Genomic DNA, 72089 nt, shown 5'->3' on the forward strand with positions numbered 1-72089 from the left:
CAATATACTCACCACTATTGTCAGATCTCAAATATTTTAGTGTTAAGCACGTCTCTATCTCAACCATAGCCTTCCAAGTTTTGAACACTACATCAGATTTATGCTTCCAAAAATAAACACATACGTTCCTAATATGGTCATCAATGAACGTGACATAGTAACGAGAACCTCCAAGAGATGCCACTGGGGAAGGACCCCACACATCAGTGTGCACTAGATCCAGTCTTTCTGTCTTAGGCGTTCTGCCACTTTTCAGGAAGTTGACATTCTTTTGTTTCTTCATAACACAACTCTCACACGTACTGAGATCAACTGACTTCAGTTATGGTAGCTTGTCTTTAGACAGAAGTTCTTTTATACCCTTCTGACTCATATGGCCAAGCTTACAATGCCACAAATCTATTGTGCTATCTGCAACGGTAGTAGCAATAGTGTTAATCAAACCAGTAGTCATATATAGTGTACTAGTTTTCTTACCCCGAACCAGTACCAATGCCCATTTTGTAACCTTCCAAGTGCTATCTGAGAACACTACTGAATGACCACATTCGTTGAGCTGCCCAATAGAAATGAGGTTTTTCTTCAACTCAGGAATGTGCCTGACCTTTTGCAAGGTCCATTTGTTCTTGCCAGAGAGTGCAATATCAATGTCTCACATCCCCACTACGTTCAAAGCCTCTCTATCAGCCAAATACACCTTCCCAAAATCACCTGCAACATAGTTCCGCATTAGCTCCCGGTGGGAAGATGTATGAAAGGAAGCTCCTGAATCCAGTATCCAGTCATCAACTGGACTATGAACTACAAGCAATAGTGCATCATGTACTTCTTCTGTTACCACATTAGCACTATCATTCTCGGTCTTCTTAGGATTTTTACAGTTCTTCTTTATATGGCCAGTTTTGCCACAATTCCAGCAAGTTGCCTACTGACCAGGCCTCGACTTTCTCTTACCCCTGCTCTTTGATCTTGACCTTCTTCTGTTTGAGTTCCTGTCTTGTGTTCTCCCTCGAACCCGAGGTCTCGCCTGAATCTTTCATTCGCACCTCCTCAGCCAAAATCAAATCACGAATATCATCATATTTCAACTTAGATTTTTCAGCAGAATTACTGACAGCCATTCTTATGGCTTCCCAACTACTTGGCAGTGAAGCCAATAGTATCAGTGCACGTATCTCATCATCAAATTCAATTTCAACAGACGACAATTGATTTGTGATAGTATTAAAATCATTCAGATGTTGTGCAACAGACGTACCATCTGTCATCTTCAAATTGAATAACTTTTTCATCAAATGTACCTTGTTATTCGCTGACGGCTTTTCATACATACATGACAAAGCCGCCATAAGATCTGCAGTCGTCTTCTCCTTGATGACGTTGTGTGCAATGGATCTCGACAGGGTTAATCGAATAACCCCCAGAACCTCTCGATCCAACAGGTTCTAATCAGCCTTATCCATCTTTTTCGGTCATTATCCTAATAGTGGAAGATGAAGTTTCTTCCCATAGAGGTAGTCCTCTATTTGCATCCTCTAGTATCCGAAATCTATGCCATCAAACTTCTCAATCCCGATACCTTCACTTCATTTCCAGCCATCATTTTTCTTCAAACCCAAACCTTGGCTCTTAATACCAATTATTGTGAAAAACGATGACAATAAAGTGAAAAATTAATATGAACGAGAAAACAATCACACAGACACAAGATTTACTTGGTTCGGCAAATTACTTACATCCACGGGAGTTGCAAAGAATTTTATTACTTGAGGAATCACACAATACAATGGTGGGTCGATTACTATACGTCTATAGTGTTCTACAGTATGGCCATATGATATAATAATCATATATATAGTCAAATGGCAAAAAAAAAAAAAAAACCCTAGATCTATATAAAAAGCACGTTCGCTCAAGCGGCGTGTCGAGCGCGCGTTGAGCGAACTTCCTTCTTGCATTCACTCGAACTCATAGTCGAGCTGACATTGCGCGTTTTACTCTTCCTGACTTAGTTCAAGCGGCCAATGCCTTCACTCGAGCCATGTGGACCAGACTCCACAATACTCAACAGAACGTACATTGTGCACGTTCAGTGCATTTAATTTGTGGTTTTCTTTTCTTTTAAGGTTTTGGAACAAAGCCAGATCTTATTAATTTGTTGGTGTTAACTGTTGAATACACGTTCAGTGCTTTAGATGCACAGGAAAAACTTTTCCAATCGGTTTTATATTTACGTTGGATACAACTATTGGTTGACTGCCGCATTTTTTGCAATGCCAATTATGGAAGTTGAGCTGCTTTAGCTTCAATAAGAGAGGAAGTAAATTGTTTACAAGATTTATTATATGAGATTCCCTAACGGGAAAAATCAGCTCCACTTATATTAATTCATTGTGATAGTACTGCTACTATTAGTAAAGTACAAAACCGCTATTATAACGGTAAATCCAGAATCATAAGAAGAAAACACAATATTGTGAGATTTTATTTGACTGATGGTGTTATTAATGTGGATTATATTAAGTCTTGTGTGTGATACCCCGTTTTTACGTGTATTTTCACTGAAGGGTTGTTTTTAATTTGAATAATATATTGGTTTATTTATTTTAAATTAATGTGTTTTAATTGGTTTTAATTTATTTGATGTGTTTAATTTATTTTAGTCGTTTTACGGTTTTTAATATCGTTTTCGGCGGATCAGTTTTTGGTCTCCGGAGTGAGGATTGGACCTCATTTCTTTTCTTTCCTCTTTTTCTTTTTCCCTTTTTCCTTTTCTTTTTCCTTCTTTTTCTTTCTTTTTCTTTCTTTTCTTCTTCTTTCTTCTCCTTTCTCTCCCACGTACGCCCAGCTGCCCCTTTTTCTCATTCCCGTCGCCGCCACTTTGACCGGCCAGTTCTCCGCCGTCCGGCCACCGTTTGGTGCGCCGTCACCACTATTCTCTTCCTCTTCCACCAGAGATCATCTCCACCAATTTTCAGAGCCATCGGACCAGCCGTTAGCTTTCGAGAGCCGCCGGAAGTCGCTGCACCTGCTCTGTTTTTGCCCCTGTCGCCGGTTGCTTTCGCAGCCCAGAACCACCGCTCGCCGGCGGCGTGGCCGACACCACCCACCCAGTTTTCTTCCCCTCTCACCGGTGAACATCCCCACCAAGTTTCACCTCCATCTGAGCCACCGTTAGCCGCCACGAGCTCCTCCAAGCCATACGGTTTTTCACCGTTTCCGGCGCCGTCGCACCACCTCCGGCCACCATCTTTTCACAGCTTCTTCCCCTACCTCTTGCCGACCTAAACCACCCATTTCCGGCCTCGATCCGTTGCCGGAGCAGCTCCCACGAGCTCAACTCCGTTCAGCCTTTTTTTGGCCTTCGACCGCCATTTCCACCACCACCCACGACCAAAACTCATTTCCCTTAACTTCATAAATATCTTAAGGCCATTCCCTATCAATCCCGAGCCTTGGTTTGTCCCCGTTCGAAAATGGGTAATTTATTACCCACGACAACAGTGTAAATTACACTGTTACGTTGCTTTTTCTCCGCCGTTTGCAACGCCGGGTGTTTTCTAAAATTGCCATATAGCGCTGTAAGTATTTTCCAAACCCTATTTTCAGATTTAAATATATATTGCTCATTCAATTATTTTATCTGCTGGTTGGTTGATTCCGGACTGAGTCCGAGGAGTTTGGGGGTCGGATGGATGGAGGACGAAGTTGCCTGTTTATTTGTTTTATATTGTTGGATTATTTTATTATGCATTGATATGGCATTACATGGTGCATGCACGTGTGTTTTTGTTTATGTGTGAAAAGCCTGTGTATTGGCGTAAGTGGTCTTACGGGTGCGTGTGTATCACGACCCCAAGCCGGGATGGGGTATTATCCCGGTGGAGCTCCTCTGGTCACTCGGGAGCGGAATAAACTGAGTGATGTCCCCTGAGTTGTCGCTAGACGACGGGAGCGGGGGCTAGGGGTTGCTTGGCTACGAACGCGCCGGGTGCGGAACCGGGCATCGCTCTACGCACTGACTCCATGGCCCTTCGCTGGTGAGGGCTAGAGGATGCTTGGCTACGAACGTGCGGGGCACGGAACTGGGCATCGCTCGTTAGGTGTCACATGCGTGGTGGTACTCTGCGGTGTGGCACTGGAGCCAGGGTGTGCGGATGACCCCTAGGGGAGGTCATGGTGCATACGGTTAATATGGATAATGGTTTGAGACGGATAAAGGCCAAATGTGACTTTTGGCGTGTTTTTTGGAAAGGATGTGTTTTTGGGCCAAATGGGTTTTTGGCGTGTGTGGAAAATTATGTTTTTGGGTTTTGTGCATCGGGCATGCTTCATGCATTTTGTTTGAGTTCTATGTGTTTTTATCTGGTAGTGTTTGGATTTTACTTAGCTGCGGTACCATTTTGGTTCCGTAGCTTTTGGTGCAGAGTTGGAGGACGAAGAGGAGGAGGCTGAGCCCGAGGATGCGGCTCCACCGGGTTGCTGATGCTATGCTTTATATTTGGTTTAAAACTGTATTTGTGTTTTTGTAATATTTTATCTATGTATGTTTTAAACAGCTTGTATTACGTTAAGAAAAATTCTGGTACTTAGTTATGACTTCCGTTATCCGCTGCGTGTTTCTTTGTACACTTATGTTGCCTTGCACACACTTGACACCCGTCGATAGGATGGTGACCCGGGTTGTCACCATCCGGACGTCTCGATTTCCCCGTGTTCGGGCGTGGGGATTTGGGGGCGTCACAGGTGGTATTAGAGCGGTTTGGCTCTGAGTAAAACCATATGTCCCATAGGTGGAGTACCAGAAAGTTTTAAAAGCTGGTGTTAAATTTATTTTAATTTATTTAAGTTGATTTGTTTTTCTTTAACTTGATTCGATTTTATTTAATTTGAATTTATTTTATTTAATTCCATTTGATTTGGTTTGGTTTGATTTTATTTTATTTGAATTGCAAGTATGTTGTTTATTTGTTTTATTTATTTTGTTTTAAGTTGTTTTGTTTTGTTTTGTCCAAAGTTAAAGTGGGGTTGAGGATTGTGCTATGGCAGGAGGACAGTACTATTGAGAATGTTGATAGGAAAAAAAAAATACTTATTGAAGTAGGGTTGAATTTTATAGAGGTGTGTTACTTTTATAATATTGTGGTTAGAAGGGAACGACATGGATTAGACAATTTCTTGGGAGTAGGAATGTAAGTTGCAACTAAGGAGGGGAGTTAGCTTTAAGTCGCTTAAGATGGTTGAGGTCTTAGGTTTTGTAGAATTTATGTAATGAAGCTATAGAATAGGAGAGTGTAGGTTCAACGAACTTTAAGGATTGGTTTAAGATAATTTTATCTAAGGTTTGAGGCCTTATAGATTTTAGGAAATAAGATTTTGGTAATTAAGGTTTTAGGTTCGACAAGCTTTGGAGGAAATAATTAAATTCCAAGTTTTAATTTCGCTGATTCGAATGAGCAATTTGGTGGCAATTTGGGTTTTAAATTTACAAGCTTTTAAGGTGAATGTTTTGGATTAAAGCCATCAATCTTGAGGATTTCAGAAAATGATTTATTATCTATTAATGTTTTAGAATTTGAAAGATTTGGGAGTTATTTTTTTTTTTTCTATTATGGGATGTAAGTTGTTTGATCTTAGAAGTTCCGGAAGATGATTCTTATTTGATTTAAGGTTTTAGAATTGCAGAGTAGAAGGATTGACTTATAATAAGAATTGAGTTCTTAGTTTTACAGACTTAGTGCTGTAGCTTGATCTACTCTGGTGAGTGATTAGTTTGTAACCATTAAAATGGGGTTGATTAGAGTTGAGTTATTGATATGAAAATTTTCTAGAGTAGATTTCTTTGAGAATGGAAGGTAATGATCTAGCTCATATACTTCTTTGAGGATCGTAGATATTGACTTAGTTCAGAAAATGACTATTGTTAACTCGAGGTTGTAGTAATCGATTTTAGGAAATGATTTTTGTCGGTTCGGAAGAAATAGATCCATTGAGGTTTTGGAAGCAATAGTTTAATTGTTGGTATTGAATTCGATTGAAGTTGAGACCTCATATTCCGGAGACTTTTGGGAACGGATTATTAGCAAGTTTAAGGTCATTTTCAGTACAAAGCTTTAAGCGATAACTATTTGCTGATGTTAAGGGTATAAGTTAAGCAGATATAGGAATGATTCATGTTGATTTGCAGATATAAGTCCAGATGATGGAAATAGTAGTAATGGATTACTTGTACGTTAGAATGACTATTGGTTTCGGCTAAGGACGTATGAGATCGACACGTGATAGTGGTGAATCGATTGGAGTGTTCAGTCTAGGCGTGTTACTCAATGGAATGTAGGTTGGCAATAATTGTTATAGCTCGAGGTTATAGTGATAAGTTTTAGGATTGATTCATACCGAGTTGAGAATAATAGATGATGCAGGTTTTGGGAAATGATTTTCGTTTATTTTGACGATATAGGTACGGATGTTGGAAATGGAAATAATGGATCACTTATACGTTAGAATGATTATTGATCTTAGATAAGGGTACATGAGATCCATTTATAGTGGTGGTGAGGGTGTATGGATTTCGGAGAGTATAAATCCTAGTCTCTTTTTGGCTTGAGAGAAGTGGCTTTGGTGAGTACTGAAGTGGATTAGATGTGATAGTATTAAATTCAATAGATCATAACTTCGAGTTCTTGGTGAGTTGATCGGAGTGTAGAGTTGAAGTGGGTTACCAATTGGAGTGATGGTTGGCATTAATTATTGAGACTATCCCTAAGAATTAATTGTGACTTGAGGTCACATAGGAATTTAAATTTTGAGGCTATACTTTCATTTGGAGTTTGAGTGTCCAGTTGGGAGAGTTATAGACATTTTATTTAACTTGAGAGATTGTTGGGTCGCAATGTGTAGTGGATAATAAAATCTTGAAAGTGGAAGCTGGGGAATCAACGGTGATTAGCCTAAGCAAGTACGTGAGGTAATAAGCAGTAGGAGTTAGGAGGGTAGTGCAATAGTTTTGATGGATTGGAGATATGAACAGCATGGCCTATCTAGAGATTTAATTTTGTATGCAATTGAAGGAAATAGTCGTGCTACTACTAGGGTTATGAGAATGGAAGTAGGTAAGTGAGTTTTCAAGAAGGGTTCATTAAGGTTATGGTGAATTCAATCGTGGTTCGTAGTGTATTTAGTCATCTCTAAATTTAGACGATATTCAGAATTTAGGTGATGATCTTGATAGTGTAAGTTGTTGGGTAGGAGTTATAGGTGCTTTATTAGTTGGTCGGGATGGATTCGAGCCTTATGTTCTTTATCTTAGATGAGATTGGCGTATTTTGAGATAATGTTACTTGTTTTTAATTTGGAAGTTGCAATTGATTGATATTGTCTTTTTGTTGAGGATCATGGGTGTCATTGAGGAATCTTGATTTGATTAAGGTAGCTAGAGATAATTGAGGGATAGGAGTGATGATTCATGATTTTGGGAGATTTTATTTTCTATCAAAGTGTGGTAAAGGATTTTCTTGCTTCCAGGTGTTAGAGTTAGCTTGTACTCAAGGGTGTTAATTTATGAGGATACAGTCTTTTTGTATGTTGGTGAGTTATCAGAGTGCGCGCGAAAGCATGATTTTTGGAGATTCTTAGAAGTTCAATATTTTGTGTTGATTTTGAAGGATTAGTAGTGATTCGAAGTTTTAATGGGAGATTAATCTTTTGATTGTGCAATTTGGTTTATGGATGGTTAACTTTGGAAGTGGCTATTAAGTTACCAAAGTTGGAATGGGATGAAAGTTTGGAAGGTAAAGCAGAGACGTCGTGGATATTAGTAATTTATGGTGTGAAGATAATAACCATTGGATTTATTGAGAGTTGTTGATGATATGTATCTCTCAGTTATATTCAGAGTTGTATCCTGTATCTTTTTGGCGCTGGTGGTTGATCTTGCAAATTTCGAGGACGAAATTTATTTTAAGGGGGGAGGATGTGATACCCCGTTTTTATGTGTATTTTCACTGAAGGGTTGTTTTTAATTTGAATAATATATTGGTTTATTTATTTTAAATTAATGTGTTTTAATTGGTTTTAATTTATTTGATGTGTTTAATTTATTTTAGTCGTTTTACGGTTTTTAATATCGTTTTCGGCGGATCGGTTTTTGGTCTCCGGAGTGAGGATTGGACCTCATTTCTTTTCTTTCATCTTTTTCTTTTTCCCTTTTTCCTTTTCTTTTTCCTTCTTTTTCTTTCTTTTTCTTTCTTTTCTTCTTCTTTCTTCTCCTTTCTCTCCCACGTACGCCCAGCTGCCCCTTTTTCTCATTCCCGTCGCCGCCACTTTGACCGGCCAGTTCTCTGCCGTCCAGCCACCGTTTGGTGCGCCGTCACCACCATTCTCTTCCCCTTCCACCAGAGATCATCCCCACCAATTTTCAGAGCCATCAGACCAGCCGTTAGCTTTCGAGAGCCGCCGGAAGTCGCTGCACCTGCTCTGTTTTTGCCCCTGTCGCCGGTTATTTTCGCAGCCCAGAACCGCCGCTCGCCGATGGCGTGGCCGACACCACCCACCCAGTTTTCTTCCCCTCTCACCGGTGAACATCCCCACCAAGTTTCACCTCCATCCGAGCCACCGTTAGCCGCCACGAGCTCCTCCAAGCCATACGGTTTTTCACCGTTTCTGGCGCCGTCGCACCACCTCCGGCCACCATCTTTTCACAGCTTCTTCCCCTACCTCTTGCCGACCTAAACCACCCATTTCCGGCCTCGATCCGTTGCCGGAGCAGCTCCCACGAGCTCAACTCCGTTCAGCCCTTTTTTAGCCTTCGACCGCCATTTCCACCACCACCCACGGCCAAAACTCATTTCCCTTAACTTCATAAATATCTTAAGGCCATTCCCTATCAATCCCGAGCCTTGGTTTGTCCCTGTTCGAAAATGGGTAATTTATTACCCACGACAACAGTGTAAATTACACTGTTACGTTGCTTTTTCTCCGCCGTTTGCAATGCCGGGTGTTTTCTAAAATTGCCATATAGCGCTGTAAGTATTTTCCAAACCCTATTTTCAGATTTAAATATATATTGCTCATTCAATTATTTTATCTGCTGGTTGGTTGATTCCGGACTGAGTCCGAGGAGTTCGGAGGTCGGATGGATGGAGGACGGAGTTGCCTGTTTATTTGTTTTATGTTGTTGGATTATTTTATTATGCATTGATATGGCATTACATGGTGCATGCACATGTATTTTTGTTTATGTGTGAAAAGCCTGTGTATTGGCGTAAGTGGTCTTACGGGTGCGTGTGTATCACGACCCCAAGCCGGGATGGGGTATTATCCCGATGGAGCTCCTCTGGTCACTCGGGAGCGGAATAAACTGAGTGATATCCCCTGAGTTGTCGCTAGACGACGGGAGCGGGGGCTAGGGGTTACTTGGCTACGAACGCGCCGGGCGCAGAACCGAGCATCGCTCTACGCACTGACTCCGTGGCCCTTCGCTGGTGAGGGCTAGAGGATGCTTGGCTACGAACGTGCGGGGCACGGAACTGGGCATCGCTCGTTAGGTGTCACATGCGTGGTGGTACTCTGCGGTGTGGCACTGGAGCCAGGGTGTGCGGATGACCCTTAAGGGAGGTCATGGTGCATACGGTTAATATGGATAATGGTTTGAGACGGATAAAGGCCAAATGTGACTTTTGGCGTGTTTTTCGGAAAGGATGTGTTTTTGGGCCAAATGGGTTTTTGGCGTGTGTGGAAAATTATGTTTTTGGGTTTTGTGCATTAGGCATGCTTCATGCATTTTGTTTGAGTTCTATGTGTTTTTATCTGGTAGTGTTTGGGTTTTACTTACCTGCGGTACCATTTTGGTTCCGTAGCTTTTGGTGCAGAGTTGGAGGACGAAGAGGAGGAGGCTGAGCCCGAGGATGCGGCTCCACCGGGTTGCTGATGCTATGCTTTATATTTGGTTTAAAACTGTATTTGTGTTTTTGTAATATTTTATCTATGTATGTTTTAAACAGCTTGTATTACGTTAAGAAAAATTCTGGTACTTAGTTATGACTTTCGTTATCCGCTGCGTGTTTCTTTGTACACTTATGTTGCCTTGCACACACTTGACACCCGTCGATAGGATGGTGACCCGGGTTGTCACCATCCGGACGTCTCGATTTCCCCGTGTTCGGGTGTGGGGATTTGGGGGCGTCACATTGTGACTTACAAATCTACTAAAAAGGCCTTGACAAGAGAAATGGTTTGGATTACATCGAGGAGAATGTGATTAAAATCCATAAATTCATGAACCATGTATGAGGATACCCAACCTGGGGACCAGAGATCCTGAGAACTGGGTTCAATGGGAAGAACGAATCATATGATGGTTGTAAGAAATGCACTATTTATTTCCTATTTCAATGGTGTGAGTGCATTTATCTTGTAATGTTGTGGAGGATGAGTTTTCTGAAAAACTCTTAATGAATTTTTGTAGCTCTTATGAATAGGGTGTAAGAATTACAGGAGCACTTTTAACAAATTTTACCTATGTGAGTGTGAGAGTGGAGTCGCTCTCTATGAGATTTGGGTTTATTCTCAAATATACTCATGAAACCGAAATTAGCACAAGGCTCTAATGTGCCGGCTAATAAAGCTCATGTCAACACCTAGATTACTATGTGTGACTAATAATTCTTATTTTCCTTAAGTAATCTTAGTTCAAGTCTAAGACCACTAATGACTCTGGAGTAAAGTTGTTATTTCACTAAGTGAGGGTTCAATGTAGAGCACACCTTTATGATGCATAGTAATCATTCTTTGTCTGGAAATATCTCTCTTTATTTATATTTTTGATTATTAAAAAAATTAGTGGTGGAATGTTGGTCATTTTTAATACTATTTATTCTTTTATCGTTAATTTCTTTTACTTTAAGAGCCTGCATTCAAGTAGCTTACGTTGATACATGTTTAAGTGGCAACGGGTTGGAAATAAAGTTGTTGTTACTTTGGATTTTAACATGGTTTGAAGGCTAGTTAAAGTTGTTAACATTGGCACCAGTTGTTAATGTTGGCCCCTATAATTCAATTTATTCATTTTTCTGTTTACGTCCCTTTACGTCTAGGGTAGTTTATTTTTGTCCAGTATATATATATATATATATATATGTTTGTTTGGTCATTTGGTACGTGTGAGAAAAAAATACATTTTTTAGTGAGATACGAAAAACAAACTAGTGAGTATATATGTTTTAGAGTACTTCTAGACAATAGAGAGGTGTTTTTTTAGTGGAGATTTGGGCTCAATAACTTGTGTAGAGTTGGTTCGGACTATACGAAAATCAGTTAGGCTGCTGTATCCCGAATGAGTTAAGTCAAGAGCAGTTTTACTGCACTGGTTAAATTGAAAATTTTTATATCACAAAGGGCTTGAATCTCCTTAAAGAAAGCGAGATTGTCGTTCCTCAATCCAAACTGGCTTCATTTAAATGTTAATTTCATTGTAATTTTTATTATATTATTGTGAAATTCACCAACATTATCATCTCACTATCTAAACCTATCATTAATCTCATCATATCGAGAATGTGATCCAAACATCTTAGGAAGTTTTTTCATTATATGCTCTAAGCAGAAATGATGCCTAGGCGTTGGAAACACCCTAGTAATTACAATTTGCATTGCCTTATCTTGGTATGTGATAATTGCATTTGATTGTTAGTCTTTCATATACTTCAACCATGACTCAAACAATCACTTAAAAGTATGTGCATTTTCATTGGATATCAATCCGTACCTGAATAGGATTGACTAACCGTGGCGGTTCATACCACAAATGGTGCAAATGGCATCTTGTATACATTAGTCAGGTATGTTGTGTCAAATGTAATCATATATCCAAATGATTCATACATAGCTTTACTTCAGGAGTTTGCCCAAAACACATTCTTTAATCTCATATCATGGTCTAGGTTTTGGGTGTAAAAGAAATCTGTGAACTGGACCAAACCGATGAGATCGATCCGGTCTTGAGCTTGGTTTGGTTTAGTACATGTTTCATTTTTCTTAAAACTTGTCAAAATCGGTTCAATTCAGATTTTTCTTTTTCTAAAACCGGACCGAACTAGTTCATATATATATATATTTTAATTTTTTTATTGTATATAATTTTTATATATAATTATATATAAAATAGTTTTGTATTATATGATAAATTACTAATTAATATAATATTAAATTTTAAAATCTTATATCATTTTGTTTATTGTAAATAGTTATACTAATATTATATAGTGCATATTAATAATTATACTAATATTATATCACTATATATTATAATATACTATAATATATCACTATATTATACATTATAATATATTAGATCACTATAGTATTGTATATTATAATATATTATATTATATAATATATAATATAGTACATTAAAACAGGAAAACCGGATTGAACCGAACCAAAAACCAGAGTATCGGTTTAGGAGAATAACCGGTGTGTAATCGATTTTGAAAAATACAAACTCAATGCATACTGGTTCGGTCTTAAATTTTGTCCAAAATTGGACCAGACCGAACCGGTTACACCCCTAGTCCACATCTATGCAAAAATAAAAATCTGGATTTTTTTTTCTTGAATGTAGTTACATAGAGTCTCAACGCCTCCAACCCCGAGACTAAGTTGTCTTGCTTTGTCAAAATATAGTTTCGACACCCCTTCTCCCCAAATGACAGTTTATCGTAACCCCCCGCCTCAACAACTAAAGAGTTGAAATTCTTTGACATTCATATTATTGCCTCGTCATTTATTCCAATCCTTTTAGCTACACGAGCATCAACCTTCTTAAAGTATTTAAAATGTCTTGCATTTCCCAGACTAAAAATGTGTGTATAGTTTACTTTAATAAAGGTATATCTGCTTTCATCATTCATCGTAGCATTAATCCATCCATACAATCTATTTTCTTTGTTTGTCTTAGTTTGAGAATATTGGCAGCATTACTCTTTGATGTACCTTCCCTCACACATATTAAGGTAAACCATCTTATAACATTATCATCATCTCCCTGTTTAGAATTCCGTTTACACACCCCAAATCTCTCTTGCTTACCATAATTCATATGGTAGGACAAAACTTCTTCTGTAGATGAAAATGTCATTCCAACCTTAGTTTCATCGACTATTTCAGCACATTCTTGCTCATTATCAACTTCTAGCTCGTCATACTCATTATTTGCATGTTCCATGTCGAAATCCATTACAACTCTAGTTTTAAATTATCTAAGAATATCTAACCAAATTCAAATCAAGATATTAACTTGAATATTGAAAGAAATCATATACAATCAAAGGGATTTGAAAGAAAAGTGTATGATTTATTTTTGTTGTAATTATTGACAATGGATTTTATATTGAAACATAGTACACTCAAAGGGGCATTTTTACCAATAAATTAGAGTACTTTAAGAAAGGTATTGAAGCCATGAAAAGGGAAAAAATCATAAAAACTAGCTAAAACAAGTAATGTTGTGGCTGAAATTCAAAGCCTTTGAGCAGTTTCTCATAGAGATTTTTGAATCCATTGCTAGTTGAGCTGGATGCTTAGGCCATTGTGTGCAAACACATCCATACCTAAGGCTCAATTGCTTAAAGATTTTTTATTGGAGATTTATGATAATCAGAAATCAGTAACACAAAAATATATATAAAAATTATTTTTATGTAACTCTTGACAAGAAGAAGCTATGGTCTGATGCAATCGGAATGATGAAATGGGCCAATTGCAATGGGTCATGTGTAGCAGGAAACAAATAGGTATCACTATCTTACCCAAGTGAAAAAGGGGGGAAAAAAAATCTAAGAGCCATGGCTTCGATTGAGGCAATGAACTCATCAGAAATTGGCCGAGTGTAATTTCAGCTGTATATTCAATCTCCTAAGATGTGGTAAAGTGACATTTTATTTGAAAAATTATAATTGCAACCATTGCACCACATTTGAATAGTGTCAGAATCCAGAAGTCCACTTCGATCTTATGCACAAAAAGTGGGGAAACAAACAAAAAGTTGGACCAACTGAGTATTTATATATTGATCTTAGGCAAAAGAAAAACATGTACAAATAATACAATAATAAACTGTAAGCAAATTAGGTGAACAGTGGTATACAGGTCAATGCCAACGAGTGACCGAAAAGAAAGAGTGAAATGGTCAAATTCCCATTCGTATACTTCACAAAACTACATATTTGGGACTGGTGAAGAAGTGTTTCAAAGCTGAACCCGTAGACCTTTTCTTTTCAAAGTCAAGTGACAATGTGAACAACTTGTTGTAAAACAAAGTAAAGAAGTTGAACAGGCTACTGTTAACAATGAGAAAATTTTTTCTTTTTCTTATTTAATTCCTGGTGGGTTTGTATTTCCAAACAGATTTCTTTCTTATTGGGTGCTTGTTACTTATTAGTTGCATTAGTAATCTTTTGTCCGCCTATGTTTCAACCATAACCCCTTTTTATCAAGGGTGACAATTCATGTTTGCGGGCCATGTCAACTCATTGATATTTGATTATATGGCTCAATCTAAATCCGAGCTGTTATGTCAAATTTTCAAACACTAACATGACCCATTTGAATAATGGGACGTGTCGTATCACTCGTTTTGACCAATTTAATAATTAATTTAAAATTAATTAATACGGCATAATTCATTTCAATTCGTTTCATGTAAATTGGATGAACTAATCCACATAACCCATTTGACCTGATTAACATAATTTCACATAAAAATTAAAATCTGTATTTATTATTAACCACAATATCTAAAAAATAATAATTAGACTACCCACTAATAAAAAAAATATTGATATTTTTCATATTTTAACTTATAATAAGATCAATATTACAATCTTGATATTAACAAATATGAATATAGATTCAGAATTACAATCCCAAGAATTAAAATCCCAATAATAAAAATATAAGTATATTGAAAAATACCAATATTACAATTCAACAATAATAAAATTGTGATTGTGATTAAGTATTTGAGGGCAACATTTATGTTGCCAAAAGAGGATGATATGGAAGTTATGAGGGTTATGGTTGGTGTAGAGGTTTCAAATAAGGAATCGGTTACAAATATGGAATGTGGAATTAATGAGCTGAGTCAATTACAGACATCGAATCGCCAGCTCTATGTGATCCAAGCCCCTTAAGCAGTTTACAAGCCCATAAACTTCCTTTAGAGCTCATGCAATGTAATCTAAAACCACATTCTTGAAAGAAGCATGCTTGCATAACTGGTAAACCATATGAGCCTGTAATAGAGTTATGTAGTAAGAAGGGAGTCAATTGATAGATGTTGTGGGGTTACTAGAAGTCATTCTTTGAAAAAGCATAAGCTCAATTACTCTGAACATGTAGCTTTGAGTGCAGGGGAGGAGAAAGTAAGAAAGTCACCACTGAAGAGATCGGCAAAGACTGTGAATCAGCCCTGTCAGGAGCAATGATTTTTCTAAACTGGAATTTCCGTGGATTTGGAAACCCACAGGGAATTCGTGTCCTTCGTGACTTGGTCAGAAGGGAAGTTCCCAAGGTCTTGTTTCTGCAAGAGACAGGGCTGAATGCTAAGGTTATAAAAAGACAAAAATTGAGGTTGGGTTATGAAAATTGTTTGGCTGTGGGAGAAGTGGGGGACTTGCATTATTCTGGAAGAAGGGAGTGTAGCTTACAATTCTTAACTACTCAAAAGCACACATTCATGCTCAGATCAAAGTGGATGATGATGCTATTGAACCTAGGTTCCTTACAGGTGTTTATGGTCGCCTTGACACTACTAGAAAAGACGAGTCCCAAGTCCTTAATAGATCACTCAAAGTGGATCAGAACCAAGCATGGTTATTAATGGGAGATTTTAATGAGATACTGGGAAACAATAAGGATTTTTTTGAGAAGAAGAAGAAGAAGAAGAAGGGGGGAGGGGGGGGGGAGGGACAACAAGGCCAGAGAGACAAATGCTTGCTTTTAGAGCTGTTTTGGATGATTGTGCATTAAAGAACCTGAGTTATATAGGGCACCATTTTACTTGGTGCAACAAAAGGGAACTCAATCATTGTATTAATGAGAGACTTGACAGGTTTCTTACTAATTTGAAGTTATGCCCATTTTATCTATTGGCTTGTGTGCAACGTGGCACTGCTGCCTACTCAGATCATGTGCTCATCATGTTGAATATGAACTTTGAGAAGCACCAGAGGAGAGGTAAAAAAACTATTCAGCTTTGAGGATGTGAGTAGAAGCCCTTGATTGCAAAAAAGGTTATTGAGGATGCTTGGAAGGGGATTTCAGGTGGGATTGAGTTGAATACTGTTATGAGGAAAATTGAGATGTGGGGAAAAGTTGGCAGTTTGGAACAAACATAATTTTGGACATGTTAGGAAGGGTATAGAGCAAGCTGCAAGAGCTGATATGCAATTACTGCGGCAAAGTAATGATCCATATTTATCTAAATAGATTAGAACATCAAGCTGCAAGAGCTGATATGCAAAAATGGCTCGAGAGGGAGGAGATTATGTGGAAACAAAGGTCAAAGGGTCTCTAGCTGAAGGAAGGGGACACTAATGCTAGATTTTTTTCATAATAAAGTTACACAGAAAGAAAAAGAATTTTAGTAAAGGGCTCATAGATGCAAATGGTGTATGATTGATGAATGAGGATAGGGACAAGCTTATTCTCAAGTATTTTAGTACCTTTTTCAAAGCATAAGATGAGATTGGTTAGCTGGACTTTTTGGAGGGTTGAGAGGAAGAGTGGACACTGAGATGAATGAAAAGCTTTTAAAGGTGTTTTGTGAAAATGAAGTTATTCTGGCTCTTAAACAAATGAACCCCCTAATGGAATGGCTCTAATATTCTTTCAAAAATTATGGCATGTAGTAGTGAAAGAAGTGACAACTACTGTGTTAATGGCTCTCAACAGTGGAAAGTTTCCCAGTGAATTAAATCACATATTCATCACTCTGATCCCTAAAAAGAAGCAGCCTGAGCTTATATACGATTTCAGGCCTATAAGCCTTTGCAATGTGATTTACAAGCTAATTTCCAAAATTCTGGCAAGTAAGACTCAAAAGTGTTATGCCAAACTTCATTTCTACTTTACAAAGTGCCCTTGTACCTAAAAGGCTCATTAGATATAATATTCTTATGGCTTATGAGCTTGTGCATTTTCTCAGACAGAAAAGAGCTGGTAAGAATTGTTTAATGTCTTTGAAACTTGATATAAGCAAGACATATGATAGGATGGAATTAAGATTCTTAAAGATAATGATGAAGAGGATGGGCTTTGATGAGAAATGAATCAACTTAATTGTCGCATATCCCCTTGCCTATTCCTCTTATACATTGAAGAATTAATTTCATTACTAAAGTAGGTAGAGGAGTACAAACAAGTGGATGGCATTAAGGTAGTAAAAAAATCAGTAAACCTATAAAATGGAGTGAACCGGACCAAACTGATAGGATCAGTTCAGTCTCGAGTTTCGTTCGGTCCAGTACCAATTTTATTTTTCTTAAAACTAGTCAAAATCGGTTTGACTCTAATTTTTCTTTTTCTAAAATCAGGCCGAACCGGTTTATATATATTTTAATTTTTTCTATTGTATATAATATTTATATATAATATATAACTATATATAAAATAGTTTTATATTATATGATAAATTACTAATTAATATAATATTAAATTTTAAAATATTATATCATTTTGTTTATTGTATTAATACTATATCACTATATATTATAATATAATACAATATATTATTATTATAGTATTATATATTATAATATGGTACATTAAAATTGGTAAAATCGGAATATCGATTTAAGAGGGTAATCGGTGTGTAATCGGTTTTGAAAAATGTAAAACATGTGCATATTAGTTCGGTTATAAATTTTGTCCAAAACCGAACTAAACTGGACTGGTTATACTCCTAATTGGCATACAAATATGCAAAGAATCCCAAAGATTAATCACCTTTTATTTGCATATGAGTGTGTTGTTTTGTAGGGCAAATTTGCAAACTTGCCTGAACATTCAACATCTTTTTGAGATTTATGAGAGAGCATCTAGTCAGAAGGTGAATAGAGTCAATAGAGTTCAGCAAGAATGTCCCTAGCAGACAACAGAGGAGATTATGGCAACAAGAATGTCCCTAGCAGACAACAGAGGAGATTATGGCATTTTGGGGGTCCAACATCACCAACAGTTGAAAAAATACATTGGCTTTCCTCCTATAGTGGGTAGAGATAAGAAGAAATCTTTGAGTTAAAGCAAAGGGTGTGGAACAAGCTTATAGGCTAGAAGGAAAAGATGATCCTATAGTGGATAGAGATAAGAAGAAATCTAAGCAAAGGGTGTGGAACAAGCTTAGAGGCTAGAAGGAAAAGATGTTGTCCTTAGTGAAAAAAAGTTCTGATTGAATTAGAAAACATAATGGCCAAGTTCTAGTGGGGCCAAAAGAAGGATGAAAATAAAGTTAGATGAGTAAGTCGGAGGAAAATGTGTGAAACTAAAGCTAATGGAGGGATGGGTTTCAAAGATTTACAAATGTTCAATCAGGCCCTACTTGCCAAACAAGGTTGGAGGATCATGACAGAAGATACATCTTTACTGCATAACGTTTTTAAAGTCAGGTATTTTCCACATACTAGATTCAATGATGCAAAGTTAGGTGCTCTCCTTATATATGGAGAGGGATATGAGAGTCTACAAGGATCTTTTGAATGGGTGTAGATGGAGAGGGGGAGATGGTAAAACAATAAACATATGGACAGACTACTTACTTCCAGCCATAGGTTGATCTCAAACTTCAATCAAAGTGAAGAGTAGGAATTTTCAAAAGTTGAGTCCCTTATTGATGAAGATAGACAATGATGAAATGTGGAAAGGGTCAAAAGTTTGTTCCTTCCTCGTGAAGCAAGTGAAGTTTTGAAAATAATGCTAAGTGCAGAAGATGAAGATAGACAGTGTTATGGAATGTAGAAAGGGTCAGAAGTTTGTTCCTTCCTCGAGAAGCAGGTGAAGTTTTGAAAATAATGCTCAGTACAGAAAGGAGACCTGATTGCCTCATTTTGGAGTATGAAAAGCATGGAAAGTTTAATGTTAAGAGTGCATATAGGTTCTTTCAATCTCTTGATCACTCTAGACAGAGTGGTGAATGCTAAAATGCTGAAAATCAGAAAAAGTTGTGGAAGAAGTTATGGCAGATGCAGGTTCCAAATATAGTGAAAACTTTTGCATGGATAGCCTGCAAGAATGGCCTTCCAACTATGCATAAACTGAAAGAGAAGAAGATCATATAGGAGGCTTCTTGCAAGTGGTGTTGTGAGGTAAAGGAGAATGTAAGACATGCTTTGTGCTATTGCCTCTTATTTAAAGTGCCCTAGAAGTGAGGGTGTTACCCGCGCCATGTCATTTAGCATAAGGGACGTATGACTAATGAAGGAGCTCATACTTTGTCAAAATATGTATGGTATTTAGACGACTTGATAGTTTGATATAATTCTTTTCCTCATTGTATCTCATAAGTTATGTCTGAATATTTGTTGTAAATGAAGTTGGTTAAAAGAATAATCGAAAAATAAATAAAAAAATTCCATTAGAGCCTGGAGGTATAAAAGCCTCATATTCACCACATCTAGTTTGAACTTAATTCCATACGGCCAAAAAGCAAAAATAAATAAATAAATTTTATTTAGCTATCCAAACTTACATAAAAAAAAAGCGCCTGATATTTAAAACTTTAATTCCCTTATCAAATAACCCAAAAAAAAAAAAAAAAGTTTTGAAAAGTGCACACCTAGCAGAATTTTTTGTTGTTCATGGGAGTAGTAAGGCAAAGGGCAAAATTGTTAGAAAATTACATATATATATATATATATATAAATTTAGAAAGAGAGAGAGGCAGACAGAGGATCTCAAGGAGAAAAGGAAGGAGTGAAACTTAAATCTATCCATGGATTTTAAAAGACAACACACATTGACCAATTTCATTCTATTTTAGCATTATTAAGGGAAGAAGTTTAGCAAAATTTGGGAAAAAAAAAGTAGACCAATTAAGCCGCATCAAACGTTACCATATAAATTGATATCTAGAACCATTTCTGCAACTGATACCAAAAACAAAAATGTAGCCAACCAATGAGAGGTAAAAGGAAAAAAAAAAAAAAAAAAACCACCAGATGGAATGAAATAAATATGAAACAATGAAATGATAGTAATACATATCTCTATTCTGATAGAAGAATTCCAAATCCTTCTTGAGATGCCAACTATACTAGAGCCCACCGTGGAAAATGGCAGTACTCCAACAACAAATCTATGAAATAAATCAAACGCAGCATCGTATGCCAGATAAGTGGTTTAAGGTCACTAAGCATTTAAGCTGAAAGAGCGTGTATGTATTTCACTCTTACAGATATAAACCAATAGATCTGGACAAGTGAACCCACCCTGCTAAAATTCTGTAGCAATGCCAGAAAAGTTTACTTATAAAATCACGTATGGAAGTGGTTTAAGGTCACTAAGCATTTAAGCTGCAAGAGCGTGTATGTATTTCACTCTTACAGATATAAACCAATAGATCTGGACAAGTGAACCCACCCTGCTAAAATTCTGTAGCAATGCCAGAAAAGTTTACTTATAAAATCACTTATGGAACAGGAGCCGTCCTAAGAGAAAAACATATCTGTACCCATGGCCATGAAGCCAACCTACCATAAAGGAACAGATCATGTTACACACTTGTAACCTGCCAGCAACCAACCAAAAATGAAATGATAGTAATGCATACCCATATTCCCATAGAAGAACACCAAATCCTTCTTGGACAGCCAACCTGGAACCCAATGTGAAAACAAGCTGTGCCACAACTGCAAAATTTACGAAATAAATCATAGGATTGTGCTAGAGAAAAAAAAGTTATTTGTGCTCAAACAAGCCGGCCAAGCATAAAAAAAGGGTGTACATACTTGAACTCCTATAGAAGAAAACATAACAGATCCGCACAAGCCAACCGAATATGCTAAAATGCTGTAGCCCCCCCACCCCCCAAAGGGCCCTTGGTGCCTTCAATACAAACCCAACCATTGCAATTTTTAAACGTTTTAAGCACCTAGTAAGCAATTCTTCAATTGCCAGGAAGGAGGTAAGCAAATATCTGACACAGATTATGAAACGAATCCAGCAATACAAGTTGGGGCATGAAAAGCTTGGGAAAAGATACGCATCTCAGCTACAGAAGCATAAATAAAAAACCTGCTTTCTTCCTGCCCAAAGATGATTTTCCTTTATGACCGTAATGAAGTCAGAAACTCTGATAAATTAGTTGTCTAAGAAAGTTATGAGGTCACCAACACAAAACGACCAAAGAACTCAAAAAATCATATGCCTAAAGATGACCCTCAAGACCAATTGGACAAGTAGAGAAATAATTGTTCAAACAAGTAGAAAGAGTTCCCAATGAAAAGGAGAAGAAAAAATTTCCAGATAATCACTCTCTCCCGTTACAGTTAAACAGAGGCTTAATCAAAATTTTCTACAAGACATGACATAAGTTTATTCTTTGTAAATCATTAAGACAGTAACTTGGCTACAGCAATGTCCAAAGTCTTCCATATAGAATGCATGAGGAAACAATCCCAGGCATATACGAACCTAACATTCAATGTGAAACCGCTTCCAAAGCCACCAACACTTGGACAACAACCAAACCACAATAAATCAAAATCTTGCATAAAGCTCCAACCTTCAAAAAATGTCAAAATACTAAATGGTAAAACCAGTCATCTTAACGCATAACGAGTTGTGCACATTCAAGTAGATGCTGGTAGAAACATGAGCCAGGACAAATGAGCTGATAAGCTTTACAAAAAGTAGTCCATAGACAACCACCAAGTTTCGAATACTTTCCCAAAGATTCATGCTTTCCATGCTAGCCAACCAAAGAAGAAAGGATAATGATAAAAATTTCTGCTCCTATGAAAGATTACCAAATTGGTATGTAGAAACCAACTTCTCTGGAATCCACCTGATAAAAACCTAGAAACAGGAACCAGCTCAGAAACTCTGAAAAATTAGTTGTCCAAGAAGGTTATGAGGTCACCATCACTGCACGACAAAACACCTCAAAAAACCACTTCGTAATTTATAATCCTTAAAAAATCATATGCCTAGAAAGGAACCTCTAGACCAATTTGCATAAGAAGAAAAGTAATTGTTCAAACAAGTAGAAAGACTGCCTAAGGAAAGTGAGATAGAAGAAACTTCCAGCAAATCACTCTCTCTCGCTGCAGATAAACATATTTGTCCTCCTATAGATGAAAACCACAAGATTTGCACAGGCGAACCAACCACACTAAAATTCTGTAGCAATACCAGAAAAAAATCTACGGAAAAAAGTCACGCATGGACAAGGAACCATCCTAGGAGAAAAACATATTTGCTGCACCCATGGTTACAAAGCCAACCTACCATAAAGGAAAAGATCATGTCACACACTGGTAACCTGCTTGCAACCAACCACAAAGGAAATGATAGTAATACATATCTATGTCACTAGAGCAGAATACAAAATCCTTCTTGGATAGTCAACTTTTCCTGAACCCAATGTGAAAACAAGCTATACCGCACTGCCAAAATCTAGGAAATAAATCATAGGATTGTGCTAGAGAGAAAGATGAACCACAACAAATCAGCTGATAAAGCTTTGAAAAAGTAGTCCACATGCAACTGCCAATTTTCGAATACTTTTCCAAAGATCCATGCTTTCCATGCTAGCCAACCATAAAAGAAAGGTCAGTGATAAAAATTTATGCTTCTATAAAATAATACCAAATTGGTATGGAGAAGCCAACTTCGCTGGAATACACTGTGATGAAAATCTAGAAACAAGAACCAAGATCAACACGCTGATTGTTGCTGCAAAAATATACCGCGTGGATATAGCCACCCCCTTCCAAATACTATCAATTTAAATTTTTTTTTTTGTAAGTATTTACAAAATGTATGTTAGGTTATTAGACATGCAGCTGTGCCCATATCCTTCCACTGTTGAGAACAGGCAGTTTTCTTTGCTCTGTGAAACCTGTCTCAGTTTGGAGTTGGCGGGTCAGCAGAAATATTTAGTGAACACAACACTCTCGCTCAAGTTGGGCCTATTAATTTCAATTCAACAGGTTATATTCAAGGTCATCATGATTTTAATAGGTTTAGAAATTACAGTAATACATATCTTTGTTCTGATAGAAGAATTCCAAATCCTTCTCGAGATGCCAACTATACTGGAGCCCACCTTGGAAAATGGCAGTACTCCACTAACAAATGTATGAAATAAATCAAACACATCATCTTATGTCAAATAAACTTATATGTGGTTTAGGTCACTAAGACATTTAAGCTGTAAGAGTGTGTATGTACTTGTACTCCTATAGATGAAAACCAATAGATCTGGACAAATCCACCTCGCTAAAATTCTGTAGCAATGCCAGAAAAATTTATGTATAAAATCACGTATGGAACAGGAGCCATCCTGAGAGAAAAACATATCTGCTCCCACGGCCACAAAGCCGACCTACCATAGAGGAACAGATCATGTAACACTGGTAACCTGCCAGCAACAAACGAAAAAATGAAATGATAGTAATACATATCCATATTTCCATGGAAGAATACCAAATCCTTCTTGGACAGCCAACTTTGGTGGAACCCAACATGAAATCAAGCTATACTAGAACTGCAAAATTTACAAAATAAATCATAGGATTGTGCTAGAGAAAAAAAAAATTGTGCTCAACCAAGCCGTCCAAGCATAAAAAAAAGGTGTACTTACTTGAACTCCCATAGAAGAACACATAACAAATCTGCACAAGCCAACCGAATGTGCAAAAATGTTGTAGGCCCCCCATCCCCCAAAGGGCCCTTGGTGCCTTAAGTACAAACCTAACCATTGCAATTTTTAAACGTTTTAAGCACCTAGTAAGCAATTCTTCAATGACCAGGAAGGAGGTTAGAAGATAAATGCCACAAACAGATTCTGTAACAAATCCAGCACTACAAGTTAGTGCACGAAAAGCTTGGGAAAAGATATGCATATAAATAAAAAACTTGCTTTCTTCCTGCCCAAAGATGATTTTCCTTTATGCCCATAGTTAGATCAGAAACTCTGATAAATTAGATGTCCAAGAAGATTATGAGGTCACCAACACAGAACGACCAAAGAGCTAAAAAAATCATATGCCTAAAAATGACCCTCAAGACCAATTGGACAAGTAGAGAAATAATTGTTCAAACAAGTAGAAAGAGTTCCCAATGAAAAGGAGAGAAGAAAAAATTTCTAGAAAATCACTCTCTCTCTCGCTGCAGTTAAACAGAGGCTTAATCAAAACTTTCTACTAGACATGACAGAAGTTCATTCTTTGTAAATTATTAGGACAGTAACTTGGCTACATCAATGTCCAACGTCTTCCATACAGAATGCATGAGGAAACAATCCAGAGCATATACGAACCTAACATTCAGTGTGAAACCGCTTCCAAACCCACCAACACTTGGACAACAACCAAACCACAATAAATCAAAATCTTGAATAAAGCTTCAACCTGCAAAAAATGTCAACATACTGAATGGAAAAACCGATCATCTTAACGCATAACGAGTTGCGCACATTCAAGTAGATGCTGGTAGAAACAAATGCCAGGACAAATGAGCTGATAAGCTTTGCAAAAAGTAAACACATAGCCGCCAAGTTTCAAATACTTTTGCAAAGAGTCATGCTTTCTATGCTAGCCAACCAAAAAAGAAAGGACTGATAAAAATTTCTGCTCCTATGAAAGATTACCAAATTGGTATTGAGAAGCCAATCTCGCTGGAATCCACCTTGATAAAAACCTAGAAACATGAACCAGGTTAGAAACTCTGATAAATTAGTCGTCCAAGAAGGTTACAAGGTCACCAGCACTGCACGACCAAAGACCTCAAAAAACCACTTCGTAATTTATAATCCTCAAAAAATCATATGTCTAGAAAGGAACCTCTAGACCAATTTGCAGAAGAAGAAAAATAATTGTTCAAACAAGTAGAAAGATTGCCTGAGGAAAGCGAGATAGAAGAAACTTCTAACAAACCACTCTCTCACACTGCAGATAAACATATTTGTCCTCCTCTTGATGAAAACCACAAGATCTGCACAAGCGAACCCACCACGCTAAAATTCTGTAGCAATGCCAGAAAAACCTACGGAAAAAATCACGTATGGGCAATGAACCATCCCAAGAGAAAAACATATCTGCTGCACCCATGGTTACGAAGCCAACCTACCGTAGAGGAAAAGATCATGCCACACACTGTTAACTAGCTAGCAACCAACCACAAAGGAAATGATAATAATACATATCTGTGTCACCAAACTAGAATACAAAATCCTTCCAACTTTGTCGGAACCCAATGTGAGAACAAGCTATACCACACCGCCAAAATTTAGGAAATAAATCATAAGATTGTGCTAGAGAGAAAGATGAGCCAGGACAAATGAGCATATAAGCTTTGAAAAAGTAGTCCACACGTAGCTGCCAATTTTCAAATACTTTTCCAAAGATGCATGCTTTCTGTGCTAGCCAACCATAAAAGTAATAGAATGGTTCGAATTGTCCTCTCTTTTGAGAATGTCTTTCATTATATACACAGAGTGATCTTAGGGAGCTATATACGGTAAGGTAGGTAATTTACATAGAGTGATTTTAGGAAGCTATACATGGTAAGCTAAATCTCCTATTTATGAGAGTATATACAACCTAGATTAATAATTATTAACAAGGCATAATTTATGGCCTTCTATTGACATCCCCCCTCAAATTGATGCGGGTTATCCATAAGCATCAATATGTTTGTAAGAAAATTATGCCGTTGCAGTGTGAGAGCCTTGGTGAAAATATCTGCCACTTGAAGATTGCTAGGCACATGAGGAGGAGAGATAGTTTGAGCTTCAAATGCCTCACGGATGAAGTGGCAATCAACCTTGATATGTTTAGTGTGTTCATGGAAGATGGGATTGCCTGAAATGTGAATGGCACTAGTATTATCCGCATGAAGAGAAGTAGAGAAGTAGGACCACCTGGAGAGAAGCCAAGTTCAGCCAATAGCCCTCGGAGCCAAAGTATCCCAGCGCAAGCCTGGAACATGGCCCTATATTCGGACTCAGTAGAGGATTTAGAAACATGGTTCTGTTTCTTGCATTTCCAATAAATAAGAGCCGAACCAAGAAACATACACCAACTCATAGTCGAACGTCAAGTGTAACTACACCCGGCATAATCAACATCACTATATGCTACAAGATCAAGTGAGGTACCAATAGGATAGGAAAGTCCCCGCAAAGCTGTGCCTGCCAACCAGCGTATGATAGGCTACAGGGTATGATAACAAGTCACCCTCTTCTTTGCGCAGCTTGAGATTAAGTTCCATGGGAGTATCAAGAGGGGTAGAGTCCTGGAGACTAGCAGCAGCCACCAAATCCTGGGCATACTTGTGCTGTGACAGAAAAATACCAGTTGAAATCCAATCCACGAAATAATTTGATCTATGGATAGCATCATTGTGGTAAAAGTCGTAATTCCAAAGGAATCATTACCGCAGGGCATAGAGGGGGAGGTCATAAGCGTCTATACTGTAAAATCGATTTTCAACAGAATGAAAGACATATATGGTAGAATCGTAACCATAGAATATGACCCTAATCGAAATGCAGACAAATAAGGAAATGATAGTAATATATCTCTATCTTCCCATAAAATACCAAATCCTTCTTGGACAGCCAACTTTGCCGGAACCTACAGTGAAAACAAGCTTTACTACACTGGCAAAATCTATGAAATAAATCATAGGATTGTGCTGGAGAGAAAAAAATTTGCGTCATAATTTATAATCCTCAAAAAATCATATGCCTAAAAAGGAACCTCAAAGACCAATTGCACAAGACGAAAAATGATTGCTCAAACAAGCAGAAAGACCCTAAGGAAAATTGATAAAAAAAAAAAAAAAAAAATGGAACAAACAAACAAACTTCTAACAAATCACACTCTCACTACAGTTAAACAAAGGCTTAAATCAAAATTTTCTACCAAATGTGAGAGAAGTTAATTCTTCATAAATCATTAACACAGGAACTTGGCTACAGCAAATTCCACTCTTCCGTATAGAATGCATGAGGAAAAGGCATATACCGAAACCACTTCCAAAGCCTCCATCTCTTGGACAACAACCAAACCACAATAAATCAAAATCTTGCATAATCCCTTTACCACCCCATGGGGTTGGTCTACATAGAGCTCATAACTACTTTATTTTGTCAATCCTAGTTTCTCGAAGGGTTGGTTTTTCTCACAAAAATCAGTATCTTTAATCTACTCTTGGGAGTTATTTTATTACTATATTAAAGGGTCAATGATTTAGAACAGCTAAAGTATGAAGATAAATCCAAGAGTTGCTCTTGATTTGAAGTGTTGCATAATCTGTCCGCATGTTTCAAAGCATAATTGTGAGTTGAAACACAACAGGAATTTGTAGAAAACAAAGTTCGCATATTTTTACGATGATTTCTCTCAGTTGAATTAGTTGATTTTTTTTAAGGTTCAAAAATGAGGAAAAAGACCTGCCGTTAGTACTGGTAGTTGTTTGCAAATAGTTAATGTACGATTAGTTATGAAATATAAATTTTGCAAATGCTTATACTAAATTATATGTCAAAAAATGTGCTCATGTATGAAAGGTTCTGAGAATATTCAATTATTCATATCATGGAAGGTACGTAAAACTCTGGCAACTAACGTAGAGCTCATGTAGTGAATGCCACTCTTCTCAAGCGCTATATCTTCATATTTCTGGTTAACTAGTGATATTCAAAAAATTAAAAACCCAACTAGTGATAGCATTCCAAATTTATCATCTTTCACAGGATCCCCAAGAAAAACTCGGATAAGGGAACCCTCAACGGTGCTTGTAGATTTCATTGTATCGACAGCCGCAATAACTGATTGAGGCACATCTAAAATCATTTTTTCCTGACGGTGAATCTCGCTCTCTTTCTAATGGACTCTAGTCCTCAATCACTATATCTGACATTACTTCTATATTTATAGAACTCGGACAAGAAAAACTACCCTCGACGGTTTTTAATATTTTTAATAATGTAGATTTCCTCATTAAAGTTCACAAACTTCCAAAACTCCAACAGATAATTAAACGAATTTTAAATATTAAAAATAAGAATCCTTAAAGGTATAAATGTAAATTTAAAAGGGAAATCAAGAACCAGATATTAGAAAGAGAGAACATGAAAATATAGAGAGATTATCACCACCTCCCATCAAACTTGGTCACCATTTTATTGCAAGATTGGAAATCACGGAAAGCCAACAATACAACTCCATACAACTTCGAAATCCAAACTCTTCCATACACACAATACAAGAGGAAGGGAACCCAAGTGTATACTTTCCCAACACTCACGAGAGCCGCCTCTAACCTGCTAAAAGGTCAGAAATGCAGATTGCGGCAACTAATGAGCTGCGAACATGCAAGTAGATGGTGGTAAAAAGAACTAGGACGAACATGCTGATCAGATCTACAAACATAAACGGTGCACATGCAGCCTCCAATTTCAAACACAATGAATTTTGAATGATGATAATAAGCTCTTCCCATAGTCATGTCAGCATTCAGTTCATAGAGCCACCATAAGTTTATATTAATGATCGTCGTTACCAAGCCAGCCTGCCATAAATATGAGAATACTCCATATTTGAAATCGTTTACAAGAAGAAATCGTATAATTTTGTCTGCGATCAACGTTACCGAGCCATACAATCATAAAGATAGAGAGAGACATTGGTAAATGCTGACCGTAAACCTGAGGACGGTGCTCCATGTTTGTAATCAGAAGATAACCAGATTGATCTCAACAATAAATGCCTATTAAGATCCCCACACAATCCAATAATTCAAATCCATTCTGACTTCCCTCCCATTCAGCGCGCAATCACACTTAAGCATATCCAAATCTCTTACATAACTACCAAACGAAAAATCCCAACATCCAATGAGGCTGTAATGCAGAATGACACAGCTTATCATCTTAAGGTCTAACAAGTATGGCAAATGTGCAAGTGGATTCTGGTAAAAACATGAAGTGCAACCACACTTAAAAAGCATGCAAATCTCTTAGATAACAGCCAAACAAAAATAAAAAACATAAACTGCAAGTGGATTCTGGAAAATACAAATGAAAAGCATGTGGGAAATTGAGAAGCAGATGAGAACATAAAGAACGCCTTAGTTAAAACCCATTTCCTGGCATTTCCCGATCCCTTGGAATTATTTATTTAGGCCACGCAGATGCAGCCAGACAATATACAGTGTAGATAAACAAATGAAAAGCATGTGGGAAGTTGAAAAGCAGAAGAGAACAAAAGGAATGACTTAGCTCAAACACATTGCATGGCATTGGATTGAAATGATCTATTTTAGCCACGCAGATTCAGCCTGACAATAGACAAAATGTAGATAAAAAACAGAAAAGCATGTGGGAATTTTTTTATTTTTTTTAAATAAGAATAATTTATTTATCCACAAATTAGACATGGCCCAAGTACACATGAAATATACAACAGATGAACATAATTACAAGCTATGTGCTGTGGCATTTGGGACATTGATAAGCAGAAGAGAACATAAAGAACAAAATAGCGTAGCCCTAGCTCAAACCAGCTTCATGGCATTGCATGACCCCTCAAAATTTTATTTATTTAGGCCACGCAGATGCAAGCTGACAATAAATGTCGATAAACAAATGAAAAGCATGTGGGAAATTGCGAAGCAGAAGAGAACATAAAGAACAAAATCACGTAGCCTTAGCTCAAACCCACTTCACAGCATTGCCTGAACCATTGGAATTATTTCTTTAGGCCAACAAGATGCAGCCTGACAATACACTAAATGTAAATAAACAAATGAAAAGCATCTGGGAAATTAAAGAAGCAGAAGAGAACAAAAAGAACATAATAATGTGCTCAAATCCATTTCATGGTATTGCCTCACCCCTTGGAACTATTTATTAAACCACTCAAATGCAGCCCGACAATACAGACCAAGTAGATAAGCAAATGAAAAGCATGTGAGAAATTGAGAAGCATAAGAGAATACAACTAACGCCTTAGCCAAACCAATTTCATGGCATTGCAAGACCCTTGGAACTTATTTATTTAGGCTATGCGGATGAAGCCTAAGAATAAACACAACGTAGAAAAACAACTGAAAATCAAGTGGGAATTTGAGAAGCAGAAGAGAAATTAAGAACAAATACACGTAGACGAACCTCCAACCCATTTCATGGCACCTCATGACCCCGCGGAATTATTTATCCTGGCCACACAGATGCAGCCTGGCAATACACACAGTGTAGATAAACAAATGAAAAGCAAAGGGGAAATTGCGAAGCAGAAAAGAAGATAAACAAAATCACAAAGCCTTTGCTTCATAGCATTGTCTGACCCCTTAGAATTATTTATTCAAACCACGCAAATGCAGCCTGACAATACACAAAGTACATAGGCAAATGAAAACCATGTGGGAAAATAAGAAGCAGAAGAGAACATAAACAACGCCTTAAAGCTTAAACACATTTCATGGCATTGCATGACCGCTTGAAATTATTTCATTTAGGCCACCCAGATGGAGCTTGACAATACACGCAATGTAGATAAACACATGAAATGCATGTGGAAAATTGAGAAGCAGAAGTGAACAAAAAAGAACAAAATCAAATAGTGTCCCATTTCATGGCATTGCCTGACCCCTTAGAATTATTTATTTAACCTACGCAAATGCAGCCTGGCAATACACACAAAGTAGATAGGCAAATGAATAGCATGTGGAAAATTGCGAAGCAGAAGAGAACATAAAGAATGCCTTAGCTCAAACCCATTTCCAGTCATTGCCTGACCCCTTGGAATTATTTGTTTAGGCCACTCAGATGCAGAAGAGAACGGAAAGAACACCTACGCAAATGCAGCCTGGCAATACACACAAAGTAGATAGGCAAATGAATAGCATGTGGAAAATTGCGAAGCAGAAGAGAACATAAAGAATGCCTTAGCTCAAACCCATTTCCAGTCATTGCCTGACCCCTTGGAATTATTTGTTTAGGCCACTCAGATGCAGAAGAGAACGGAAAGAACACCTTAGCTCAAACCCATTTCTTGGCACATGAAATTATTCATTTAGGACACCCAGAAGCAGCCCGACACAATACACAAAATGTAGATAAACACATGAAAAGCGTGTGAGAAATTGAGAAGCGGAAGAGAACAAAAAAGAACAAAATAACCTAGGCTTAGCTCAAACCCTTTTCATGGCATTGCCTGACCCCCTTGGGATTATTTATTTAGGCCATGCAGATGCAGCCTGACAATACACACAATGTAGATAAACATAAGGAGCATGAAAATTGAGTAGCAGAGTAGTTTTTTTTTTTTTTTTTTTAATCAGAAAAAAATGTGTTCGGGTTCTTAGAAAAGCAGCCCTGCCCATAGACCTTCTTCCACTGTCGAGAACGGAAAGATTTCTTTGCACCGTGAGACGCACGTTGACGTTCTCTCTGAAGCGAGAACTGACTCGAGAGCCAGATCTGACCCAGTCTCAGCTTGGAATATTGGCCTGTAAGATTGAAATTTTTAGGTGCTGCATTACCCCAACGTTCTGTGCCCGCCCTCGCTTCAGTTGGGCGAGAAGCAGAAGAGAAAATAAAGAACAAAATCACATAGCCTTAGCTCAAACCAATTTGACGGCATTGCCTGAACCCTTGGAATTATTTATCTAGGCCATGCAGATGCAGCCTGTCAATACGCACAAAGTACATATATGACAAGCATGTGGGAAATTGAGAATCATAAGAAAACATAAAAAACAAAACATGTAGCCTTAGCTTAAACCCAATTCATTTCATTGCCAGACCCCCTCGAATTATTTATTAAAACCACGAAAATGCAGCCTGACAATACATGATAAGCAAATTGTGGGAAATTGAGAGGCAGAGAACATCAATAAAGAACACCTTAGCTGAAACCAATTTCAAAATACATGATAAGCAAATTGTGGGAAATTGAGAGGCAGAGAACATCAATAAAGAACACCTTAGCTGAAACCAATTTCATGGCATTCATGACCCCTTGAAATTATTAATTTAGGCCACACAGATGGGCCACACAGATGCAACCTGACAATACACACAAGGTACATAAACAAATGAAAACATGTGGGAAATTGAGAAGCATATGAGAACATAAAGAATGGCTTAGTTAAAACCCATTTCCAGGCATTTCTTGATCCCTTGGAATAATTTATTTAGGCGACGCAAATGCAGTCAGACAATAAACAGTGTATATATACAAATGAAAAGCATGAGGAAAATAGGGAAGCAGCAGAGAACTCACAGAACAAAATCACGTAGCCACGCAGATGCAGCGGGTCAATACACAAAGTATAAAGTAACAAGCAAACGAAAAGCATGTGGGAAATTGAGAAGCAGAAGAGAAAGAACAAGATCGCATAGCCTCAGGTCAAACCCATTTCATGGCATTGCATGACCCCTTCAAATTATTCATCCAGGCCACCCAGACGCAGCCTGACAATACACACAATGTGGATAAACAAATGAAAAGCAAGGGGGATATTCAGAAGCAGCAGAGAACACAAGGAACAAAATCACATAGCCGCGCAGATGCAGCCGGTCAATACACAAAAAGTATAAAGTAATAAGCAAACGAAAAGCATGTGGGAAATTGAGACACAGAAGAGAAACAACAAGATCGCTTAGCCTTAGGTCAAAACCATTTCATGGCATTGCATGACCCCTTCAAATTATTCATTCAGGCCACCTAGATGGAACCTGACAATACACACATTGTGAATAAACAAAAAAAAAGCAAGGTTGATATTGAGAAACAGAAGAACACATAAACAAAATCACAAAGCCTTATCTCAAACCCATTTCATTGCATTGCCTGACCCTTTGGAATTATTTATTCAAACCACGCAAATGCAGCCTGACAATACACACAAAGTAAATAGGCAAATGATGAGGGAAATTGAGAAGCTGAAGAGAATATAAAGTGCAAGATCGCTTAGCCTTAGGTCAAACCCATTTCATGGCATTGCATGACCCCTTCAAATTATTCATTCAGGCCACCTAGATGCAGCCTGACAATACACACAATGCGGATAAAGAAATGAAAAGCAAGGTGGATACTGAGAAACAGGAGAACAAAAACAAAATCACAAAGCCTTAGCTCAAACCCATTTCGTGGCATTTCCTGACCATTTGGAATTATTTATTCAAACCACGGACATGCAGCCTGACAATACCCACAAAGTAGATAGGCAATTGAAAACCATGTGGGAAATTGAGAAGCAGAAGATAACATAAAGAACTACATCGCTTAGCCATAGGTCAAACCCATTTCATGGCATTGCATGACCCCTGCAAATTATTCATTCACGCCACCCAGATGCAGCCTGACATTACACACAATGTGGATAAAAAAATTGAAACGCAAGGGAGATATTGAAAAGCAGAAGAGAACATTAACAAAATTACAAAGCCTTAGCTCAAACCCATTTCGTGGCATTGCCTGACCCTTTGGAATTATTTTTTCAAACCACACAAATGCAGCCTGACAATACACACAAAGTAGATAGGCAAATGAAAACCATGTGGGAAATTGAGAAGCAGATAAGAACATAAAGAACAAGATCGGGTAGCCTTAGGTCAAACCCATTTCATGGCACAGCACGACCCCTTGAAAATATTCATTCAGGCCACCAAGATGCAGCCAGACAATACACACGATGTAGATAAGCAAACGAAAAGCAAAGTGGATACTGTGAAACAGAAGAGAACATAAACAAAATCACAAAGGCTTAGCTCAAACCCATTTCATGGTATTGCCAGACCCTTTGGAATTATTTATTCAAACCACGCAAATGCAGCCTGACAATACACACAAAGTAGATAGGCGAATGAAAACCATGTGGGAAATTGAGAAGCAGAAGATAACATAAAGAACAAGATCGGGTAGCCTTAGGTCAAACCCATTTCATGGCACAGCATGAGCCCTTGAAAATATTCATTCAGGCCACCAAGATGCAGCCTGACAATACACACGATGTAGATAAGCAAACGAAAAGCAAAGTGGATACTGAGAAACAGAAGAGAACATAAACAAAATCACAAAGCCTTAGCTCAAACCCATTTCATGGCATTGCCTGACCCTTTGGAAAAATTTATTCAAACCACGCAAATGCAGCCTGACAATACACAAAAAGTCGACAGGCAAATGAAAACCATGCGGGAAATTGAGAAGCTGAAGAGAATATAAAGAACGCCTTAGCTCAACCACATTTCAAAGCAAAACATGACCCCTTGAAATTATTCATTCAGGCCACCCACATGCAGCCTGAAAATAGATAAACACACACGAAAAGCATGTGGGAAGTTGAGAAGCAGAAGATAACATAAAGAACATGGCATTGCATGACCCCTTGAAATTATTCATTCAGGCCCCCATATGCAGCCTGACAATACACACAATGTGGATAAAAAATTGAAACGCAAGGGGGATATTGAAAAGCAGAAGAGAACATTAACAAAATTACAAAGCCTTAGCTTAAACCCATTATGTGGCATTGCCTGACCCTTTGGAATTATTTATCCAAACCACGCAAATGCAGCCTGACAATACACACAAAGTAGAAAGGCGAATGAAAACCATGTGGGAAATTGAGAAGCAGATGAGAACATAAAGAACAAGATCGCGTAGCCTTAGGTCAAACCCATTTCATGGCACAGCATGACCGCTTGAGAATATTCATTCAGGCCACCAAGATGCAGCCTGACAATACATACGATGTAGATAAACAAACGAAAAGCAAAGTGGATACTGAGAAACAGAAGAGAACATAAACAAAATCACAAAGCCTTAGCTCAAACCCATTTCATGGCATTGCCTGACCCTTTGGAATTATTTATTCAAACCACGCAAATGCAGCCTGACAATACATACAAAGTGGATGGGCAAATGAAAACCATGTGCTAAATTGAGAAGCAAATTAGAACATAAAGAACAAGATCGCGTAGCCTTAGGTCAAACCCATTTCCTGGCATTGCATGACCGCTTCAAATTATTCATTCAGGCCACACAGATGCTGCCTGACAATAAACACAATGTGGAAAAAATATTTAAACGCAAGGCGGATATTGAAAAGCAGAAGAGAACATTAACAAAATCACAAAGCCTTTGCTCAAACCCATTTCGTGGCATTGCCTGACCCTTTGGAATTATTTATTCAAACCACGCAAATGCAGCCTGACAATACATACAAACTAGATGGGCAAATGAAAACCATGTACGAAATTGAGAAGCAAATTAGAACATAAAGAACAAGATCGCGTAGCCTTAGGTCAAACCCATTTCATGGCATTGCATGTCCCCTTCAAATTATTCATTCAGGCCACCCAGATGCAGCCTGACAATACACACAATGCGGATAAACAAATGAAAAGCAAGGTTGATATTGAGAAACAGAAGATAACATAAACAAAATCTGAAAGCCTTAGCTCAAACCCATTTCGTGGCATTGCCCGACCCTTTGGAATTATTTTTCAACCCACGCAAATCCAGCCTGACAATACACACAAAGTAGATAGGCAAATGAAAACCATGTGGGGAATTGAGAAGCAGAAGAGAAGATAAACAGCAAGATTGCTTAGCCTCAGGTCAAGCCCATTTCATGGCATTGCATGACCCCTTCAAATTATTCATTCAGGCCACCCAGATGCAGATGACAATACACACAATGTGGATAAACAAATGAAAAGCAAGGTGGATATTGAGAAACAGGAGAACATAAACAAAATCACAAAGGCTTGGCTCAAACCAATTTCGTGGCATTGCCTGACCCTTTGGAATTATTTATCCAAACCACGGAAATGCGGCCTGACAATACCCACAAAGTAGATAGGCAATTCAAAACAATGTGGGAAATTGAAAAGCAGAAGATAAAATAAAAAACAACATCGCTTAGCCTTAGGTCAAACCCATTTCATGGCATTGCATGACCCCTTCAAATTATTCATTCAGGCCACCTAGATGCAGCCTGACGATACACAACGTGGATAAACAAATGAAAAGCAAGGTGGATATTGAGAAACAGGATAACATAAACTAAATCTCAAAGACTCAGCTCAAACCCATTCCGTGGCATTGCCTGACCCTTTGGAATTATTTATTCAAACCACGCAAATGCAGCCTGACAATACACACAAAGTAGATAGGCGAATGAAAACCATTTGGGGAATTGAGAAGCAGAAGAGAATCTAAAGAGCAAGATTGCTTAGCCTTAGGTCAAACCCATTTCATGGCATTGCATGACCCCTTCAAATTATTCATTCAGGCCACCTAGATGGAACCTGACAATACACACAATGTGAATAAACAAATGAAAAGCAGGGTTGATATTGAGAAACAGAAGAAAACATAAACAAAATCACAAAGTCTTATCTCAAACCCATTTCATGACATTGCCTGACCCTTTCGAATTATTTATTCAAACCACGCAAATGCAGCCTGACAATACACACAAAGTAGATAGGCAAATGAAAACCATGCGGGAAATTGAGAAGCCGAAGAGAATATAAAGTGCAAGATCGCTTAGCCTTAGGTCAAACCCATTTCATGGCATTGCATGACCCCTTCAAATTACTCATTCAGGCCACCTAGATGCAGCCTGACAATACACACAATGTGGATAAAGAAATGAAAAGCAAGGTGGATATTGAGAAACAGGAGAACATAAAAAAAAATCACAAAGGCTTAGCTCAAACCCATTTCGTGGCATTTCCTGACCATTTGGAATTATTTATTCATACCACGGAAATGCGACCTGACAATACCCACAAAGTAGATAGGCAATTGAAAACCATGTGGGAAATTGAGAAGCAGAAGATAACATAAAGAACTACATCGCTTAGCCATAGGTCAAACCCATTTCATGGCATTGCATGACCCCTGCAAATTATTGATTCAGGCCACCCAGATGCAGCCTGACAATACACACAATGTGGATAAAAAAATTGAAACGCAAGGCAGATATTGAACAGCAGAAGAGAACATTAACAAAATTACAAAGCCTTAGCTCAAACCCATTTCGTGGCATTGCCTGACCCTTTGGAATTATTTTTTCAAACCACGCAAATGCAGCCTGACAATACACACAAAGTAGATAGGCAAATGAAAACCATGTGGGAAATTAAGAAGCAGATGAGAACATAAAGAACCAAGATCGAGTAGCCTTAGGTCAAACCCATTTCATGGCACAGCAAGACCCCTTGAAATATTCATTCAGGCCACTAAGATGCAGCCTGACAATACACACAATGTAGATAAGCAAACGAAAAGCAAAGCGGATACTGAGAAACAGAAGAGAACATAAACAAAATCACAAAGGCTAAGCTCAAACCCATTTCATGGCATTGCCTGACCCTTTGGAATTATTTATTCAAACCACGCAAATGCAGCCAGACAATACACACAAAGTAGATAGGCTAATGAAAACCATGTGGGAAATTGAGAAGCAGAAGATAACATAAAGAACAAGATCGCATAGCCTTGGGTCAAACCCATTTCATGGCACTGCATGACCCCTTCAAATTATTCATTAAGGCCACCCAAATGCAGCCTGACAATACACAATGTGGATAAAAAAATTGAAACACAAGGGGGATATTGAAAAGCAGAAGAGAACATTAACAAAATCACAAGGCCTTAGCTCAAACCCATTTTGTGGCATTGCCTGACCCTTTGGAAGTATTTATTCAAACCACGCAAATGCAGCCTGACAATACACACAAAGTAGATAGGCAAATGAAAACCATGTGGGAAATTGAGAAGCAGATGAGAACATAAAGAACAAGATTGCGTAGCCTTAGGTCAAACCCATTTCATGGCACAGCATGACCCCTTGAAAATATTCATTCAGGCCACCAAGATGCAGCCTGACAATACACACGATGTAGATAAGCAAACGAAAAGCAAAGTGGATACTGAGAAACAGAAGAGAACATAAACAAAATCACAAAGCCTTAGCTCACACCCATTTCGTGGCATTGCCTGACCCTTTGGAATTATTTATTCAAACCACGCAAATGCAGCCTGTCAATACACACAAAGTAGATAGGCAATTGAAAACCATGTGGGAAATTGAGAAGCAGAAGTTAACATAAAGAACAAGATCGCTTAGCCTTAGGTCAAACCCATTTCATGCCACTGCATGACCCCTTCAAATTATTCATTCAGGCCACCCAGATGCAGCCTGACAATGCACACAATGTGGATAAAAAATTGAAACGCAAGAGGGATATTGAAAAGGAGAATAGAACATTAACAAAATTACAAAGCCTTAGCTCAAACCCATTTCATGCCATTGCCTGACCCTTTGGAATTATTTATTCAAACCCCGCAAATGCAGCCTGACAATACACACAAAGTAGATAGGCAAATGAAAACCATGTGGGAGATTGAGAGCAGAAGAGAACACAAGGAACAAAATCACGTAGCCACCCAGATGCAGCCTATCAATACACAAAAAATATATACGCAAACAAAAAGCATTTGGGAAATTGAGAAGCAGAAGAGAACATAAAGAACAAGATCGCTTAGCCTTAGCTCAAACCCATTTCATGGCATTCCATGACCCCTTCAAATTATTCATTCAGGCCACCCAGATGCAGCCTAACAATACACACAATGTGGATAAACAAACGAAAAGCAAGGTGGATATTGGGAAACAGAAGATTACATAAACAAAATCTGAAAGCCTTAGCTCAAACCCATTTCGTGGCATTGCCTGACCCTTTGGAATTATTTTTTCAAACCACGCAAATGCAGCCTAACCCATTTCATGGCATTGCATGACCCCTTCAAATTATTCATTCAGGCCACCCAGATGCAGCCTGACAATACACACAATGCGGATAAACAAATGAAAAGCAAGGTGGATATTGAGGAACAGGAGAACATAAACAAAATCAAAAAAGCTTAGCTCAAACCCATTTCATGGCATTACCTGACCCTTTGGAATTATTTATACAAACCACGGAAATGCAGCCTGGCAATACCCACAAAGTAGATAGGCAATTGAAAACCATGTGGGAAATAGAGAAGCAGAAGATAACATAAACAACAAGATCGCTTAGCCTTAGGTCAAACCCATTTCATGGCATTGCATGACCCCTTCAAATTATTCATTCAGGCCACCTAGACGCAGCCTGACGATACACACAATGTGGATAAACAAATGAAAAGCAAGGTGGATATTGAGAAACAGGAGAACATAAACTAAATCTAAAAGGCTCAGCTCAAACCCATTTCGTGGCATTGCCTGACCCTTTGGAATTATTTGTTCAAACCACGCAAATGCAGCCTGACAATACACACAAAGTAGATAGGCAATTGAAAACCATGTGGGAAATTGAGAAGCAGAAGATAACATAAAGAACAAGATCGCTTAGCCTTGGGTCAAACCCATTTCATGGCACTGCATGACCCCTTCAAATTATTCATTAAGGCCACCCAAATGCAGCCTGACAATACACAATGTGGATAAAAAATTGAAACGCAAGGGGGATATTGTAAAGCAGAAGAGAACATTAACAAAATCACAAAGCCTTAGCTCAAACCCATTTCAAGGCATTGCATGACCCCTTCAAATTATTCATTCAGGCCACCAGGATGCAGCCTGACAAGACACACAATATGGATAAAAAATTGAACCGCAAGAGGGATATTGAAAAGAAGAAGAGAACATTAACAAAATTACAAAGCCTTAGCTCAAACCCATTCCGTGGCATTGCCTGACCCTTTGGAATTATTTATTCAAACCACGCAAATGCAGCCTGACAATACACACAAAGTGGATAGGCTAATGAAAACCATGTGGGAAATTGAGAAGCAGAAGATAACATAAAGAACAAGATCGCTTAGCCTTGGGTCAAACCCATTTCATGGCACTGCATGACCCCTTCAAATTATTCATTAAGGCCACCCAAATGCAGCCTGACAATACACAATGTGGATAAAAAATTGAAACGCAAGGGGGATATTGAAAAGCAGAAGAGAACATTAACAAAATCACAAAGCCTTAGCTCAAACCCATTTTGTGGCATTGCCTGACCCTTTGGAAGTATTTATTCAAACCATGCAAATGCAGCCTGACAATACACACAAAGTAGATAGGCAAATGAAAACCATGTGGGAAATTGAGAAGCAGATGAGAACATAAAGAACAAGATTGCATAGCCTTAGGTCAAAACCCATTTCATGGCATGCATGACCCCTTCAAATTATTCATTCAGGCCACCTAGATGCAGCCTGACAATACACACAATGCGGATAAACAAATGGAAAGCAAGTTGGATATTGAGAAATAGAAGAGAACATAAACAAAATCACAAAGGCTTAGCTCAAACCCATTTTGTGGCATTGCCTGACCCTTTGGAATTATTTATTCAAACCACGCAAATGTAGCCTGACAATACACACAAAGTAGATAGGCAATTGATAACCATGTGGGAAATTGAGAAGCAGAAGTTAACATAAAGAACAAGATCGCTTAGCCTTAGGTCAAACCCATTTCATGCCACTGCATGACCCCTTCAAATTATTCATTCAGGCCACCCAGATGCAGCCTGACAATACACGCAATGTGGATAAAAAATTGAAACGCAAGCGGGATATTGAAAAGGAGAAGAGAACATTAACAAAATTACAAAGCCTTAGCTCAAACCCATTTCCTGCCATTGCCTGACCCTTTGGAATTATTTATTCAAACCCCGCAAATGCAGCCTGACAATACACACAAAGTAGATAGGCAAATGAAAACCATGTGGGATATTGAGAGCAGAAGAGAACACAAGGAACAAAATCACGTGGCCACCCAGATGCAGCCTATTAATACACAAAAAATATATAAGCAAACGAAAAGCATTTGGGAAATTGAGAAGCAGAAGAGAACATAAAGAACAAGATCCCTTAGCCTTAGCTCAAACCCTTTTCATGGCACTAGATGACCGCTTGAAATTATTCATTTAGACCACCCAGATTTAGCCTGACAATACACACAATGCAGATAAACAAATGAAAAGCAAGGGGGATATTAAGAAGCAGAAGAGAACATAAACAAAATCACAAAGCCTTAGCTCAAACACATTTCATGGCATTGCCTGACCCTTTGGAATTAGTTTTTCAAACCACGCAAATGCAGCCTGACAATACACACAAAGTAGATAGGCAAATGAAAACCATGTGGGAAATTGAGAAGCAGATGAGAACATAAAGAACAAGATTGTGTAGCCTTAGGTCAAACCCATTTCATGGCACAGCATGACCGCTTGAAAATATTCATTCAGGCCACCAAGATGCAGCCTGACAATACACACGATGTAGATAAACAAACGAAAAGCAAAGTGGATACTGAGAAACAGAAGAGAACATAAACAAAATCACAAAGCCTTAGCTCAAACCCATTTCATGGCATTGCCTGACCCTTTGGAATTATTTATTCAAACCACGCAAATGCAGCCTGACAATACACACAAATTAGATAGGCTAATGAAAACCATGTGGGAAATTGAGAAGCAGAAGATAACATAAAGAACAAGATCGGGTAGCCTTAGGTCAAACCCGTTTCGCATGACCCCTTCAAATTATTCATTCAGGCCACCCAGATGCAGCCTGACAATACACAATGTGGATAAAAAATTGAAATGCAAGAGGGATATTGAAAAGGAGAAGAGAACATTAACAAAATTACAAAGCCTTAGCTCAAACCCATTTCATGCCATTGCCTGACCCTTTGGAATTATTTATTCAAACCCGGCAAATGCAGCCTGACAATACACACAAAGTAGATAGGCAAATGAAAACCATGTGGGAGATTGAGAGCAGAAGAGAACACAAGGAACAAAATCACGTAGCCACCCAGATGCAGCCTATCAATACACAAAAAATATATAAGCAAACGAAAAGCATTTGGGAAATTGAGAAGCAGAAGAGAACATAAAGAAAAAGGTCGCTTAGCCTTAGCTCAAACCCTTTTCATGGCACTACATGACCCCTTGAAATTATTCATTTAGACCACCCAGATGTAGCCTGACAATACACCCAATGCAGATAAACAAATGAAAAGCAAGGGGGATATTAAGAAGCAGAAGAGAATATAAACAAAATCACAAAGCCTTAGCTCAAACACATTTCATGGCATTGCCTGACCCTTTGGAATTATTTATTCAAACCAATGTTTTAAAATCCGTTCCGTTCCGGCCGGAATGGGATAGGTATCTATTCCGTTCCGGGTCAAATTCCAGCCGTTCCGGTCAATTCCGGCCGAAATTCCGGTATTCCGGCCGGAATAGTAATTCCGGTCAAAAAAAAAACTCTCTTGTAAATAAGTTGAAAAATAATGAATAAAATTGTACTTTTAGAATTCAAATACCCCTTTCTGTGCACTAAAAGTATTGTTATTTTTAATAATCTGTCTATTCTTTAAAAGTGAACTCAAGTTTGTGATTTTTTTTCAATATATATTCATTTTATAAATCTTTAAGTCTTCTATATATATACACATATACATATCACACACATACATATATATATGTATTTATTTTATTAATTGTTAGTTTATATATACATATAAATATTTATATATAATATATAATTAATCCCGAAACGATACACCGAAATGTACCGGTACCGAAATATTCCGTTCCAGTGCCTCAACCGAAATGATCTCCGGAACGGATTTCAAAACTTTGATTCAAACCCCGCAAATGCAGCCTGACAATACATACAAAGTAGATAGGCAAATGAAAACCATGTGGGAGATTGAGAGCAGAAGAGAACATAAAGAACGCCTTAGCTCAAACCCATTTCATGGCACTGCATGACCCCTGGAAATTATTCATTAAGGCCACCCAGATGCAGCCTGACAATACACACAATTTAGATAAACACATGAAAAGCATGTGGGAAGTTGAGAACCAGAAGAGAACAAAAAAGAACAAAATCACGTAGGCTTAGCTCAAACCCTTTTCATGGCATTGCCTGACCCATTGGAATTATTTATTTAGGCAGCGCAGATGTAGCCTGACAATACACACAACGTAGATAAACAAATAAAGAGCATGAGGGAAATTGAGAAGCAGAAGAGAGAATTTTTTCTTGATCGGGAAAAAAAGTGTTGGGGTTCTTAGAAGTGCAGCCCTCGAATTATCTATTTAGCCACAATTATTTATTCAGGCCATGCAGATTGAGCCTGACAATACACGGCAGATAAACAAATAATAAGCATGTGGGAAATTGAGAAGCAGAAGAGAACATAATGAACAAAATCACGTAGCCTGAGCTCAAACCCATTTCATGGCATTCCCTGACCCCTTGGAATTATTTATTTAAATCACAAAAATGCAGCCTGACAATAGACACAATGTATATATAAGCAAATGAAAAGCATGTGGGAAATTGCGAAGCAGAAGAGAACATAGTGAACAAAATCACGTAGGCATAGCTCAAACCCATTTCGTGGCATTGCATGACCCCTTGAAATTATTCATTCAGTCCACATGACAACGGTGTAGATAAAGAAATGAAAAGCAAGACTACTCAAAATACATGCAGGAAATTGAGAAGCAGAAGTGCACAAGCAGAAAATTTATCCTTCTAATTCAATTTTCTTTAAAGTTTTAGTTACCCTATAAGATGAGATCAAAATTAAATATTGAATAAAATATTGTTAGAACATAATTTTTTAATAATATTTTTGTTTTGAAATTTAAAAAAATAAATTATTTATTATACCTTGATTACGAATTTGAAAAAGTTATAATGAATATATAGCTTTTTTTTTTTAAGAGCTCAAATCAGGAGATATGAACAGCTTATCTTCACACCTACCAGTTAAACATTATTACCCAAGATCAAGAATGGAGGACTCCACGAAAGATGTAACTTCAAAAGGAAATTCAAACCTACACTTGTATTCGTATTTGCTGAAATTAACACACTTGTATAAGAATAAGAAATCATATCCAACAAGAAATGCAAGAATTTCAGACCAATCATCAACAGACGCAATCCAAAAGTATTATATGAAACCGCCACTCTTTCTCCATAGCATCAAGTCAGATTCGCAAGTAGCAGAACTGAAAAACTACAAAAAAATAAAAAAAGGAAAAACATTTTTTTGATAATTAATAAGAGATTTTATTACTAAGAATAGGCACAGCCCAAATTCACAAAAAGTATACAAAGGAAATACCTACTACATTCTAGAAGCAGGAAAAAGACTAAAACAGATTCAGTATATTATCATCCCTCCTTACAAAAATCCTAGCCGACAAACACAACGTAGAAAAGAAAATATCCTGAATTTCTCCGAGAGAACGCTCTGTCTTCAAAGAATAAAAAGGGAAAAACTCAACCTTTACAATCAGAATCGATTTTTCTTCATCGACACCAACATGACAAGAAAACAATCACCAACGACGGAAAGTATTGAAAGAAAATTCCATTTCAGCCAACGGACAACATAATTTGGAGACAAATCCAGATTTGGCAATGAAGATGATGACGGTGCATCAAGAGAAAACCAACACGAAGAAGATCACATCCTTTCAAAAATGCAAGATTCTGAAACGAACCATCAAAAGACGCAACCCAATAGCATAATATAAGTCCCAACAACTATGAAACCGTCGCTTTCTCCATAGCATTAGGACGGATAAGCAAGAAGCAAAAAAGAATTACCAATACCTTCTGAAATCAATTTTCTTCGTCGACAAACGATATCATAAGAAAACCATCACCCACGGTAACTATTGAAGGAAAACAAGAAACGCAGAAACCTTTATCGTTACGATCTGAAATCAATATTCTCCATCGATAAACGATATCATAACAAAACCATCAACAATGGTAAGTGTTGAAGAAAAATCCGAATCTTTAATGGTAAAGAAAATTCTTCCCTTTCAGCAAACGGCCAATGAAATTAGAAGAGAAAACCCAGATTGCGCAGCGGAGATGGTCGGCGATGCATCAAAAAACATAAGACGAAGAAGTTCAACACCTTTCAAGAATTCAAGAATTTCGAAACCAATCGTCAATAAAAACACAACCCAACAGCATAATATAAATCCGAACGACTATGAAACCGTCGCTCTTCTCCATAGCATTAGGACGGATAAGCAAGAAGCAAAAAATATTACCGATACCATCGACAAACGATAACCATTGAAGGAAAGTCCCAACTTTAACGGGAAAGTAAATTCTTCCCTTTCAGAGGACAACGTAATCGGAAGAAAAGGCCAGGATTTCGCAGCAAAGATGATCGGCGATGCAACAAAAAACCTAACGCAAAAAAGACCACATCCTTTCAAAAATTCAAGAATCTCGAAACCAATCCTCAATAAAAGCACAATCCAAAAGCATAATATAAATCAGAACGGCTATGAAACCGTCGCTCCTCTCCATAGATTTGGAACGGGTGCGCAAGAAACAAATCTATAACGAAAAAAAAAATACACCTTCCCTTTCAGCTAACGGACAAAATAATTAGGAGAAAATAACCCGGATTTCACACGGAAGATGATCGGAGTCGCACCGAAAAGCCCAAACGAAGATCTTCCCCAAGAGCTATCATATAACTCAAAACCTATAACGAAAGAAACCTAAAAGTTAGAACTACGAGGATCTGGATTAAGAGGTGGGTATTTTTTATAGGCAATGGGGGGAGTCGGTCAGGAAAGGCGGTGGACACACGTAATCGTATTCTAAGTCGGTCACTTTACGCGGAGTCAAATCTTGTGGCGTTCCACGCGATGTTTAAAATAAACAATTAAAAATATTGAAAATACTGTAATCATTATTAAATATTAAATATTTTTTTTATTTTTTTAATAATTAATAAAATGATTATTAATAAATTTATATTTTTTTATTTCTATTTTAATGGTTAAAGATGTTTAAAAAAAACTTTAATATATTTCTATCATCACCCCTTTTATCTCATGTTTCTATTATAAATATTGATAAATAGAATAGATAAATATTGACTTAAATTATAAATATAATAAAGATTATATAAATTAAAGGTCGTGTTTGCAAAGAAAATTACATTTTTGGGAAGGTTGTAGAAATTAAAACATGAAAATGATGTAACAAAATCAAACTCAGCTGTTGATAAAACGATTCAAATCAGATTGAGACTTGAATGAGGGAAATGTGGGAGTGACGGGAAACTTATGGAGGAGGTTACATTGGAGAGAGTTTGGAAGCTTAAAGCCTACTTCTAGGATTGGTTACATTGGAGTATTAAGGTGATATCATATATTTAATAAATAATAACAAAATAGTAAAAATTAACAATAAAATAATAAATAATAATACAAAATAATAAAAAATAAATAAAAATTAATAATAAAATAATAAATAGTAGTGAAGTATACTAAGAATAGTAGTTTGGATAAAGAAATAGTTTGAATTCTTCTCATTTCATCATTACAATTTTCTTAAATTTTCACATAAAATATAATAAATAATTCTATTTTTCTAAATTTTAAAATAATAATAATATTAAAAAATAATATTCTAACAATATTTTATTCAACTTCCATCTAAAACCATCTCCCCCATCTCACTATCCAAACTACACCTAAGTGATTAATTGCATGTTTGGGATTGTAGTGGATAATACAGTTTTAACTTTATGATTTATAACTTATTTAAATAATAAGATCTATTATTAAAAAATTATTTACTATTAGTTAATCATTTATCTAAAGTAGTTTCAAATATTTTATATTTAAAAAAAAACAAATTAAAATATTACTTTTTGTGGTAGAAATTGACATAAAATATCATTTGATTTTTTAAAAATTATGACATTCTCCTAAATAGTTTGAAAGTTATAATAATCTTAAAGTTATATGGGTATTTTTACTCATTAATAGACTTTTTAAAACTAGAACTATGTTTTGGATTATCCAAAAAAAAAAGTTTGAAGAAAAGCATCAAAATTTTGTTTACAAATATACCTTTTAACTTATTTGAAACTAAAAAATATTTTAATATATAACGTTCAAGCAACCTAATTACTTTTAAAACTATTTAAGCATTTTTTAAGATTTTAGTTGTAACACCCCAATGGAATGCCTAAATTACGTGGTCTATACTCTAAAAGAACTAGTCGATGATATAATTGAAGTCTCATTGTAACTTTCTAAAGAGCAATAACTTCTCATTCTCAAGTAATGTGGGATCTCATATACCACCTATCCTTATTCTTATCATATGGGGTATTAAATCTACTGTCCTTAAATTCCCAACATCATTATTAGGCCAATTTGTTGTAGATGGCATGGCTCAAGTCCAACATTTCTAGCTGTGATAGACTCTGATACCATTTGTAACATTCTAATAGAAAACCCAAACCACATGGCCTATATTCCAAAATGACTAGTCAATGATATAATTGGAGTCTCATTGAAACCTTATAAAGAGTAAGAACTTCTCCTTCCTTAACAATATGGGATCTTATACACCATATACCTTTATTTTTATGATATGAGGTATTACATCTGCTACAACCCAAACAATATCTAATATGGCCTAGTTTGGATACAAAAATGTCTCTAACTCATTTTAACTTATCTCATCTAATTATTATAACTTTTTAAAATTCTAATACAAAATATAATAAATAATTTAATTTTTTCAAATCTCAAAATAATAATAATATTGAAAAATAATATTCTGACAATATTTTATTCAATTTTTATCTCATCTCAACTCACTATCCAAATCTCACATAAGTGTATGCATTCTATTCATTTCTTTCTTATTGGGTGCTTATTACTTATTAATTGCGTTAGTAACCTTTGGTCCCTCTATGGTTCAACCATAACCCTTTTTGTTAAAAATGACAATTCGTGTTTGTGGATTGTATTCGTATCGTGTCAACTCATAAATATTTGACTATATAGCTCAACCTGAACTCAAACTGTTAAGTTAAATATGTCAAATCTTCAAACACTAATATGACTCATTTGAATAACAGGTTGTGTAGTATCACTTATTTTGATTCATTTAATAATTAATTAGAAATTAATCAACATGACATGATTCATTTCAACTTGTTTCATGTAAATGGATTAAATTAATTCACATAATCCATTTGACCTAATTAATATAATTCCACATAAGTTCATAATTACAATCTCAATAAAAAAAACATAAGTATATTGAAAAATATCAATATTATAATCCAATAATAATAAAATCATGATTATAAGTAAAAATGTAAACGGGTCATAATAAGTTGGTTTCGTGTTAAGTAGGTTAACTCATTAATAACTTGTTTATAAATTGTGTCTTAATGGGTCGGCCTGTTTTAACCTGAATCCATTAATATCAAATTCAAACCCGCTAATTTTGTGTCATGCTCGTATTGGGTTTACAAGTCGTATCACGTATTGCTACCCCTACTTTTTTATTTGAGGAGAGGCTAGGGACTCGACACGGTGAATAAAGGGCTTTTACACCCTCCAATAGAATTTCAACATGTATGCATTCTAAAAGGGGAATAATTGAACCACACACCCGGCAAGCAAATCTCTCTCTCTCTCAAGCTTTTTCTCATTACTAATAAATCTAAAAACTATGGAGAAAATAAATGGAAAAAATCGCTAAAGCTATGAACCATAAAATTGTACTAGCCATGCAGTGTTTTGCATTGTGTCCTTCCATCAAACTCAGAAACCAAAACCAATTCTATGGTTTGAAATTCTTTTTGCTCTTGTGAGAAACACAATTTTGATCACCTTATAAGCAACATTCTCTAATTATTTAGATGAAAAATAGAGATTTCAAATTTAGATTTGTAGCATCAAGTCGTGACCGATAAAGGATGTTTTGGATGTGTTGGGCCAAAGCCAAACATGTAGGAAAGTGAGAGCTATCAAAATGACATGTTCTCTGAATTCTGTGTGTATTTTTGTTACATTGATAAGGATATTTATACATGATTTTTGTACAATATATGTTACATAACTTGAGAGTAAAATAGACTATACAATGCCTACGGTTCCTCTACAGTAGCTTTTATTTGAGCATCAATATCTTTTATATTAATACACCCCCTTGAGTCCAAGGTTGTGTCTACAACATTGAGACTCGTTCTTAACTTAAAAAATCTATCAGCTACCAACGGTTTGGTAAATATATCAGTTAGTTGATCTTTGGAGCTGATGAAATAGATATTTAACGTCTTGACAGCAACTTAGTCTTTAACAAAACGAAAGTTAATATCCATATGTTTTATCCTTGAGTGATAGATAAGATTGGCAGCCAAGTAAGTTGCTTTAATGTTGTCACACCACAATGTTGGAGCTTGACTAAGAGGTAATCCAAGTTCAGAAATAAATGTTTGAAGCCAAATAAGTTCAGCTACTGCTGATGCTACAAACTTGTACTTAGTTTCAGTACTTAACCTTGCAACAATGCTTTGCTTTTTTGAGCTTCAAGAGATGAGATGCTTATCCAAGAAAGTACAAAACTACTTGTAGATTTTCTATCATCAGGGCATCCAGCTCAGTCCGCATCTGAGTAGGCTTGTAATTTAAAGGAAGATTGGGAGGAGAAAAACAGACCAAGATTGATGGTTGCTTCCAGATAACGCAATATGCGTTTTACTGCAACCCAATGTGGCAATTTTGGTGTGTGCATTAATTGACACACCTTATTAACCGCATAAGATATATTTGATCCTGTGAGAGATAAGTATTGCAAAACTCCAACAATACTTCTAAAGAGGATAACATCATCAAAACTGAGTGAGTCAAATTTTGATAGCTTTAAGGTTGCTGCCATAGGTGAGGTGACTGGCTTTGCATGAAACATTTTACTCCTATTGAGTAAATCTTTAATATACTTTCTCTGAGAAAGTAATAAATCATTGCTCAAATGTGTTATTTCCAAACCGAGAAAGTAGGACAAACTGCTTAGGTCTTTAACTGGGTAGGCCAAACTCAAGTCACTAATAAATGTATCAATAGCAGAGGCTTTAGAAGCAGTGATTACAAAGTCGTCAACATAAACTAGAAGGTACATGCATAGATCACCATGAGTAAGTAAAAAGAGAGATGCATCAGTCTGAGAGGCTTGAAAACCATAATCAAACAACCATGAACTCAACTGGGCAAACAATGCTCTTGGAGCCTGTTTTAGGCCATAAACTGCTTTTTACAATTTACAAACATAATTGGGATATTGAGGATTGATAAATCCTAGAGGTTGATGCATGTATACCTGATCTATGAGGGTTCCATGAAGGAATGCATTTTGAATGTCAATCTGTCACACGGGCCATCCACAAGCAACAACAAGTGATAAGATCAGTAGAATTGTAGGTGCCTTAACCACTAGGCTAAAAGTCTTGTGAAAATCAAGGCTAGGCTGCTGATGGTAGCCTTTGGCTACAAATCGTGCCTTCCTTTGCTCAATAGACCCATTGGCATGGAGTTTTGTTCTGTATACCCATTTGCAACCAAGGACATTAGAGGACGGGTTAGGAGGGACTAAGGACCAAGTATGGTTTTGAAGTAATGCTTGGTACTCCTGGTTCACGGCTTCACGCCATTTTGGATGTTTAGAAGCGATGGAATAGTTGGTAGGTGTTTCAGGGTTGATTGTGGTAGCAAGAAATTGCTGAGAAGGATAAGTAATTGTATCATCCATTCGAATACGAGGTTGAGAGGAGTTGGTGTGTACTCTTATGATGATTGGTGAAAAAGGTGGAGTGAGGAGAGGAAGATTAGAAGTGCCATGGGAAGAGGAACTAGGGATTTCAAATTGGGAAGAAGGAGGAGGAGTTGGGGGAAAATGAGTTGATGGGCTCTGAGATGAGGAAGGAAGGGAGTTTGGGCCTAGGCCTAAAATGGAAGGTTGTGGATTGAGAATTGGTAAACCAACGTGTGATTGAAGTTGAGATTGAGAATGAGGGATTGTAATGGGCCTATGGGTTGAATATGGAAATGTGTCTTCATGAAAGATGACATCGCGGGAAACATAAAGCTAATTGTTTTTAAGTCCAAACACTTGTACTCTTTGTGAATCGAACTATAACCAAGAAAGAGACATGAGGTGGAGTGATAATTTAATTTGCATTGATTGTAAGGACGTAAATTAGGAAAACACTCACACCTAAACACCTTTAAGAAGTGATAATCTAGATCACGATGATAGACACTATAGAATAGTGTTTTATTGTCAAGTTTTGGTGAGGATAAAAGATTTATGAGATACACGACTATATCAAAAGCATCAGCCCAATAGGTGAATGGGAGCGAAGCTTGGGCCAACAAGGCAAGCCTAGTCTTGACTATATGCCTGTGTTTTCTTTCCACAAACCCATTTTGTTGTACGTATGTGGAAAAAAAAACGATGGTGAATCTCGAGTTTTTTACATATTGGCGTGAGTGTTTGGAATTCACCACCTCCATCGATTTAAAGGGTGATGAGTTTAGTGTTAAAGAGATGTTCAACAAAAGGTAAAAAAACTGGAAAAGACATTAATAACATCATATTTTAATTTTAAAGGGTAAAACCAAGTGAACCGAGTGTATTGATTTACAAAAGAGGCATAATACTTGTAACCTTGTCTGGAAACAAAGTGGACTGGGCCCCAAACATCTGCATAGACCAAGTCTAATGGTCTATTTGAATGGGCTGAATGAGAAACAAATGGAAGTTGGTATTTTTGGCTAAAGGACACTTGGTACACTAGAAATGGGAGGCAGTGGGGGTAACCTTCAAACAGGTGGTGTACAGAATACGAGAGAGTGTTGTGTGATGAGGATGGCCCAACTGACAGTGCCATTGAGCTACGGACGTCTTCCCGCCTAAGTTGATAGATGGAGAGGAGGAGGAGGTGGAAGGAGAGGCTGACTCCAAAGGAAAGATGTAGAGGCCATCACAGATTGGCCCTGTGAGGAGGGTCTTCCCCATCGAGATGTCCTTCATATAGAAGAAAGAGGCATGAAATTCAAAATAGCATGTATTATTATTACAAAATTTTGAAACAAAGATGAAATTCTTGGTAATGTTAGGAACATGAAGAAGATTTTTAAGTAAGAAGGAAGAGGAAGGAGAATATAGAGAGGAGTCACCCGTATTCTGAATGGGAGGGCCTGAACCATCCCCTAGTTGAATTTGTTCACTATGATAGTAAGGCTCAGAGGTGTGATTAAGGTTGTTGAAGTTATGGGTTATGTGATGGGTTGCTTCTAAATCTGGGTACCATGTGGGGTCTGAGAATGTGTTGGGTTGTGTGAAATTGGCCGAGAAGGAAGTAGGAGTACCATGCTGATAGCTATGATCAAAATGATGCATGCACTGTATAGCTACATGTCCAGCTTTTTAACACACTTGGCAGGTTGGGCATTGATGGCTAGATTGTGATGACCCGCTTTTGAGTGTATTTTCGCTGAAATGGTTGTTTTATTTTAATTAATATATTAGTTATTTATTTTAATTTTATTTGCGTTTTAAAATTAGTTTTTAATTTATTTGAGGATTTGTTTTATTTCTTTAAGTCGTTTTGTGGTTTTTAATCTTTTTGGCGGTTTAGTTTTGTTTTCCCGGAGTGAGGATTGGACCTCACTTCTTTTCACATCTTTTTCCTTTTTTCTTTTTTTTTTCTTTTTCCTTCTTCTTTTCTTTTTCCTTTCTTTTTCTTTTTTTCTTCTTTTTCTTTTTTCTTTTCTCTCTCCCTGCGTCCGAACCCCCCCCGATTGGCTCTCTCTCTCTCTTCTCTCTCCCTCACGGCCGAAACCTTCTCTCTACCGGCCCACCGCCGTCCGGCCACCATTCAGCTCGCCACCGGTCCCAAACTCTTCCCCTCCCTTCGGCGCACCACCCCTCCGAAGGCCACCCCCAACCGGCCGGCCGTTTGGCAGGAAAACACCCAACAAAGCCGCACGGATTTTGCTCCGATCCGCCGCCGTCGCTCCACCTCCGGCCACAATTTCTTCACCACTTCATCACCGACTCCTTGCCGTCCTAACCCACCCATTTCCGGCCTCCAACGACCACCGGAACAGCTCCTACGAGCTTAGTTTCCGATTTGCATTTTCCGGCCATTTCCGGCGATTCCGCCGCCACCCACGGCCGTTCATCACTTCCAATAGCTTCACAACCATCCCTAGACTATTCCCTATCAATTTCGTGTCCTAGTTTATCCCCGTTCAAAAGTGGATTTTTCAAACCCACGGCCGCAGTGAATTTTCACTGTGACGTTGCTTTTCCGCCGCCGTTTGCAACGCCGCTTGTTTTCTAAAATTACCGTATAGCGCTGTAAGTATTTTCCAAACCCTATTTTCAGATTTAAATATATATCACTCATTCAATTTATTTATTGTTGTTGGTTGTTGATTCCGGACTAAGTCCGAGGAGTTTCGGGGGTCGGATGGATGATGACGGAGTTGTCTGTTTAATTGTTTTATGTTGTTTGATTATTTTATTATGCATTGTTATGGCATTGCATGGTGCATGCACGTGTGTTTGTGGAATTGTGTGAAAGGCCTGTGTATTGGCGTGAGTGGTTTTACGGGTGCGTGTGTATCACGACCCCAAGCCGGGATGGGGTATTATCCCGGTGGAGCTCCTCTGGTCACTCGGGAGCGGAATAAACTGAGTGATGTCCCCTGAGTTGTCGTTAGACGATGGGAGCGGGGGCTAGGGGTTGCTTGGCTACGAACACGCCGGGCGCGGAACCGGGCATCGCCCTACGCACCGACTCTGTGGCCCTTCGCTGGTGAGGGCTAGAGGATGCTTGGCTACGCACGTGCGGGGCGCGGAACTGGGCATCGCTTGTTAGGTGTCACACGCGTGGTGGTACTCTGCGGTGTGGCACTGGAGCCAGGGTGTGCGGATGACCCCTAGGGGAGGTCATGATGCACGCGATTAAAATTGGATAATGGTTTGAGAGGCCAAATGGGACTTTTGGCGTGGTATTGGGCCAAATGGACTTTTGGCGAGATATTGGGCCAAATGGGTTTTTGGCGTGTGTGGAAAACTTGTGTTTTATGGGCTTTGTGCATTGGGCATGTTTCATGCATCTTGTTTGAGTTTTATGTGTTTTTATTTGGTAGTGTTTGGGTTTTACTTACCTGCGGTACCATTTTTGGTTCCGTAGCTTTTGGTGCAGAGTTCGAGGAGGAGGAGGAGGAGGCTGAGCCCGAGGATGCGGCTCCGCCGGGTTACTGATGTCATGCTTTGTATTTGATATTTTATTATATGTGTGTTTTGTAATATTTTATTTATGTATGTTTTAAACAGCTTGTATTACGTTAAGAAAATTCTGGTACTTAGTTATGACTTTCGTTATCCGCTGCGTGTTCTTTCGTGCACATTTGTTGCCTTTGCACACACTCGGCACCCGTCGATAGGATGGTGACCCGGGTTGTCACCATCCGGACGTCTCGATTTCCCCGTGTTCGGGCGTGGGGATTTGGGGGCGTCACATAGATGGGTTTGATTATGTAGTAGGGGAAAAGCTACTGCCACCTCGATTTGGATAGTTGGATCTACCTCGCCCATTTCTACCATTGCATCCACCACGATACTGGTTGTGACCACGCCCACCAGCATTTGTGAAATTAATAGAAGGCTCAAGGGAGATAGAACTCCGTACATTGTGAGCAAGTCTACTCTCATGAACAAGAAGCAACCGAAACAACTCATTAGAAGAAATGGGCTCAACCCGTGTAGTCATAAAGATAATAAAAGAGTCATATGTGGAACCAATTCCAGTAAGAAGGTTTGTGACGAATTTAGTGTCAGGTAAGCGATTAGTAGAGGTAGCAAGAATATAAGCAATAGATCTAACTTTACCAAAATAATTAGTGATGCTTTGGTCACCCCGAGTCAGATTAGCAAGTTGAAATCGGACTTGAAACTATTTGGCTTGAGAGTGAAAGGCAAACAGAGAGGAGAGGAAAAACCAAAGCTCACGAGAGGTTTTTGATGAAAGAACATGCCCTAGGACCGAGTCAGAGAGGGATGAGAACAAAATGCTAAGAACCAGTTGGTCATTTCGTTTGTAGGAGGAATAAGCTGGGTTAGGGTGAGATGAATCTAGGAGAAGGTCAGAAGGAGATCGAAGTGTGCCATCAACATATTGATAGAGATCCTAACCTCATAGGTAGGCAGAGATCTACACTTGCCATAATGGGTAGTTACTAGTGGTGAGCTTGGTGGTGACTATATGCGGAAAGGAGGACATGATTGAGGAATTTGGATAGGAAAAAGGAGAAGATAAGGCAATGGATCAGGAGATTGTTAGTCGATTGCTCTGATACCATATCAGAATGACATGTTTTCTGAATTTTGTATGTATTTTCATTACATTGATAAGGATATTTATATATGGTCTTTGTACAATATTCTGAGAATAAAAAAGGAATAAAATCTGTTATATAACTTGAGAGTAAAATAGACTATACAATGCCTACGGTTCCTCTATAGTAGCTTTTATTTGTACATTAATATCTTCTATATTAATAAGATTAATAAGAGCTTCAGGGCTATGATGGCTTGTTTGGAGAGAGACAAAGTAAGATCAAGCAAAGAGAGAGAGAAGGGAGAAAGATTGAGGGAGAGAGGGGAGAAAGAAAAAGTAGGATTTGTTTGCATGGTGTGCTGTTCAATTATTTTTTTCTTAGAATACATCTGTGTCAAAATTCCTTAGAGCTGGAGATATATAAGCCTCATATTCACTACATCTAGTTAATTTCATTTAATTAGTTGATTCATTTTAATGTTGCTCTTTATAAAATGGATTTTTTTTTTTTATTTTATTTACATGAAATTTTGAATGTTTGGAAAGAAATACGGTCAAAAAGCATAAATAAATAAATAAACAACTCCTAAATTTTATTTAGATATCCAAACTTAAAAAAAGCGCCTTATATCTAAAACTTTAATTTTTTTATTTTTCATGGGAGTAGTAAAGCATAGGTCAAAATTATTAGAAAATTATATATATTCATTGTAAAGGATGAAAAAGTTCTTAAATAAATCAAAAGTTGTTTAACTTGTTTGGTTCTCATCATCTTATGACGTGACATTAGATAATAGGTTCATAAGTGAAATATAATAAATAATTTTTAATCATCTAATACCACGTCATAAAATGATGAGATGATAATGAACAATATTACTTTTTTCCCTACTCACTTAAATTTCTCTGCGGATCAACCATCACCCGTTTTATTTGATTCATTTTACGGCCTTTTTTTTTTTTTTGGTACAGGAGGTTTTGGATGTTTTAGAAAGAAATGCGGCCAAAAAAAAAAAAAAAAAACTCAATTTTATTTAGCTATTCAAACTTGCATGAAAAAATGAATAACTTATGATCGATCATTCTATTAAATGGTTGAAAACAAACTCAAGTATTGCCACCTAGCCCACCATTAAACCCAAAATGTGTCCGCACCGCACGTAATCCTTACTCCTACTCCACTGTTCCTCTGTTGCTTTCTTGCACAATCCCAAGCTTGTCCATGAAGACCACCCACCTTTGAACTCAAGGTACATATCCTCCTTCAATTACCCAAATTCAGCTTCATCTCCATGAAATTGTTTTCAGTTGTTATTTTCGCTGGTCATTATTTTATGTGCCATTATTATCAGGAAGGGGTGGTTCAGGGGAAAAAAAGGGCATATCTTGGCGGTAAGGATCTTCTCCCACTGGGGTCCAACTGGATTGAAATTTACCAGGTGGAATTGTTGGTTGTTAGCTAGAGGATTATTGAGAAGAGTTAAAAAAAAGGGATCAGTTTGGAGGATTATGAGCACAATAGGAATGTTATTAGTTTTTGTTAAATGCTATACAGAAGAGAAGAGGAGATGCAATCGATTTCACACAGCGAGGAGAAGAGGAGACCATTTTGGTACGCACCGTTTCGAACATCTGGGAGGAATGGATTTTCATCTTCTTTCAGCTTTCTACATTTAACTATTTCCATCTCTAAAATCGTCAACCCAATTCTCAGTGGTGAATGCTGTGTCACAATTTCACAAAATGAGATCGAAGAAGAAACTAATGTATCATCTGGATGCTTTATCTTTGGTCCTAATTCCTCTCCCTCCCGAGATCTAAATAAAAGTGTTTGTTTTAGTCTGAACTCTCTACAAGATCAAGCTCGATAAATTCCTCACCCAATACAGTATTATGCCTTTGGTTGCCCAAGAAAGCCAAACCAACTCCCACGATTGCTCCCTGGCCGCTTCCTTCACTCTAAACAAGACCCACATCGATAAACTTATGGAGAAGGAGAGGAACCTGGTCTTGCAGATTGCGGTCTATCTGGAGCAAAGAGGGAAGGTCGCGGTGGAGGTGGATTTGCGCGCATTGAGACAAGGGTAATATTCACCAAGGTTATGTCGCCATCGAAGGGAATGAGAAGAAGGATTCCTCTGTAAATGAATAGAGAAATAGGGAAGAAGAAGGTGACAATTTTATAGATTTGGATTTTCGAAGGCGAAGGGAAGGAAAATCTTTTGAGGGTGTTTTAGGTAATAATATGATGGAACATCCTCTTGATTTTATTGTGTACACTTCTAAGAGCATCCTCATCCGGTTTCTCATCTTCATCCCTATAATTTAACTCAAAATCAAGTTTCTTCAAATTTATCCCTAAATTTTATTCATCTTCTAAAAACCTCCTACATCTCATTTCACATCCCTATCTCTATTCTACTAAATAATATTTCTCTATTATTTTTTTATTACTTTTTTCTCTCTCTTCCATTTACAATCCTAACTACTAACTCTTTTGTCTTATTATCTTTTTTTCAAATATCACTTTCTACTAAATATTTATATGATTTTGACTACCCAATACAGTATTTTTTCAAATCAATAATCGTATTATAAAAATAGTAAATTTTATTAATAAATTAATGCATTTTCTAATGTGATGGTAAATTTTTTTAGAAGAATACTCTTTATCAATTAAAGATTAATGAGGATCCGTAGTCACGTATTGATGATATAATTTTTTTAATTGGATGTAACGGTAATATTACCTGTCCTTTCTCCAACGGTCATATTTGTTGTCCTTTTTATAACGGTAATATTTTTTGTCATTTTTTCAACGGTAATATTTTTTGTCTTTTCTCTAACGGTAACTTTTTTTATCTTCTCTCAAACGGTAACATTTTTTGTTTGTAGTGTAACGGTAACTTTTTCCTCTATAAATTAGCATATTGCTAACATTCACATTCTCACAAACTCAAGTCTCATTTCATTTATAGAACAGAGATTCTATTCTATCCTTTGATCTCTCACTCCCTTCATCAAATGGCTCGTACATTCTTTCGCAAATTGACATACGTATCATTTGAAGATGATAGCGATGTTCATACTGAGGAGGTCGATGGACAGTCATCGAGGCAGCGTGACAAATAGGCACCCACGTAAGTTTATTCGGCGTGATCATGCCCAGGGGCACGAGCGCCTATTTCGTGATTATTTTGCAGAGAATCCAGTATATCTCTCGAATCTATTTCGAATGAGATTTCGGATGAGCCGTCTCCTATTTCTTCGTATTCTAAATGAGGTAGAGTTTTACGAGCCGTATTTCGTCCAGAGAAGAGATAATGCCGGAAGACTCAATTTATCTTCTATGCAAAAAATAACTGCAGCACTTAGAATGCTGGCGTATGGGGTTACTGGAGATTTTATGGATGAATACATACGTATTGGTAAAAGCACCGTAATGGAGAGCCTAAAACGATTCTCTGAGACAATAGTAAGTGTTTTTTCAGATGAATATTTGCAGTCTCCAAATGCTAATGATAAGCCCGATTGCTGTTGGTTGGTGAACAATGAGGATTTCCAGGAATGTTCGGAAGCATTGATTGCATGCATTGGAAGTGGAAAAATTGTCCCGCAGTCTGGAAAGGTATGTACTCTGGCCACATTCGTGAACCAACTATTATTTTAGAAGCAGTTGCTTCATATGATCTTTGGATATGACATATATTTTTCGGTATGCCCGGTTCACATAACGACATTAATGTGCTAGAGAGATCTTTTATTTTTACAGAACTTGCCCAAGGGCGTGCTCCTGCAGTCAATTACACTATCAATGGCAACGATTACACTATGGGGTATTACCTTACGGATGGTATTTATCCCAAGTGGCGAACTTTTGTGAAGACGATTCCATCACCACCAGGGAACAAGAAGAAAAATTTTGTGAAAGTACAAGAATCCGCAAGAAAAGATGTCAAGCGTGCATTCGTGGTACTTCAACAACGATTTGCTATCATTCGTGGACCTTCCCGAATGTTCAAAGTGAAGGACCTAACAAATATTATGAAAGCGTGTGTTATTTTACATAATATGATCATTGAAGACGAACGTGATGATAGTGAGAGTCTGAACATTGAATATGATCAACTTGATGATGATCTCCCAGAATTGTCACGCAATCATACAATTGAGCTTACGGACTTCATCCAGCGTCATCATTATATTAGAGATAGCTCGACACATCATCAGCTCCAAGAAGATCTAATTGAACATGAATGGTTATTATATTCCCAACATTAGCCATGTCGCATTCAAACTATGACCTCTTTTCCTTCGTATTATTTACTTTTATGTTTGAGTTAATTTGCTTTGCATTTGTATTTCCTTCATGTTATTTAAGATTTATGTTTAACTTAATTTGTTTTGCATTTGTATTTCCTTCATGTCATTAGTGACTATGTTAATGGTAAGTCTCTTTTATTAATGCCTTTCCTTGAGTATAAGCTTTGCAATCTATATGATGATGAAAATTTTATTTTTAATAAAATTTAAAATTATAATAACATATTACTTGCACAAGCATATTGAGGGACAATACAACAAATGCTAAAAAATACATACACATGCTTTTTATACATTTATCATTGTTCAAAACAAAAAATAAGAAATACAACTGAAAATGGTAATATTATCAATCAAATGTTCAATCTTGAGAAGTATTGCGTCTCGCCATGATTTCCCTCTGGAGTTGTTGGAAATATAATCGCTGCATTTCAGGCATGCCACTCACATCCATCATCATAATGCGTTGATCTTGATCTTTCGTGGCGAGCTCCACTTTCTGCGCCTCCAACCTCAACCTTTCGTCCTCTTGACGAATTTTATTGAGCTCATTTTCCCTCTCAATTACCATCTTCTCGGCCTCCAACCTTAGTCGTTCATCCTCAAGGCGTATTTTTTTTCCTCTTTTTCCTTGTCATACTTCATCTTCTCGGCCTTCATTCGATAAAACTCTTTCTCTTGAGCGCGTGACTCCTCCAAAAGAGTATACTTCATTTTTCTGAATTGGAAATTTTCCTCTGCTTGCCTGCCTTGGGCCTTTCGTTTTCCTTTCTCAGCTTTCCTTCCAATTGGTCGGTCCAACTCGATAACTTCATTCTCCATGACTTCATCCGCCTCCATATCAAAAGCTGAATCAATTGTAGTGCCAGAACATCGAGTTGGGGTTGGGATGGGGACATCTTCTTCCTTCGTTTTGGATCCTCATTTGTGGCGCGTCAAATCCACTTAGGTTGGTCCTTCAATAGGTGCCAACAATGCTCAAATTGGAAAGAGCATTTTTCTAACGCTTGGTACATAATCTTGGCCTTGTCGAACTTGCATGGAAAAAAAAAAAACCAATGTTAAACCAATGTAGAAGATAAGAAATTTTAGAGTAAAACAAGAAGGATTTCGAATTTTTACCTTGTCTTGGTCGGTCATGCCACTTTGATTTAACCCTTCAACTTGGGCTAGTTTCGCACAAAAGTTGTTTGTGGCCTTTTGGATAACCGACCACCGATGAATTAAAGATTTTATTATCAGCTCATTTGTGGTTTCTTTAAATTACTGGAAGTACTCAAAATTTTTTTTCCAAAGTTGGGAGTGTTTTTTATCTGTTCCCTGAACGGCATCAAGGCTACAATTTAGCCAAGCGGAGACAAGTAACTTGTCTTCTTCGGGGGTGAAATTCGCACCCTTGACTAATTTCCTAACGTCGATGGGCTCGTTAGGGGGTAGGGTTGGAGAGTCATGCAGGGTTAACGGAGAAGTTCCACTTTGCCCACCGTAAGTGGGGTCAAGTTGAGGATTTTGACTAAGGAGGTTGGTGATGTACAGACTAGTCACGTCTTGTGAATCTATCTCTAAAAAAATATTTAGAGATTAGAAAAGATATCACCTTGATGTTTGGTTTTTTATTAGGGCTCAGGAACTGAATGGCAATACAAAAGATAAGATTGCCACCCACTCATGGCTGTAACAACCGGTTGCCAATATTTGTTGGCCATCCGGGTTACCTAGCCATTGAGGAGATGACAATCAGAATCCCGTATCCCTACATGCGGTTGTCATCATCACAACCGAGGGGGTTGAGTTTATACATTTATTTCTCTATCAGAACATAATACAAAACACCAACATCATCAGCATGCAAATCACATTAATTTATATAAGAGCATCCCCATCCGATATACATTATTAATATAACATATATTAATAAGAGAAATGGCTCAGAATGGTGTAAATATGCTCAACATGCGTAAGTAAGGTGGCGAACATCGAATGGCTGCAAAACCCCATTCGAACCCCGATTGCCTTTTGTGGAAAGTACCACAAACTGCAATATGGTCATCCGAATGAGGATTACCCCGCCATATCGATGGGTCCCCTAATACACTAGTGAAATACCAGCACTATAACCATCATCATAGCCTACTAACAGGTCCCCTCTCCCGAGATATATGAATAACTGCAAACAATCCAAAAAGATTGCACAAATTCAAGCAAACTATAAGGAAACTGTCACAACCACAATACTATTATCCAACAAGATTGTATTGATCATGAGAATAGGCAAGAGCTCTAGCTATAGGATCTACATAGTGCAAAAGGTGAAATTCTTGCATGGTTTTCTCAAGTGTGTCATCAAGCAGCTTAAAAGGCTTAAAAAAGACCTACTATGGAAAAAACGATGCTTATACAAGTGGAATTGAGGAGGACAACAATCATACATTTATATAACTACATTTATGTTAACCTCCAAAAGCTGAAAATTAAATCTTTTCCAAGTCTGAAAAGGGGCATATCAAGTGGAAAAAAACACAAACAAGTGAAGATCATGTTCTTCATTGGCTCAAGTCCGAAAAGGGGCATATCAAGTTAAGGCAAATTTGACAGTATATATAGATATATATGTATATATATCTATATATATATATATATATATATATAGATGGCAAAGCAACAATACAGAGATGACATAGAAAAAGAGAGCTAAGTCTGAAATGAGAATTTTTTATGGCTAGTAAACTGCTTTACACATGCACATTGAATTTAAAAAGTATAACCATTCATTTGACAAGCAGCAAGGTCTTAAGTAAAGAAGAAATATAATCCTCATCCGGTTCCACAAGCATGTGTAATTAAAACAAAAGAAACCAATAACTACTTAGGAAACCAAATCAAATTCATGAAATTATAGAACTACAAAAGAAACCAAGAACTACAAAGTATAACCATTTCATTTGACAAGCAGCAAATCCGCAAGTAAAGAAGAAATTTACATGAAGAGGTTCCACAAGCATGTATAATTAAAACAAAAAAAACCAAGAACTACAAAAGAAACCAAAACAAATTCATTAAATTATAGAACAATTGAAAGAAACCAATAACTACAATAAAAACAGAACATTAAACTACAAGGAAAAACAACATACAATTGACCTTTGATCCTTAATTACAAAGGTGCATCATATGGTTTCATGAACTCTTTCCACAAGCATGTGTAATTAAAACAAAAGAAACCAATAACTACAAAATAAACCAAAGCAGATTCATGAAACCAAGAACTACAAAAGAAACCAAGAACTACAATAAAAACAGTTTTTTTAACTACAAGGAAAAGGTACTCAAAAAGTGTAATTAAGATCCTTAATGACAAAGCTCCACATTATCCAAAATGAACTCTTTCCACAAGCATGTATAATTAAAACAAAAGAAACCAAGAACTACAAAAGAAACATTTTATAAATTCATTAAATTATAGAACTACAAAAGAAACCAACAAAAGCATTTTCCAAACCCAAGTTCTTAATAATAAACAAGAGCAAGAGACATAATTATAGGGGTTGAATACAGGGAAGAGGGGAAGATTGATGCAATCACGTAATTGGCCAAAATAACCAAGAGTATGCATGCTTGTTTGGTAGATTTAAAGGAAATGCAAAATATTGAAGATGACAAACTAATATAAATCACAGCTTAACCAAAAAATATCACAACTAATATTCAGAACAAAATGGCAACATAAAAAATAGCAACAGATTTCTCAACCCTCAAAATCCATTCCATAACAATAAACTCCACCAAATTCTCCTCAAAACCAAAAACCCAACACACCAAGAAGTCACCAAAGCCACAATCGCAACTAGAGCATCTCGGCTCATCAATGAATGGATCAATAAATTATAAATGGTAAAACATGAGACAAAAAGTCAAAAAAAAAAAAATACCGTGAGAAACCTTTGCAAAATTTTCTCGGCAGCCAAACACGAACATCAATGAATATGCAATACTCAAATAAATTCTCCTCAAAACCAAAAACCCAACACAGTAGGAAGTACTTAAACCCACAATCGCAGTGTTGTATTTTCTCAACATCAACTCAATCAATGGATCAAATAATCAAAATGGTAAACCATGAGCTTCGTCATTTTGCACAGAAAAAATTCCATGAGAAAGCAACACCACTTTCTCGGCAGCCAAACGGTCTGGCCATGATGCAATCCCCAAAGAAATTCATACCCAAAGAGAGAGCCGACAATGTTATCAAGATTTCTCACAGAGTTGAGGGCATTTTCCAAATATCGATGGAGAGTGAAAGGGGAAAAGAAAAACTCGACTGAAGAGAGAGGGTTGTGGAGATCTTACCGTGCGTGCCGATGGAGACCTGCAATCAATGGTGGAGCGTTGAGAGGGAGGGGCCAACGGTTTACCCTAGCAAGAGAGAAGGAAGACGCGGGGGGGAAAGGGAAATCGTTGGCTCACCGATGCGATGGGGATGTACAGTCGTTCCCCATCTATGGGGAACTTCTGTAGAGACCCTAAACAGAAACTGCAAAATGGGGAACCGGATGTAGACGCAAAATGAGCAAAACCCTAAAATTTTCTCCAAAATTTAGTGATGGGGATGATATAGGGAACCGAATGGGGATGCTCTAAGATGTCAATGTTGTATTGGCTGCTGGTCTAAGGTTAAAAGCGGCCGTGACCTCTCTGAAGTGGAACTTAAAATAAAAAAAGGTTCTTGCTATCTAAAACTTACTACGGGAGGTTTGGGGTAGAGATGAAAATTTTGAGTTGAGATAAAAGTTTAAAATATTAATTTTTAGTGTTACTATTATTTTGAAATTAAAAAAAAAATTATATTGGAATTTTAAAAAGTTGAATTTTTTATCATATTTTGTGTAAGAAATTGATAAAGTTGTAATAGTGAGATGAGAATTTTGAGTTTAAGATGAAAAGTGTGCGACCTCGTTTATTTTTAGAAATGAGATAAGATAACATAAAATCTTTTGAGATATGTTAAGATGGGATGAGATTAGATAAAATATATATTTGTTTATAGAGATGAGATGAGATGAGATTAGTTTGATTTTATTATAGTTAGTAATATGATGAGACCCAAAAGTATTTTTAGTATTTTTTATAGTATTTTATTTGTTTATTTATTTATCAATGATGTAATTTTTTATTTGCTGCTTTCTTTTTCTTTAAACCATTTAGTCAATTTTTTTTTTACTATTTCCCTTGTTTATTTATTTATCAATGGTGTGATTTTTTTCTGCTTCCTTTTTAAAAAAAAAAAAAAACCATTTGGTCTTTTTTTTTTTGCTGCTTCCTTTTTTTTTTTTAAACCATTTGGTCAATTTTTTATTTATTTATTTTTTTGCTGCTTCTTATTTTTTAAACCATTAGGTCAAATTTTTTTTTTCTACTTCCTTTGTTTATTTATTTACCAATGGTACATTTTTTTTTGGCTGCTTCCTTTTTTTTTTTTTAAAAACCATTTGGTCAATTTTTTTTTGCTGCTTCCTTTGTTTATTTATTTACCAATAATGCATTTTTTCTTTTTTACTGCTTCTTTTTTTTTTTTAAACCATTTGGTCAATTTTTTTTTGTTTTGTTTTAGTTTTTGGCTGCTTCATTTGTTTATTTATTTACCAATGGTGCAATTTTTTTCTGCTTCCTTTATTTATTTACCTTATGTGTAAATATTTTTTCTTTTAATCAAATATTTTACTACACATTTAGTACAACTTTTACTTTTTTTGTAGTATTTATTCATGTCAATATATTGTTTATTTAAAATATATTATTGGAGGAAACATTATTGAAATAAGGTGAGATCTGAGGAGATGAAAAATTGAGAATAAACTTGAGATCTTTTGAGATAAAAATTAGTAGATCAAAATGTGAATTTGGTTTTGTAAAACTTCAACAACTTTAAAAACTTTTCAAAGTTTTGATTTTCAGTAGCGAACGCAATCGAATCAAATAGACAAATTTCATACAAGATTTTTTTTAAAAAAATAAATAAATCCCACTAATAAAAAATAGTTTATTTATTTATTTATTAGGTTGGGTTCACTTTATTACAAAGATTTATACGAAACTTATCTATTTGAAATTTGTACAAAATCATTTCTCAATTTTTATCGTTCCTAGGAGTAGTAAAGCAAGGCCAAAATTGTTAGAAACGATTGTCCATGGACAAAAATACCATCCATAAAAATCTCAAATAATTACAGACATTTTGCTTTCATCTTTTTTCCCCTACTCCATTGAAATTAACAAACACCTCCTCTAATAAAAAAGGAATTCAATGCTGCTAACAAGGAATTCAATAAGAAAGAAATGAATAAAGGGGATGGATTCAGCTAACAATGAGTAAATGGAAGTACTAGATTGTATAGCACTAATGAATCAAGGGTTTAGCTTTGCGAATGTGGCCCATGCTATTGACAAGGTCTTTGCGAGTGCAGACAGGGAACATATTGATGTTCTTGAGCACTTTCAACCGCCATAGAACATATGGGAAGCTTAGCTGATCCCGAGAAGTGAAACGGACAACCTCGTTGAACCATAGGCACATAAACAGATTCGTCAATGGCGTATGCTCTCTCACAATGACAGAAGCCTCGGCTAGAGCTGCATCAGAAGAATAATTTTATGAGCGAGCACAAAAACTAATTGGGTATCGGTATCAAATTTCTGGGGTCCAAATTTGGTTAATGCAGGAGATTTTTGCTCTTAGAGATTGGTCCCAAACATTAAGAACACAGTTTGGGTTTATCCCAGTTAACGTTAAGGTATTCTCGTATAAGCTCCCCAGGCCAGGAGTCGAAACCATCTTTCACCTTGGATTATGAGGAAAGGCAAAAAGGGAGGTAGGCGGCAAGAAGATTGAAGACAGCTATATACCAAAGTAGATTGTTTTTTTTTTGCCTTGAACGTATCTAAACATCCAAGAGAAATTGTACATTTCAGTCGCCTTTTAGATTATAGTTATTCTTCCTATTGTTGCTATTTGTATAACCCTTATAACAAGGAGAAAAAGAAATACCTTTCTTTCCATTAAATCTCTTGTCCTCGGGGAAGCCATCATGGCGGTATTGAGTCAATTGCACCTCTACTTCTTCTGGGGTGGCTTTGTTTTTCTTGACAACAGCCTTAGCTTCATCATATACGCTGCTGCGAGCTCCATGTTCTGAAATTGCAAGTACCGAATTTGAACGCCAAAGAAGTGCTTCCAGCACACCTAAAGGGTCCCTCCTGAATTGAGACTTTGAATCTACCCAGATAGAGTATTTTGCATGAGGAAAAAGACGATGACCCAACATCTGAAGACAACAGAAGTACAAAAGGTCCTAAGAAAGATATTTAAATAGACACATCTCAACATTCATCTATAATTTCTACCTTAAACAGAACTCTAATCAGATCAAAGGAAACCAAAACCGATGAAAAAGGAGTCACAGGCATAACTCTCGAAGCAAAACTGAATTTATATATTTATTCTAATAAGTGAAAAGTGAAACCAAATTTATGAACTTGGAACAACACTTGATTGGGATCATGATGCTCAAAGGATTCCACACAACACAAACAGAGATGCACCAGCCATCACTTTTTTCTTATAAGTAAGATGCACTCTTATAAGTAAGATGCACCCACCATCATTTCAGCAAAAGGAAGAGATAAAGGCAGACAGAGGATCTGAAGGAGAAAAGGAAGGAGTGAAACTTAAATCTATCCATGGATTTTAACAAGACAGCACACGTTGACCTATTTCATTCTATTTTAGTATTATTAAGGGAAGAAGTTTGGCAAAATTTGAAAAACAAAAAGATTGAGACCAGTTAAGCCGCATCAAATGTTACAATATAAATTGATATCCAGAACCATTTCTGCAACTGATACCAAAAACAAAAATGTAGCCAACCAATGAGAGGTACCAAGATCAATAAACTTCATTATTGCCTGGTTGAGAAAGCAGGAATGCATGATGCGATGTGGTAAAACATTTATATCATAGGGAATATGGTTTACTACTTCATGACTCCTGTGTCATATTCTGAGGGTCAATTTATCAAATATACGCATATCAGTTTCCTGAAGGAGAGCATGAAAAAAAGAAAAAAAAAAAACACCAGATTGAATGAAATAAATATGAAACACCAAATAGAAAGCATTATGTGTACTTGGGCTACGCCTACTGTCATTATCAATAAAATTTTGTTCACCTATCACAAAAAAGGTTTGGCCGTGTGTTTGTAACCATAAACAGATATTATATTCAATAGCCTTTCAATGTAAGAAACATGATGAAGGTAGTTTTACCCCGCTATGTAAAAAGGTGATGATTTTAATTATTAAAAAACAAAGGAAGCACCAAGTGACAGGTATCAACAAAGAAATGAAACTATGTATATACAATTTATTTCTATAAATAATATATATTAAAAAAAATAATGGAGCCAATTTGTGCACTTCTTACCTTTGGGATTTTTATTTTTATTTTTTATAAGTAAGAAGATATTTTATTGATATAAAAATAGGCATAACCCAAATACACGGGAAGTATACATGAGATTACACCTAGTTAGGGACTAGAAATTCTTACCTTTGGGATTTTACCATTTAACCTTTGGTCTGCAAAAGGAAGTTCCCTGACAACCACAATGCGCCATTTCCCAATAAAGCCATTCTCACCAATTCTATTTTCCACTGATTCCTGCGCACTCAGAGTAATTTCATCCCAGAAAGCAACATAGCAAACCTGCTTCCATGCAAAACATTTCACATATAAGCAAAGTGAAATGGCAATCCAAATAGGGTGATGTAGATAATTCTGACTTCTATAAAATAGACATAACCTTTCTAAATGATGCCTCTGACATTCCAATAGGTTGATAAAGATCATCTCCACCACCAAATGCACAAGTAGACACCACCGCTCTGCAACTTTGCATGTAATATTTGTCTTCATTAGAAATTTTGAAGCCTCCATTGTCACTGTAAAAACCACAATGTACCATAGGAGTTTCACTCGCCTGAAAGAAACAAGATTCTAACTAAAATGAGCATTGCCTAGCACATAGAGAAGCATAGGTTTAAAGTATAGGGTCCAAAAATTCATCAGGCTTTATGCTCTAAACAGTTTCTACAGAAAAGTCAAGAGCACTAAATTTCAATCCAGCTTATACATGACTACGAGCATCTATTCTAGATGCCATCAAATCTATTAAAATGAAGCTTATAACCTTGAAACTTTTGTCTCTTTGGTCAAGAGTTTGGTTTCCAGTAAACAAATTAAATCTTGTGGCTTCTGTGCGATGTTGAGACAGGGCAGTGTTCCCTACTAAAGATGGTGTATCATTCTCTGATATGTACAACACTTTATTCACAGGACTGGTGGATTCTTCACCCACAGGAACATCCAGATGCTCAAGTTCTTCAGGAGGAAGTAGCTTCAAGCAGCCTGATAAGGTGCACAAACACATGTTATATGTACAACAGCTTTTAACACCTTCTAGCTGCAAGATAATTAACATAATTGAAGATACCATTGAGAAAAATAATTTAACTGTCAATAAATATTATCCAACAGCAGTAAATTGATTGTCTCAATAACACAAGTACAACTATAATCTAGATGCTCCCCAGATTTTTTTTAAGAAAAGTTTCAATCAATTATTATCATCTTCTACTTTATCCTGGCTCAATATGATCAAGAAAATCAGAAATCAGAGACCCACAAAATATCTCTACCCAAAAAAAAATTACAACTCAAAGTAGACACTAGCTTTTCTATTATTATGTGACCATTAACCCTTGTAAATGAAACTCCTCTCTTGTTTACCCTCTCCATCTCTCTACTATTTATCTCACAAACCACTGAAAGTTCTCTCTCTGTGCACGTAGTATATGCAACCCAAAGTATTCACCAAACATAAGTAACTAGCAAAATTTTGCTGGATATTGATACCATACTTGCAAGTAACATACTTTGATAGGAAGTGAATCCAAGGTGTCAGTTAATCCTTAGTACGCGTGCACTAAAATGCAATAGTGGAAACATTGAAAAGGAACATATATTTGCCAGTTGCAGGCAAATGATGCAGTCTATTGTGAAAAAATATTAGCTGGTCACAAAGTCACAATTGATTAGTACTTTCATGCCATTTTGTCAATCAAAGAAAGACCAAAACAAAGTGGAACTTAACAACATAGGTGGGAAAGATTATGAGATTAATTTCTCATTCAAGGCATATGTTACAATCATCAATTTCCTCTTTTGTATAGGTGGCTACAGTTCCCCTTACATCTCATTCAATCTCTCGCAGAAGACTCTCAGAAATTTTTGTTACTTTTCTACATATGGTCGGTTTTCTCCATAGGATATAGATCAATGCGGTATGCCATACACTGACCTCCAATCACACACCAAAGACTTTCAAGATTGATACATCCCAAGCAAACCTCGTATACTATCTCCAATAATTCTACATCATCAGCGCTTCCGAAACCAGTAACCACTAAATATAGCAGATAACAAAGATTTGCACTTCATGCCTCAATAAAGGCTCACCCAAATACCAATAACACACAACCCTAAAGCTCCCAATGGACAATCGAGTATTTTCCAACCAAATGACTCCATCTGATAGACTAACAAAGTATGACAGTAGTCAAAACATGAATCGCATTCATATCGAAAAATATATTTTCTTTAACCAATTCGATGACACAAAGGAAAAAAGTTTTTAACGAACTCACTTATTTGTTTAACTTAATTTTCTCAGCAATGAAAAGGAAACCATAAAGATTTAACTTCAAACTGCCAAGCTCACTTACGTTCTCTAACGCCGCCAACGACCCGAGTCGTGGGATCAAGCCGATTCAAATTCCCCTCCGATTTTTTCGCCGAGCTCGGTTTCTTCACCGTACCAAGTTCCGAGTTCACCACCAGACCCGGTTTCCTGCCAATCCTCGAGGCCTCGAATACAAGCAATCCGGCGGCTGGAAGAAAGATCAGGATTGTCCAGTATTTCAAGAGCAACCGAAGTACTCGCCGAGCCAACTCGTTCTTGAACCGGTGGATGGGTTTCTTGCGCTTCCGACGGACTCGGACGCGCATCCGGCCGAGATCATCGGAGTCTTCGTCGGATACCGAGATTGATATGCTGTTGTTGCTGAACATTGAAGATGATATTGACGGAGGATCAGTGATGGTCGGAACTGCAACGGATCGAAGCAATGAGAAGAGCTGCAACAGCTAACAAAATGGTTATTTACCAGGCATTTTGGAAGGAAAAACCTTAAAAAAGGACGTGGAGTGTGAGGGATTCTTGGTAAATGAAATAGAAAATAAATTTGTTGATAGTAATGAAAAAATTTATAATTAATAATGGGTTGATATAAAAGTTGAAAAATTAAATATAATATTATTTTTTAATATTATTATTATTTTATAATTTTAAAAAAATTAAATTATTTATTATATTTTATATGAGATTTTAAAACAATTATAATTATAAGATAAAATATTTCTTGTATCTAAACTGAATCTTATATTGTAATGTTTTATTAGATTTTGAAAAAAATAAAATGGATTGAGAAAAAATATTATAAAATTAAAGTATTATTAAAATATAATTTAATATAAAGAGATTTAATAAAAAATATTTAAATTAAAAAAAAAAAAATCAACTAAGTGGTCCAGTCGCCCAAAGGGACGGCGGAGTGACCAAACCATCCCCAGGTGGTTTCGTGGCCACCCCACGCTAGTTGGATATGTCTTGAAACCGATTGGGTATGTGCCAAAATCAGCCATATCCATGACGACCCAGTGTTGATGGTTTTTCTACAGCTCGGATGGTTTTCTAAACAGATCTGCTCTAGTATAGGGCGGTCGACTACCACTCATGTCGGTGTAATTTTTCGGCCGCTGACCAGTTGTAGCCGCTTGTGGTAAAAAGTGGTTTAGCATTAGAGTAGGATTTGTGATGTTTGAACTTGCAGCTTAACAATGATTCTCTTTTGCCACTATCTATATGAAAAATTGAAAACTAAGTACTTTACGATAAAATATCTATTGTATCTATGTGATAGTATAGGAGAGAGGTACGAACATTAGAAAATTATTATCATCTTAAAAATTTGTTATGATTAGGTGTATATGAGGTGCAAGATTTCAAGGCTGTTAGTTAATATAACTTTACACTTTCTAAACATAGTTCACATTTGAAATTATGGAGAAAAAT

The 72089-nt window shown here is 37.0% G+C and overlaps 1 protein-coding gene and 2 long non-coding RNA genes across 26 annotated transcripts; all 3 read right to left on the minus strand.

The window, feature by feature from the left end:
• Positions 1 to 20084: 20084 nt before the first annotated feature.
• LOC122297386 lies at positions 20085 to 42601 on the minus strand. 24 transcript variants are annotated; one of them, XR_006238753.1, is made up of 5 exons: positions 38225 to 42601; positions 38070 to 38128; positions 28382 to 37968; positions 20822 to 26553; positions 20085 to 20741 (listed from the first exon to the last, which is right to left on the minus strand). It is a non-coding gene; the product is annotated as an uncharacterized LOC122297386 (long non-coding RNA). The 24 variants fall into 24 exon arrangements; XR_006238743.1 differs by having other exon boundaries at positions 20822 to 23967; positions 24536 to 24626; positions 24866 to 26553; positions 28382 to 42601; XR_006238748.1 differs by having other exon boundaries at positions 20822 to 20900; positions 21000 to 21096; positions 22020 to 26553; positions 28382 to 42601.
• Positions 42602 to 44365: 1764 nt separating this feature from the next.
• LOC122297389 lies at positions 44366 to 45960 on the minus strand. The gene is made up of 2 exons (XR_006238760.1): positions 44940 to 45960; positions 44366 to 44816 (listed from the first exon to the last, which is right to left on the minus strand). It is a non-coding gene; the product is annotated as an uncharacterized LOC122297389 (long non-coding RNA).
• A 20050-nt stretch (positions 45961 to 66010) lies between these two features.
• LOC122297781 (probable hexosyltransferase MUCI70) lies at positions 66011 to 71187 on the minus strand. The gene is made up of 6 exons (XM_043107973.1): positions 70681 to 71187; positions 69087 to 69304; positions 68700 to 68876; positions 68447 to 68602; positions 66887 to 67163; positions 66011 to 66471 (listed from the first exon to the last, which is right to left on the minus strand). The coding sequence occupies exons 1-6, from the start codon at positions 71024 to 71026 to the stop codon at positions 66239 to 66241; spliced, it is 1407 nt and encodes a 468-aa protein (XP_042963907.1). The 5' UTR covers positions 71027 to 71187; the 3' UTR covers positions 66011 to 66238.
• Between the last annotated feature and the right edge of the window lie 902 nt (positions 71188 to 72089).

The sequence above is a fragment of the Carya illinoinensis genome, chromosome 15 (assembly GCF_018687715.1).
Source record: "Carya illinoinensis cultivar Pawnee chromosome 15, C.illinoinensisPawnee_v1, whole genome shotgun sequence".
NCBI classification, from domain to species: Eukaryota; Viridiplantae; Streptophyta; class Magnoliopsida; order Fagales; family Juglandaceae; genus Carya; species Carya illinoinensis.

Coding starts and splice junctions, on each gene's coding strand:
- LOC122297781 (XM_043107973.1), bottom strand. CDS start 71,026: ATGTTCAGCAACAACAGCATATCAATCTCGGTATCCGACGAAGACTCC. Junction 69,305..70,680: donor CGTTGGCGGCGTTAGAGAAC/GTAAGTGAGCTT, acceptor GCACCTTATCAG/GCTGCTTGAAGCTACTTCCT. Junction 68,603..68,699: donor CAGAGGCATCATTTAGAAAG/GTTATGTCTATT, acceptor GCATGGAAGCAG/GTTTGCTATGTTGCTTTCTG.